Genomic DNA, 72089 nt, shown 5'->3' on the forward strand with positions numbered 1-72089 from the left:
GCCACAGTGGGCCGGAGAAGTACTATATGTACTATGGATATGTTAGAACGATGCCACATTGGGCCGGAGAAGTACTAAATGCACTATGGATATGATACAACGATGTCACAGTGGGCCGGAGTAGTACTATATGCACTATGGATATGTTACAACGATGCCACAGTGGGCCGGAGTAGTACTATATGCACTATGGATATGTTACAACGATGCCACATTGGGCCGGAGTAGTACTTTATGCACTATGGATATGTTACAACGATGCCACAGTGGACCGGAGTAGTACTATATGAACTATGGATATGTTAGAACGATGCCACAGTGGGCCGGAGTAGTACTATATGCACTATGGATATCATACAACGATGCCAGAGTGGGCCGGAGTAGTACTATATGCAATATGTATATGATATAACGATGCCACAGTGGGCCGGAGAAGTACTATATGTACTATGGAAATGATACTACGATGCCAAAATGGGCCGGAGAAGTTCTAAATGCACTATGGATATAATATAACGATGCCACGGTGGGCGGGAGAAGTACTATATGTACTATGGATATGATATAACGAAGCCACAGTGGGCCGGAGTAATACTATATGCAATATGGATATGATATAACAATGCCACGGTGGGCCGGAGTAGAACTATATGCAATATGGATAAGATATAACGATGCCACAGTGGGCCGGAGTAGTACTATATGCAATATGGATCAGATACAACGATGCCACAGTGAGAGGGAGTAGTACTATATGCACTATGGATATGTTATAACGATGTCACATTGGGCCGGAGAAGTACTAAATGCAGTATAGATATGATACAACGATGCCACAGTGGGCGGAGTAGTACTATATGAACTATGGATATGATACAACGATGCCACAGTGGGCCGGAGTAGTACTTAAGGCAGTATAGATATGATATAACGATGCCACAGTGAGAGGGAGTAGTACTAAATGCAATATGGATATGATACAACGATGACACAGTGGGCTGGAGTAGTACTATATGCAATATGGATATGATATAACGATGCCACAGTGGGCCGGAGTAGTACTATATGCAATATGGATATGATATAAGGATGTCACAGTAGGCCGGAGTAGTACTAAATGCAGTTCAGATATGATATAACGATGTCACAGTGGCTGGGAGAAGTACTAAATGCAGTAAAGATAGGATATAACGATGCCACAATGGGCTGGAGAAGTACTATATGTACTATGGATATAATATAACGATGCCATAGTGGGCGGGAGAAGTACTAAATGCACTATGGGTATGATATAACGATACCACAGTGGGCGGGAGAAGTACTATATGCACTATGGATATAATAGAACGATGCCACAGTGAGAGGGAGTAGTACTATATGCACTATGGATATAATATAACGATGCCACAGTGAGAGGGAGATGTACTAAATGCACTATGGATATAATATAACGATGCCACAGTTGGCGGGAGAAGTACTATATGTACTATGGATATAATATAACGATGCCACAGTGGGCGGGAGAAGTACTAAATGCACTATGGGTATGATATAACGATGCCACAGTGGGCGGGAGAAGTACTAAATGTACTATGGGTATAATATAACGATGCCACAGTGGGCGGGAGAAGTACTAAATGCACTATGGGTATAATATAACGATGCCACAGTGGGCGCGAGAAGTACTATATGTACTATGGATATAATATAATGATGCCACAGTTGGCGGGAGAAGGACTAAATGCACTATGGATGTAATATAACGATGCAACAGTGGGCGGGAGAAGTACTAAATGCACTATGGGTATGATATAACGATGCCACAGTGGGCGGGAGAAGTACTAAATGTACTATGGGTATGATATAACGATGCCACATTGGGCCGGAGAAGTACTAAATGCACTGTGGATATGATACAACGATGTCACAGTGGGCCGGAGAAGTACTATATGCACTATGGATATGTTAGAACGATGCCACAGTGGGCGGGAGTAATACTATATGCACTATGGATATGTTAGAACGATGCCACAGTGGGCGGAAGTAATACTATATGCACTATGGATATGATAGAACGATGCCACATTGGGCCGGAGAAGTACTAAATGCACTATGGGTATGAGATAACGATGCCACAGTGGGCGGGAGTAATACTATATGCACTATGGATATGTTAGAACGATGCCACATTGGGCCGGAGAAGTACTAAATCCACTATGGATATGATACAACGATGTCACAGTGGGCCGGAGAAGTACTATATGCACTATGGATATGATACAACGATGCCACAGTGGGCCGGAGTAGTACTATATGCACTATGGATATCTTACAACGATGCCACAGTGGGCCGGAGTAGTACTATATGCACTATGGATATGTTACAACGATGCCACATTGGGCCGGAGTAGTACTTTATGCACTATGGATATGTTACAACGATGCCACAGTGGACCGGAGTAGTACTATATGAACTATGGATATGTTAGAACGATGCCACAGTGGGCCGGAGCAGTACTATATGCACTATGGATATCATACAACGATGCCACAGTGGGCCGGAGTAGTACTATATGCAATATGTATATGATATAACGATGCCACAGTGGGCCGGAGCAGTACTATATGTACTATGGAAATGATACAACGATGCCAAAATGGGCCGGAGAAGTACTAAATGCACTATGGATATAAAATAACGATGCCACAGTGGGCGGGAGAAGTACTATATGTACTATGGATATGATATAACGATGCCACAGTGGGCCGGAGTAGTACTATATGCAATATGGATATGATATAACGATGCCACGATGGGCCGGAGTAGAACTATATGCAATATGGATATGATATAACGATGCCACAGTGGGCCGGAGTAGTACTATATGCAATATGGATCAGATACAACGATGCCACAGTGAGAGGGAGTAGTACTATATGCACTATGGATATGTTATAACGATGTCACATTGGGCCGGAGAAGTACTAAATGCAGTATAGATATGATACAACGATGCCACAGTGGGCGGAGTAGTACTATATGAACTATGGATATGATACAACGATGCCACAGTGGGCCGGAGTAGTACTTAAGGCAGTATAGATATGATATAACGATGCCACAGTGAGAGGGAGTAGTACTAAATGCAATATGGATATGATACAACGATGACACAGTGGGCCGGAGTAGTACTATATGCAATATGGATATGATACAACGATGCCACAGTGGGTCGGAGTAGTACTATATGCAATATGGATATGATATAAGGATGTCACAGTAGGCCGGAGTAGTACTAAATGCAGTTCAGATATGATATAACGATGTCACAGTGGCTGGGAGAAGTACTAAATGCAGTAAAGATAGGATATAACGATGCCACAATGGGCTGGAGAAGTACTATATGTACTATGGATATAATATAACGATGCCACAGTGGGCGGGAGAAGTACTAAATGCACTATGGGTATGATATAACGATACCACAGTGGGCGGGAGAAGTACTATATGTACTATGGATATAATAGAACGATGCCACAGTGAGAGGGAGCAGTACTATATGCACTATGGATATAATATAACGATGCCACAGTGAGAGGGAGATGTACTAAATGCACTATGGATATAATATAACGATGCCACAGTTGGCGGGAGAAGTACTATATGTACTATGGATATAATATAACGATGCCACAGTGGGCGGGAGAAGTACTAAATGCACTATGGGTATGATATAACGATGCCACAGTGGGCGGGAGAAGTACTAAATGTACTATGGGTATGATATAACGATGCCACAGTAGGCGGGAGAAGTACTAAATGCACTATGGGTATAATATAACGATGCCACAGTGGGCTCGAGAAGTACTATATGTACTATGGATATAATATAATGATGCCACAGTTGGCGGGAGAAGGACTAAATGCACTATGGATGTAATATAACGATGCAACAGTGGGCGGGAGAAGTACTAAATGCACTATGGGTATGATATAACGATGCCACAGTGGGCGGGAGAAGTACTAAATGCACTATGGGTATGATATAACGATGCCACAATGGGCGATATAACGATGCCACAGTGAGAGCGAGAAGTACTATATGTACTATGGATATAATATAACGATGCCACAATGAGAGGGAGTAGTACTATATGTACTATGGATATAATATAACGATGCCACAGTGAGAGGGAGTAGTACTAAATACACTATGGATATGATTCAACGACGCCACAGTGGGCCGGAGTAGTACTAAATGCACTATGGATATAATATAACGATGCCACAGTGAGAGGGAGTAGTACGAAATGCACTATGGATATAATATAACGATGCCACAGTGGGCGGGAGAAGTACTAAATGCACTACGGATATAATATAACGATGCCACAGTGGGCGGGAGAAGTACTAAATGCACTATGGATATAATATAACGATGCCACAGTGGGCGGGAGAAGTACTAAATGCACTATGGGTATGATATAACGATGCCACAGTGGGCGGGAGAAGTACTATATGTACTATGGATATAATATAACGATGCCACAGTGAGAGGGAGTAGTACTATATGCACTATGGATATAATATAACGATGCCACAATGGGCGGGAGAAGTACTAAATGCACTATGGATATAATATAACGATGCCACAATGGGCGGGAGAAGTACTAAATGCACTATGGATATAATATAACGATGCCACAGTGGGCGGGAGAAGTACTAAATGCACTATGGATATAATATAACGATGCCACAGTGGGCGGGAGAAGTACTAAATGCACTATGGGTATGATATAACGATGCCACAGTGGGCGGTAGAAGTACTATATGCACTATGGATATAATATAACGATGCCACAGTGAGAGGGAGTAGTACTAAATGCACTATGGATATAACATAACGATGCCACAGTGGGCGGGAGAAGTACTAAATGCACTATGGATATAATATAACGATGCCACAGTGGGCGGGAGAAGTACTATATGTACTATGGATATGATACAACGATGCCACAGTGGGCCGGAGTAGTACTATATGAATTATGGATATGATACAATGATGCCACAGTGGGCCGGAGTAGTACTTTATGCACTATGGATATGATACAACGATGCCACAGTGGGCCGGAGTAGTACTAAATGCACTATGGATATAATATAACGATGCCACAGTGAGAGGGAGTAGTACTATATGCACTATGGATATGTTATAACGATGTCACAGTGGGCCGGAGTAGTACTATATGCAATATGGATATGATACAACGATGCCACATTGGGCCGGAGTAGTACTAAATGCAGTATGGATATGATACAACGATGCCACAGTGGGCCGGAGTAGTACTATATGCAGTATAGATATGATACAATGATGCCACAGTGGGCCGGAGTAGTACTATATGAACTATGGATATGATACAACGATGCCACAGTGGGCCGGAGTAGTACTATATGCAATATGGATATGATACAACGATGCCACAGTGGGTAGGAGTAGTACTATATGCAATATGGATATGATATAACGACGCCACATTGGGCCGGAGTAGTACTATAAGCAATATGGATATGATATAAGGATGTCACAGTAGGTAGGAGTAGTACTAAATGCAGTATGGATATGATACAACGATGCCACATTGGGCCGGAGTAGTACTATATGTACTATGGATATGATATAACGATGTCACATTGGGCCGGAGTAGTACTAAATGCAGTATGGATATGATACAACGATGCCACAGTGGGCCGGAGTAGTACTATATGCAATATGGATATGATATAACGACGCCACAGTGGGCCGGAGTAGTACTAGTTGCAGAATGGATATGATATAACGATGCCACAGTAGGCCGGATTAGTACTATATGCACTGTGGATATTATGATATAACGATGCCACAGTGGGTGGGAGAAGTACTAAATGCAGTATGTATATAACATAACGATGCCACAGTGGCTTGGAGAAGTACTTAATGCAGTAGGGATATGATGTGACGATGCCACGGTGGGCGAGAGAAGTTTTAAGTGCAGCATGGGTAGGACAGATACAAACACCGACAGAAGAACGACTAAATGTCCTGAATTTATTCCTACTTATTCTATATAACATTACATGACATAAGTTTTATTAGCATTTATGTTGTTACAAAAATAACATACAATGAAATACAGTGAAATAATTCTGCTTATGTCGATTTTTTTGTCTTGATTTTTTCGCTATGCCGAGCCCCTATTTCAGTCCCTGTGGTCGAATTTCACACATTTACTTTGCTCTTTTTGTCGAACTGTAGATCGAGTTGTAGGTGCGAATAAAATCATGACGGTTTGCGGTATGTCGCTAGATTACCGTATCTATCAATGTTTTATAATAATTATACAGATCTTAAAAGATATATAAATATGTTTGTAAAATATAATAGAAAATGTATACAAATAGTATATACGAGTAAATACTATATTATAAAAGTGTGGAGCGAACTAAAAGGCATGCTTTCGATTGAACTATACTAGGCATGCATATCACACATAAACTCAATTAAACTAAAACTAAATGGCATCCATAAGCATATTAAAAAGATAAGAAAAATAAAATTGTTGTTTTACAAACATGAAATATAAAACATAAAAATAGAAACATGAAAAGGTACATTTTAAAACTAAACCACTCTAGGCATGCAGATAATACAGGAAAGACAGCTATACAAGCTATTGGCTCTACAAGCAATTGTAGAATAACAAACTAAGGAAACGGTGGAACAATGAATAAAGCTTGGACATACGCAAAGTGTTAAACAACAAAACAGTGGTTGAGACAGGCGCGCAGCTGCCTATACGCGAGTACGCGGCTGAATCCATATGATTCTGACAAAAACAGCCAATGTTGCAGTATGCGTACTTGATTACATGATCCTAAAACTGTCCATTTTTCAGTACTAAATAAAGCACCTGAGAACGCCCAGAATGCACCAGATTGCACCGTTGTTTTAAAAAATGCTCCCGGACCCACTAGCACAATTATGAATCCACATGAATAGGGGGTAAGCTACGCTCTGATAGAACATCTGCAACCACTCAGTAATGATCAGTCTTTAGAACTCTTTGAAGTCTGTGGTTGTACGTTATTCGTTTGGTAGACTATTCCATACCAGAACTGCTTCAAACCGAAAAATTGTCAAAGTACTTAGCCATGTTTCAACGATTTAAACTTGTTTGACAATTTAGATGTATTTGCATGAGAACATTCTTTTTAGCCTTGAACGATTGCACGTTTCAAAACAATAGTGATATAAAACTATTATTTTCTCATTATTTTCTATGTATCTGTAATCAAAGTATTTTCTGTGATGATAACATTACTATTCTCGTTGTCAGTCATCTTCCAACAGTTCGCATTGCTCCATCTCATTTTCGGCGAATGCACTCTCTATCGGCGTACACTGTACTCGCACATGCTGGTTTTTCCAAGAGACATTTTTACACGTGCCACGGGAAGTAATCACAGCTATAACTTCATCTATCGAACTCCCTTCTACCGGCCTTGTCTCAATTTTTATAGGTGTGCTTTCATCTTTCTTAATATGCTTTTTATTGAATTCGGCGAATATTGCGTTAAGGTTCATAATGTAGTACGTCTTCACGATTTTGTCATCTCGTTTTCGTCTTATAGAAACTGGTAGAGATGTCTTTGGCAATGAAAGGGTCGTAGTTACAGTGAAGTCAAGTATTGAGGGTTGTTCATAAACGAACAACGTTGCACGGGCGCGATTCCAGCGCGGGACCACAACGTTTGTATCGATATTCCAAGTGAGAGTCTCGGTAAACTCTTGGCCTTTGGTTTCAGTCACCGACAAGGACCCATTCACTCCACCCCCAAACTTAACAATACCCGCTAGATCCACTTCCAAATTAGTTTCAGCACCAATAGTGTAGTTCTCCTGCAGCTCAATCCTAGTAGTCGCAGTAGTCTCCCTTGATGTTGAAAACGTGTAGCTCTGTTTTGTGTTGGTTTTATTCTCGTACTCCGAATAATACAACTCCACGTTTCTCTGATTCACTTTTCCGGTCACCGGTCTCTCTTTACTCTCAGTCCTGTGTGAGAAATCGAGGTATCCCCAGCGTATGTCGAAGTAAAATTTAGGCTTTCTGTTGAAAATGCCCCTTATAAACCCCATATCGTCTTGAAAACAGTCCCATGCATATTTTTCAATAAGCTCCTGCAGGTTAATTTGGTATATCTTGTTCTCTGGCATCTTGATTCTGAAATAGATAAGCAATAAACATTGTAACAAAGGCAACAAAACCGGATATCAACGCCCATTCGTGTAATTCAGTTGATTAACGCACAAGTCCACGCACGCACGCACATGCCGACAATAGATGAGTTGCTAGACACGGCGTGTAAATGTACTTGTGTAGCTACACGTACATGTAAAAGCTGCATTTGCGTTTAAAGGTGGACTGCGAATTCACTTATAATTTGTTCTTGTGGGCACGATGATACTCGCATAGATCACTTTCTGTCACTTGCTATTGTTCATGTATTCCAAATTTTGTATAATGAGCTCATTTTAGTTCTTGCTTCCATAACGTGAATGTAGATTATTATTTTTATGCTTAATACACGTCCCAAAAGGTTTTATATAACGTGTTCGCTCAGGTTTATCTAAGCCCATATCTGCATGGCGCTGTGCACAATATGTATTCTAAACACAAAAGCATCCGTAAAAGTAGAGTTTTGCGATAAAACCGAGCTAATACCCGTATAAACATTGACTCAAATGATTTCCCATTACTAAACATATTGAAACATTCACACGGAAAGAAATAAACAGTGTTTGTAGTGTGTGCTTTACACTGTTTTTCACCATTTCAAACTCGGAATAAAAGTCATTTGTTGCCGTTATTTACAATTAAACTATAGTTTGTTCATATGCATTGAAAAAGAGACATACTGACCATAAATAATGAAACGATTATCGAGTACAATCGATAAATCGTGCCTAAAAATGTTTGTCGGCGACAATCGATAGTGGTTGTCCAAAATCGATTTTGCTTATATAACTTCCGGTAATTACGCATAATTTTATAATGATGTTGCTAACATGTACTTGGTGCGGTATGATTCATTTTGCAACTGATGTCCGATTATAATATATGCGTTTTGTTATAATGTTCTGTCGTCATTCCCATTCCAATTAAAAAATACTTTCATGCATAACCTGTTAACATTTGACACACAGATGCATTCATAAAAGTTCATTGATGGATTATTATGAAATGTTTGCTCTGGAACACGAGTGAATGATAAACAATGAAAATAACTATATTTCTCCATGAGCCGGAAATAGAAATGGCAGAGTCTACGTCATCAGCTGTCGAAATTGCGTGAGGGGCGTTCCAAGGGTAGCGGCGTAACAAACACTCTTTTTAAAAAGGGGTATTCAGAAAAAAAATACCCCAAAATTAGCATAAAAGAAACACTTTTTGTATCTCAGTGTAGGATCGAATGTTATTTTACTTTTGGCCATAGAAAACAACAACAATATTTTTATTCGTGGTTTCGCCACTCGTAAAAATATGCTTTTCTATGACACTCGTGAAATAAAATACGATCTTACACTAAAATCAACAAACATCCTATATATATTAGTTTCAAATATTGCATGAATGTTTCAGCTCATAACTTAACATAACGAATCAAAATTATAATTGTATATACTTGTACAAACATACACTTAACAATATAGTCCTCTATTTCATTGCACTGCTATATACTGTAATGTATGTTCCTTTCTCTAGGCACTCTAGGGGACTTAGTCATATAGTCAAATAATTTCAGTTGGCTGTCTAAATTAAGACATTTTAGGAAAAGTAACACAAAAGTTTCAACTACTTGTTTTTTTATCAAAATGTTATCAATTATATCTCTGTTTGGTCTGGGTCTTCAGTCAAACCTATATTAAGTGGCTACCTTTGGTAAAAGGCCAAAGCGGCTGGTTAATCCAGGTTGGGAATTTCCGCCACATAAACCTTTTAAAACAGGCGGCCCTTTAACCAAATTTGACTGTATCACCAAATACAAGAACTTTCGTCTTATCAACATTCATATTTAACTTCCTTTTATTACAATACAGTCAACAAAATCGTTCATTAAAGATACATTTTCATGTTCAGTTTTTGCAAATAGTACTGTACGATACGCATAAAGCGATTCTACTAATGTCAAGTATACATCAAGATTAGCATCAATAATATCAATATAAGAGAAAGTATTGCTTGATATGTAATATTCTATAGATTAATACGTGCAATTCGTACCTTAATACGTGCATTTAAGCTACGTGATATTTTCACATTATACATCCATAGACATACAAATGTAAATTAAGTTATCAATAATGTATAGAATTTATATGAAAAACATAATATTATATTATTAACTTTTAAACGATTGAGATAAATATTAAACAGGGAGATATAAAAATGTTAATAATATTAAATGTTATTTGCCGATAACTGTTTATTGAAATAATTCACAGTGAGTCATACAAAAAAAGCAAATATATCCTGATAACACTTTAATCTAGAACGCGATTCATACTTCCGGAGTCAGTCGTTTAATGATTGACGAAAATCGTCCATTACAAGAAAAAATAAACATGACCAATACAAGCACACGCTTATGGTTGGCAGATGGATATGAACAATAGTCAATACTATCTTATTTTATCCGATTCTTCAGATCTTTGTTAAAGTTAAAACTTTGTTAACCTCATCGTTGTTAACTTTTAAATTAACACTGCTCTCAACCTAATTTAACCTGGCCTCAATATCACGAAAATACTTCAAATGTAAATCTCAAACTCAGTCTCAACTCATTTTACCACATAACATCAAAATTTATTAAAAATTATATATGTTTTTTACAACTTTATAAGTGCATTCTATCGATGAATATGCTGATATAAGCCTTTGGTCGAATTCCAAGGTAAATATATTCTACAGCCCAAACTGTATTTGAGTACAATTCCGTTTTCTTAATAAAAAATCCTCAAGTATAATTTTGCTCTAGAATCAGTTTTCTTTGAACTATTGACAAAATCTTTTTATAAACACATTTTATGAGAAAATACGTTTTCAAAACAATTAAAAACATGCAAGATTTTGCATCATACTATACTTTCATTTGTTAAAATGAGTTAAGATTGAGATTGAGATTTGACTTAAGTATTTTTGTGATATTGGGGCCCGATTTTCAATACACGTTTCACGACGGTACGCTATGTGGATGATGCAGTTCACAGCATACCAAGTTTGAGGAACACAGATACAAGCATTATCCAGTTTTTGAACAAAGGCGGATTTTGATCTCATGATCACAACGACGTTGACCCTTGAACAAAAAAGACGTCAAAAAAGTGATGGTTATGTTTGAGGGACCTCTACCAAGTGCGAGGTCTCTTGGCCAATAACGACCTTGACATATATCTACTGACCTCAAAAGCTATAAGGTTCATCTGCTGATCATGACCAATCCTTCAATGTACCAAGTTTATGGTCCGTGAGACAAATGTTCTTTTGCAGCCAATGGTATAAACAATGGTAAATAATTACCTCGGTAAGTAAAACCACCGGTAAATTCTGTGGTAATATTACCAAGCCGGTAAATGCGTTTGTATAAAAGTAATTACCAAGGCGGTAAATCTGATATCAAATGTAAACCAATTTTCAACTGAAAGTTACGACGACCTTGACCTTTGAACCACTGGGCTCAAAATCAATAGAGTTCGTCTCGAAGTCATGATGAACCTACATATTACGTTTAATGTCCCTGGCCTAAACATTCTCATATATTGATCTGAAACCTATTTTCAGCTGAAGGTACTCTTAAGGTCACAATTACATTGAACTTCGATAAACTGACCCAAAAATCGTGGAAACGCGACGTCAGTTTGAAATAGGTTTCAGTATTGTACCATGGATGGTCACGTGATCAAAATGAACCAGCCTTCATTATAATTGTATACAAACAACTATAAAATATGTTTGATGAAATACAACCATTATAAACAAACATTTGTATTTTGATCGCATGGTACTCCATGGTACGACATTGAAACCTTTTCCAAACTGTCAACAACAAAATAACACAAAGCAATTGATACTTGCTCCTTATTTATATGAAAACTTGACACAAAAACGTAATATTTACGTATAATAAAATATGTTCTTTTCTGTTCTGTATACTATTATAGTTTGATAGATTTGTGATTCACAATTCCAGTTCATCCTAGATTGATTATAATATTTATTTAATATTTCACAGTATATTGTATAATGGTAATTGTAATATATTTAATATGTATATGAAAGACAAAAACTGTATAGTTTACGTGTAATAAATTCTGTTCTGTTCTGTTCTGTTCCGTATCAAAGCGTACGATTTGTGTATGGGCTTATTTTTAAATCTGTATGCATCACAAAGGCAGACATTTAACTTGGGAACAACTTTCGAATATACATGTGATCTTTTATTCCTTGTTGCATTCATATAGATACAATTACGTTGTTTACCTATCAAGCGATTGATTTTAAAGCCCTTTTGTTCATATTACAATAGTGAATTCAGATATTGTCCAAAGTGCACGTATAACAGTTTTAATGTTTGTTGATTTCTTTTTCCTACCTTCACTATTGAGATGTACTGAGAAACCATGATCTTCAAAATAATAGCGCAGTAACACTAACAAATAAGTGTCGTCACCAACAGAACAGTGTGTTTTGGCTTTGATTAGTTCACAATTATCAAAATCTGCATCCACTCCTATATGTTCCAGTTTCACTGCCAGCATGTTTCATTGTGTTGTTCGCAACACAATCTACTCACATTTCTGACCGATTAATTCCTGCATTAATTTCTGAACATGCTGGCCTGGACAAGATCCACTGTGCCCTCTGAGCTTGTCAAGCCACCAACTGTTTTAACACTGCATATCAACATCTATTCTATGATGACGTCCGTAGATAACCCAGCCCAGTTTCTGTCAGAATGTTGAACACCATATATGCCTTCCATGAAATTCTTGTAGACTTGAGGATATGTTGTTGATAAATCCCTATTCAGGTAAATGTAAGTAGATTTTGCATATGCATTGTGACCAGTCGCTGCAAAAAATGGGAGCATTTCTAATAAGGACTGTAAGTGAAGCAGTCAGTCATCAGTACGTTCGCCTTTCAAAACGTCTAGCAATTCCAGATAATACACCATAGCTTGACAGTTATTCTTTCTTTCATGTTTATATCCGCATTACATTTTCTGCATACACAGTCTCTAACAACTCCCGAGTCATTCATAACTTTTCCAATGGTACCAAGAAAACTCATCTGGATATGCAGTGCACTAAGACGACAAACAATCTGTGACATCGGACTGCTTTGAGGCTGTGGGGCTATTATCAATTGTGTTTTGTACCACAACGGCTGGTCAAATGTGATAATTGGATCAACATTGTAGGTCGTCGCCAAATCTTTGACAAAAAGACCGTGTGGAGTAAATACATGATTCATTACTCGTATCCATGTCTAGCATTGGCAAAAATATTGCCGTTGAAACTTAAGGGTGTGATCCAGCATGAACCATTTGCATCACTCAATTCCACTGTGGTGTCCTTGGTCAAAATAACCTAGACAATTTCCATAGCATGTCAATGTTGTAACTCCTCTTGTCATTGATTCTGGCAGCGGTGCAAATTGGTTGGTTTACTATGTATAGGGACCTTGAAAATCTTAACTTTCCCATATGCTGCTATGTCCGCTGATGTCACATCGGTTCTATGAACTCTCCTGCTCAGTTTCATCCCTGGTGTTATGGATATCATCATTTCCATACCATGGAAGGTATTCAGACCATACGTTTATTATAGTTCACATTGTCGGCCATGAATTGCAAACACATACTTTGTGTATGACAAGGTATTCTACAGGTTTGCGTTACAGTAGCACACTTTTCATACTTCTGTATTTTATGATACGATACATGAAATGATCAAAAGTTGTGCAATAGAATAAGATGAAGATTAATAATTGAAAAACCTGTAACACTTCCCCACCCACCCTGCTCAGTATGCGTTTGTATTAGCTAGTGTTCAATTTCAGTAAGTTCAGACCTGTTCTAAAAAAAATCAAAAATTACACATTTCGAATTCGTTGAGCATTTAAAAGGCTTTATTAGCCAATTTTGATATAAATAATTAAATAAAACGAAACAAAAAAATAATCATTTTGAGAAAAATAAAAAGAAATATGTATATATATTTTTTTAAATATTTTAATAAAAATAGAAACTATGCCATAACAAGACTTATTCCTATAAATTTAGATATAATAGTGACAATAAAAAAAATAAACATTCAAAGCCAGAAAATGCAATACCTTTAAGCAGTTATATGATAACTGGTATTTTTCAAAATTATGGCGGCCATCTTGGCGGCCATCTTGAATTGTAGAGTTTCCCAGCCGGGAACTTTTGGGAACTTTATGTTTATGGACACTACAGACATTGAACTTTTAGAAAACATAAGTTTCATTTCTGTATCAATTTTGTCCGGGTTCAGCCTGTTTTGAGGCTCAGTAGCCTTTACTAGTATATTTATGACTAATTGTGAAGCAAAGTGGCGACAAAAATGTTTGTTCCGGTTTTTCAAGTATATTTTCACTTTTATATTTTTCGCTTTCATTTATAAAGAGTTAATAATTGTATACGTATTTTCCATGAATTGACATTTAACTGAAAAATGATAACGACGCGGTATTTTACAACCATTTAGTCCGTTTTAAGGACATTACATTGGTGTTTACTTGGGAATAAAAGCAGAATGAACAAATACATGTACAAACCTTGAACTTATACACAATATAAAGATCCTTCTTTCCAACAACTATAAAATATACAATGCAATAATTGGTTATAGTATCGATGGTTATAAAGTGTTGCGCTATCGTTATGAAAGAAACATTTTATATTAACGCTTATATTAATTCTTTTTTACAATATGAAAAAGAAAAGAAATGTGTTTTTCAATAGAAAATCTTTATTTAAATTATTATTTTTTGTTCAGTTGTCGCCAAAAGCTTGACTAGATCATGACAGCGCACCTGATAACGCATTACAAATAAACGGCAAACTAGGTTTTTATCTCAAGTGACACTAGGGGACAGGATGCGTTAATTATGTCAAGGAAGCATCTTCGTCATGGTGGATAACCCACGTGACTTATTGGTCAAGGACACGGCAACATATTTAAATAATAGGTTTCGATTCAGGTAGGTTTTTAAAAGATACCTTTCTTAAAATTGGGAGAATTTATGTCAAATAAAGACCATGACCCCCAAAATATAAAGAGCACACATCTTAGAACTTTCTCTAAAGCCCCCCCCCCCCCCCTCGCCCCCCCCGCCCCCTCTGAACTTTTTCTGAAAATTATAATCTTGATGAACTGAATTCTCGGAGTTGAATATTTTGACAAAGTACACGGCTCCTGACAAATCTATTTCTAAAATTTAGTTAAGTCGTAAATAATTCATACGATAATCATATTTCAGATTTATATCATCGAAAACGTTTTCGTATAAATGCAAAACGGAATTTCAACAGATCATAACAGGATAATATTTCTTCGTTCACTTTGCTTCCCCACCTTTCCCGCATACGTGTGTGTTGATAATGCACCAGTCAATTGTAACCACGGACCCCCAGGTCAGGATGTTTACCGAGTATAGCCGGGGAAATGGGCCGTGTTTTTACCTTTCCGGTGACTCCGCATTGCCGGGTGAATGCGGTGGTTTTATCTTCGCATTAAATATAGCGGGGAATGAGCCATACTTTGAGTCCCTGGGGTGCGGGGGCATTTGGCGTGGATTTTACTTCCAGTTCGTTCCCGCAGTGCAGGGATTTTAACCGGGCTTGGCTGGACCGAAAGTCAAAGTCCCCGCTATTCCCTGGACCTGGGGGCCGTGGTTACAATCGACCTTATATACAAAATTATTACTGTTTAAACATGTAGTAAAAAACTTACGGCAGTAGCAGGTATCCCGAATTATGTAAAACACAATTAATTTTTATTGTTTTCGCTAATAGTTTTCGGGTAAAATTGGACACAATCTTTAGACATGGAGGATCGAAAACATTTGATGACATTATATAAACAACCCCACGCCCTGCTTCCGGTATGGCACGCGTGACGAGCAATGACAGTCGAGTGAATGTTTCGCGTATCTGAACCAGCATGTGAAAGTGGGCTCCGGGTTAGATATCCAATCGAAGCTTGGTTGTTATCTTTCAGCAGTTGGCGCCATTCCGATCCGTCTAAAAATAGAAGAAGGTGACACTGTATCCCTTTAAGTTAAAAAATACAAAGCGTGTAACATTATTTCTTGTATAGTCACGTACATGACCATGTTTTCTCCCACCTCAGATAAGTAGATCGAATAATTGAACCATGCTAGATATTCTTATCTTGCCCACGGGCGAAGTTAAAATGCCCGTATGGAACTCCTTTTAATGGTCACCACATTGTAATTACCTCCCTTGTTGAAGACTGTCGTTTGTAGCATCATGGAAACCTTGTCTTGTGGCAATATTTAGAACGCTATTTTATTATTTCTCGCTTCGAATGTCACCATAAAACAGTTTTCACGCACAATTCAAGAAATAATGCTTCACTCCCCTTAGGACTATTTAAAGACCGATTTGACTATTAATATAATCGGAATCACTGCGCGCATATCCATTACAACCACGAATTATCGCATATCCATACGCAGTTACTTTCACTAAGCACAAAAGAGTTCCAGCAAAAAACACATGTTTACTTTATTATTTTTAACTGAGGTGGGAGAAAAAGCATCTACCATAGCCACTCGTGTAAGATAGGTTCATCCCGACCCTCGCGCGCTGAGATATGCCATTTGTTGCAATTTTGGGGTAAAAACTAAACACTTCACAGACACTCAATATTTTCTTTGTTATAGTACAACCGACGTACATTTTAAAGCAATGAAATTGTTAATAGACAATCATAAAGTATTTGACAAATCACTAAGAATTTCACTTTTCGTGGTTGTTTAAAGGTCCGCCTACAATCGTAACAACTCGGCCATCTCCGGCAAGCTTCGATATAGCCATATCTGTTTGATACTAGCCGAGGAGTTTCGATTGGTCCGTCTACTGCCATTTATCCGATACACACTCCCTGCGTCAGCTTTTGCCCCATCAATGTATTAGCCAATGAGGTTGTATTTCAAGTTAGTCGCTGCTCTACGCTCACTCCATCCATATTTATTAATTAAAGTGTCACTCTTATTAAAAATCAATACATTCACATGTATAAAAAACATACATTTTGAGTGATAAACCCTCAACTACTTATAAATAACGAATTTAAGGAAAATATTATTTACTAATAACAATATTATAACCGTGTATCTAATAGCTGAAAACGCAATTTTTTTTTTAAATGATTGGTGAATGCTAAATGATTTACTGCGATCTACTATCGTCTCATAAGGTAGCAATACCGTGTTTTCTGCACATTTCTTTCAAATTAAACTCGGTATCCTTCATAAGCATCATTGTTTTCGACATTTGTTCATCCTTTTTGGTATATTAAAACAATTGTATTAAATTTGTTAAATCTTATTTGGGAGCAATAGTGCATCTTTAAGAATTTACTGCATGTCATCTATCTATTACATAGATACGACTGTATATCATAGAATCTCTTCAATATATAGATATATATGTCATATAGGACACGGTCAGTTCGTCAAATCATAGGATTAGACAAATATTGTTTGAACAAACTTAAATACCAAAACTAGTTGTCTAATCTTTACTTAACAGGACTAAACTATTTGTTTCCATAACGTCTGCTACCGAAATCTAATAGACACACAGACACGCCATCTCTTATTTGGAGTTACAAGCTTAAGGCACGGTTGAACCGGTTTAACACTACCTATAGAGCCTATAACTTCAAATGCCCTTCTCTGAAAGACGAGTCGTAGTACACAGTTATTTCATAGTTATGTGTGTAATAGTGAAAATTTTTGTCCCGAGGTGGAGGGGCATTTGAACTGTTGCCAAAGGCCGACATCTATACCCCTTAAAATTCTCTACCTGCAGTTGATGTCTGACCTACTTGTATAAGGTTAAAGAATACTTCTACCAACTGTTTAACAACCAATTTATGGTACAACACATATACCATGGGGTTAATTCTAGAATGTAGCTGACAAATTAAAATATTAACTTACTGGAGCCTTACAAGATACAAAGAGCAGCGGCTCAGCTTTCAAAAAAATGTTAAACCCATTTAAAACAGTTTACACTACGAAGCAGCATTAAGCATTTGTAATATACGCGCGATGTGACGTCAAAGGTTGGAATAGTCTTTGGAATCGTTTCAACCTGCTAAAGATCTGACAGAACGGACCTGTAATATGTATTTTGTTATTACTACCTGCCTTCAATACCTATTTCAACTTTAATTTATTGGTTGACCTTGACGTGATGGTTATGACCTTGACAATTGGCCATTGTGAACCAGGTCAAATCCTGATTTCAAAAAATACGTCATATAGCCTGGGGCGGGTATGATATACAGCAATATACAAATACACGGGTAGAAAGGGCTGAATACCGTAGGTATATTTGAGCGTACACTTTTTTATTTAATGTATATCTAAACATTTCAAATTAACCTTCATCTTAATTCTCTTGTTTCAAATAGTGTATGTATGTTATTGATAGTTTTAGCATTCGTTTTATTGTGTTTGTTTACTTGTTTTCATTATCTCACTTGACAAACGTTAACATAGTTAAATTAGGAGTATCATCTCATGGATTTGAAATAAAAGCAGGAAGATGGCATAGACATGAACAAATATCTTATCAAGATCCAGTGCCATAAACGCTAATTTCCCTACAGGAATTGTGGTTGAGATTGGGTGATGCATCGCTAGTTGTAACAATACAGTTGATGCGATGTAATTGGCGAAAGTTGCTATACTGTGCTTCAATTTTATAACATAACACATATACAGAGCTGTATGTTTGACACATATATGTAAAGACCGTTGCAAAATTGAAACATATATTTAATCTTAATATTTAGTCACACATATATTGCAATACATTAATGATACACTCGTACACGTTCACTTTAGGTTAACTAAGTTAGAAGCTCCATAAACATAGGTCTTGGTGTCTATTTCGCTAGTTCGCAGCTGGTTCTTCAGTCTGATGAACCTTTGCTCTAGCTCACGGTAGACCCTCTTCCTTACCCACTGCTATCCACCGCTGGCGTGCTGGAATAGCCTGACCTCATTAGAAGCCTGCTTATTCTGGACCATGTCAACCGCTGGTGTGCTGGAACGTCTAGGCCCCGTAAGCAGCCTGCTCATTATGGACCATGTCAACCACAGTATATATATTAGAGAGGCATTGTCGCTAAAAGTAGGAACAAACCTCTGTTTCAATACTGCACTGCATTGTCTCTGTTAAAAAAAAACATTTCGGCAATGCCTCTGTTGCATAGCTGCATTTTCTAAGTATTAAACGTGTCATATATATATTTGTTATCTCTATCGCACTGTGGGCCACTGTGTTAAAACTAGTAATATTGTACCATTCTGCTTTGCCTTTGAATTCAATGTCAACGCCTTCGTATTGCCAAAACCCGAAGTCTTTAACTACGATTCAAGCGGTTTTGTCAGACATTTTGAAAGTATGTAAGCCTTTACAAGACCAAAACTCTATTCTCAGAATGTCCGTTCGTCTACTTCGATCAATCTGAATAAGTGGCTGCTAGTCAGAATATAGAATTTGGCATTTAGACCAAAAAAAGAGTCTTATGTATCTCAGGCGTATTAAAACAAGAGGCCCACGAAGGCATATGCTCTACTTGCATGACATTTTTTGTCATTTCCAAGGAATGTAAGTGATTGATCTCTAAATATTTCATTGAGAAAAAAAATCATCCTAGTTAAGCTACAAAAAGGAGTTATAGTATTTTTTTGGAATGGTACTTGGATCTATTTGGACAGATAGCCTTTATCCATGGCGACCTTCCCATGCAGTTTGGAAATATTGATCGTTAAAGATTTTAAAAGCAAAATACATGTATGAATATAAGTATGTTTAAGTCACTTTCAGATGGAGTGGATGTCGATTTGTGACTGGTGTTCTTTTAAAAGAGATTGTTGGGCATTATTGAACAGGTACATGTATGTATGTGCGCACTTGACATAATGTTAGAGATATATTGCCAGGATTCAATGATTTAATATCAGGACACCAAGTTTGGTGATAAGTGGTTGAACGTAAAGCCATATTTAGATAGCGGATACTGTGAATTCAGTTTTGCCAATTCAAGGGTCATACCTCTGAAGTGACTGAAACGGACATGGCTGGTTATCGAACCTGACCACTCCTAAAGTAATTGATAACAGTACCGATTTTAGGTAATTTACATGTATATAATTAAAAGGCAACTACTCTTGAGTGACTATGTACCAAGATATGGCTGGTTAACGAACGTGTCCAAGGTATTATTCTTATACACATTCTGGTCAAACTTGGTCATGAATGGACATAACTTTTTAAAGTTATCAATACCAATTGTAGGCAATTTCAATAATTAAAGGGCAATAACTATAGCGACTATAACGATATGGCTGGTTATCAAACTTGTCCTAGATTAATGCCCATACACATTCTGACCAAATTTGGGGATGATTGGACAAAGGCTTCAAAAAAGTTATTCAAAAAGAAAAATAATTCTTAATATAAGACTGAGAGAAAAGAAATCAATTTAATACCCTGTATGTTTTAATGTACATGTGTATACATAGTAGACAGCAAAATACAATTTTTTTTTTAATTTAGATACTCAAATAACAAAATATGTATCTGCATTTATTTTTGCATTTAGACAGCCATATAAGAAAGAAATAATGTTGACTACTTCTAAAAAAGACAAACATACCATAAAATATGATTCTAAAAGACATCAACAGTAACATTCATACAAGGTTTTGTACAACGATCAACTTTTTATTAAAACAATACTACAGTAGTGTTATACTATATAGTAGTCTATGTCCTTAAAATAAAATCAGACATGACTTTTTGAGATCAGAAACAAAGTCTTTAAAAATGACAACAGCAATACAAGCCGTTAATGTTTTTTTGTTTTTTTTAAGCAGACTAATGGGCAATCTGAATCCCACATAACTTAAACAAGAGCTGTTGCAGGACAGCACGCTGGACTAAATGTCGCTTTGTTTTAGAAACGAATAAAATAATGATGTGCCTGTCGAAGGCAATAAAAAAAGTTAAATTCAAAAGTAAACAAGAAAACGCCGCAATGCGACACCAGGTTTTTAATGATTGACAGAAGAACTTCAGCCTTTGTTCTAAGATTCAGTTTCAATTGGGTTTTTTCCCTATTTTTAGTAACAGTGACCTTGACCATAGGGGCCCCAAACGCAATACCATGGAAGTCTTTTATAAACCTTTCTACATGTACATACCAAGTTTTGTCACAATATGTCAACTCCAACTTAAGTTATTCAGTCCAAACCATTTTTCTATTTTTAGCAACAGTGACCTTGACCATGACTCTCAGAGCCCAAAACACACTCCCATTGAAGGTCTCCAGAAGCTCTTCCGATATATAAGTTTGGTTGCAATATGTCAACCCTAACTAAAGTTATTCAGTACAAACCATTTTTCTATATATAGCAACAGTGATCTTGACCTTGACCTCAATCCTAGAGGCTCCAAACACTATCCCATGAAAGGTCTTCATAAACTCTCCCTAAATACCAAGTTTGGTCAGTATATGTCAACCCTAATTAAAATTATTTGATACCGATAGTTGAATTTGTCGTCGCTCTCCCGCCCACCCATCTGAACAATGACACACATCATTCTAATAACAAGGTTTCACTTTATGAAAAAAGGCAATCAAGGGCCATAATTTCATTAATTTGCAATTTTCGGGCTAATATGGCTGAATACCGTAGGTATATTTGAGCGTACACTTTTTTATTTAATGTATATCTAAACATTTCAAATTAACCTTCATCTTAATTCTCTTGTTTCAAATAGTGTATGTATGTTATTGATAGTTTTTACATTCGTTTTATTGTGTTTGTTTACTTGTTTTCATTATCTCACTTGACAAACGTTAACATAGTTAAATTAGGAGTATCATCTCATGGATTTGAAACAAAAGCAGGAAGATGGCATAGACATGAACAAATATCTTATCAAGATCCAGTGCCATAAACGCTGATTTCCCTACAGGAATTGTGGTTGAGATTGGGTGATGCATCGTTAGTTGTAACAATACAGTTGATGCGATGTAATTGGCGATAATTGCTATACTGTGCTTCAATTTTATAACATAACACATATACAGAGCTGTATGTTTGACACATATATGTAAAGACCGTTGCAAAATTGAAACATATATTTAATCTTAATATTTATTCACACATATATTACAATACATTAATGATACACTCGTACACATTCACTTTAGGTTAACTAAGTTAGTAGCAGCATAAACATAGGTCTTGGTGTCTATTTCGCTAGTTCGCAGCTGGTTCTTCAGTCTGATGAACCTTTGCCCTAGCTCACGGTAGACCCTCTTCCTTAGCCACTGCTATCCACCGCTGGCGTGCTGGAATAGCCTGACCTCATTAGAAGCCTGCTTATTCTGGACCATGTCAACCGCTGGTGTGCTGGAACGGCTTGGCCTCGTAAGCAGCCTGCTCATTATGGACCATGTCAACCACAGTGTATATATTAGAGAGGCATTGTCGCTAAAAGTAGGAACAAACCTATGTTTCAATACTGCACTGCATTGTCTCTGTTAAAAAAAAACATTTCGGCAATGCCTCTGTTGCATAGCTGCATTTTCTAAGTATTAAACGTGTCATATATATATTTGTTATCTCTATCGCACTGTGGGCCACTGTGTTAAAACTAGTAATATTGTACCATTCTGCTTTGGCTTTGAATTCAATGTCAACGCCTTCGTATTGCCAAAACCCGAAGTCTTTAACTACGATTCAAGCGGTTTTGTCAGACATTTTGAAAGTATGTAAGCCTTTACAAGACCAAAACTCTTTTCTCAGAATGTCCGTTCGTCTACTTCGATCAATCTGAATAAGTGGCTGCTAGTCAGAATATAGAATTTGGCATTTAGACCAAAAAAAAGAGTCTTATGTATCTCAGGCGTATTAAAACAAGAGGCCCACGAAGGCATATGCTCTACTTGCATGACATTTTTTGTCATTTCCAAATTGTCAATTAATCAACCCTCTTAAACAAAGGCAAGGGAGAAAAACAACTGCCAAAACCATATATGAGTACAGATTGTCTCTCTTAAACTTATTTGATAAAGGAAAGGGAGGGAAAACAAATCAAAACTGCACTCTCTGAAAACTGGTTGTCTCTCTTAGACTGTATTTTTGACCTTGCAACAAAAGCAATTTTAATCATTTCAAGGGTCATACTCCAGTCATTCATGGCGGATCTGGCTGGATTTAAAAACAACTGACCTCTCATGGATATCCAGCTACCGTATAATTTAAAGCACTGACAAACAATTGTTAACAGACGCACGGACGACGGACACCGCGCCATCGCATAAGTTATTCTGACATTTGGCCAGTAAAGCGAAAGGAATAGGGAGCGAGTACCTGATTATTCTTTATTCGATGAATTGCTTTAATATAAAATCTGAAGCCATTTTTGCACTTAAAATTAGGGGAAAAGAAATACATAAAGCTTCTGAAAAGTTTTTACACAATTCAAAAGGAATGTAAGTGATTGATCTCTAAATATTTAATTGAAATAAAAAAAATCATCCTAGTTAAGCTACAAAAAGGAATTATAGTATTTTTTGGAATGGTACTTGGATCTATTTGGACAGATAGCCTTTATCCATGGCGACCTTCCCATGCAGTTTGGAAATATTGACCGTTAAAGATTTTAAAAGCAAAATACATGTATGAATATAAGTATGTTTAAGTCACTTTCAGATGGAGTGGATGTCGATTTGTGACTGGTGTTCTTTTAAAAGAGATTGTTGGGCATTATTGAACATGTACATGTATGTATGTGCGCACTTGACATAATGTTAGAGATATATTGCCAGGATTCAATGATTTAATATCAGGACACCAAGTTTGGTGATAAGTGGTTGAACGTAAAGCCATATTTAGATAGCTGATACTGTGAATTCAGTTTTGCCAATTCAAGGGTCATACCTCTGAAGTGACTGAAACGGACATGGCTGGTTATCGAACCTGACCACTCCTAAAGTAATTGATAACAGTACCGATTTTAGGTAATTTACATGTGAGTGACTATGTACCAAGATATGGCTGGTTAATGAACGTGTCTTAGATTAATGCCCATACATATTCTGACCAAATTTGGGGATGATTGGACAAAGGCTTCAAAAAAGTTATTCAAAAAGAAAAATAATTCTTAATATAAGTCAAAGACTGAGAGAAAAGAAATCAATTTAATACCCTGTATGTTTTAATGTACATGTGTATACATAGTAGACAGCACAATACAATTTTTTTTAATTTAGATACTCAAATAACAAAATATGTATCTGCATTTATTTTTGCATTTAGACAGCCATATAAGAAAGTAATAATGTTGACTACTTCTAAAAAAGACAAACATACCATAAAATATGATTCTAAAAGACATCAACAGTAACATTCATACAAGGTTTTGTACAACTATCAACTTTTTATTAAAACAATACTACAGTAGTGTTATACTATATAGTAGTCTATGTCCTTAAAATAAAATCAAACATGACTTTTTGAGATCAGAAACAAAGTCTTTAAAAATGACAACAGCAATACAAGCAGGTAATGTTTTTTTTGTGTTTTTTTTTAAGCAGACTAATGGGCAATCTGAATCCCACAAAACAAGAGCTGTTGCAGGACAGCACGCTGGACTAAATGTCGCTTTGTTTTAGAAACGAATAAAATAATGATGTGCCTGTCGAAGGCAATAAAAAAAGTTAAATTCAAAAGTAAACAAGAAAACGCCGCAATGCGACACCAGGTTTTTAATGATTGACAGAAGAACTTCAGCCTTTGTTCTAAGATTCAGTTTCAACTGGGTTTTTTCCCTATTTTTAGTAACAGTGACCCTGACCATAGGGGCCCCAAACGCAATACCATGGAAGTCTTTTATAAACCTTTCTACATGTACATACCAAGTTTTGTCACAATATGTCAACTCCAACTTAAGTTATTCAGTACATACCATTTTTCTATTTTTAGCAACAGTGACCTTGACCATGACTCTCAGAGCCCAAAACACACTCCCATTGAAGGTCTCCAGAAGCTCTTCCGATATATAAGTTTGGTTGCAATATGTCAACCCTAACTAAAGTTATTCAGTACAAACCATTTTTCTATATATATCAACAGTGATCTTGACCTTGACTTTGATCCTAGAGGCTCCAAACACTATCCCATGAAAGGTCTTCATAAACTCTCCCTAAATACCAAGTTTGGTCAGTATATGTCAACCCTAATTAAATTTATTTGATACCGATAGTTGAATTTGTCGTCGCTCTCCCGCCCACCCATCTGAACAATGACACACATCATTCTAATAACAAGGTTTCACTTTGTGAAAAAAGGCAATCAAGGGCCATAATTTGCAATTTTCGGGCTAATATGGAGTTATAAAACCTCATTGTAATATGATCTTCAATAATTTTGTAAAGTATTAAGTCAATTAAATGAAGGGTATAGAAGTTAACAATAAAAGTACCAACTTGCCCTCAATCTTAAATATGACACAATGTGCCCTGAAACTTTAACCTTAGTTCCGAAGTCAATCAAGGGCCATAATTTGTATTAGGGATGTTACAGAGTTATGTTACCACATTGTGTGATGGTCCTGAATTGCTTTGGATGACCTTCAATATACCCCCAATATGACCCCCCCCCCCCCTCCCCCACATTTCATAGAATTTAATACTTAGATAATGATACAAATTTCTTTTCGTTAAATTAAAAAGCCTATAACAATTAAAATGTCCCCATAAAGATCACAATCATGTAAAACTGTTGACTGGTGATACTAAAACTAGACTTTTTGGTACTTTTATTAAGACATATATGACCAAAAAAAACAAAGGAATTTTGATATATTTTATCATAATTGTCATTTTAAAATGTTGTTATCAATTACTTAGGTTCTAATAGCAATTTATATATATTTATAAAGATTTTAGGTTATCCTTTTGTATACATATTCCTGTTAATGCTTCACTCTCACAGATTGACCATTTTGACAACTATTTTATTTTTTATCTTGGAATGAGCCCGTTCTTGCAAAAATGTCTAGACACCAGTGAAATAAGACTACTCAAAAAGACTAGATCATAGATTTTCATATTTCTGCTCGAAAATTGATGTTTTAAGGTTAAATGCGTTACTAAAGCTTTAATGAAAATGATTTTTTCGGCATTTTTTCCAACAATTGAGATGTATTCTATTGTGAGTTATCTTATATCACTCTATTGAAGGCATTGATGGCAAAATCAGCTGATTCTGAGACATATAAAATATAAGTCGAAACTATCAATCTGTGAGAGTGCAGCTTGAACATTTACAAGTTCTCTCAAAAAGATAATTACAACTGCATCCTTCCATCATACCTACAAGTAATTCTCAAATAGAAAATAAAATCAAGATATAAAACCGTAACAATATAAATGCAAAATAAAAGATTTAACAATTAAAAAAGTAGAACTTAACTTGTGTTCGACTTGATAATGTATTAAATGAAATGAAAATTAAAAATGTACAACCATACTTTAAAACTCAAATCTCAGCTACATTTCTAATATATCTACATGTAACTACTGAATAGCTTTCCACTATCATACATGAACACTTGATTTTTAACTTATAAATCGCCAGCGTTAAAGTCATTAAAATCAAATATTAAATCAACAATCACAACGCAAAGTAACAACTTTATAGTATTACACAGAACCGTGTAAAACTGCTACATGTAAGCACAATTTACAGGGAAACCATTATCTAAATAGCTTGGTTTTTGGGGCTTGAACACCATGCACTTTTATTTTATGATACTGAAGGCGGTACTCTTGATTAAAGTCTAGTCCACAAAATTCACACTTAAATTCGTTCACTCCACTGGATGGTGCTGCTGCGGTGTCACTCTGCAACGGAATGTTGATTTTTTCCCCATTTCCTGTGAGCGCTTGAAAGAGACTAAATTCCCCTTTACAATATTCTTCATGATTATTGAGATCTTGCAGGTTTGTGAACATTGTACCACAGTTTTTGCTACAGTATGCAGACACCAGCTCAATTGAAGTGTCGTCGTCCATTTCGATATCTGAATTATCAACTTCAGCAAAGTTATATCTGGGTTTCTTACCACGAGATGGCCGGGACTTGCTAGGGGTGTCCAAATTTTGGTCATACACTTGACTTGAATTACTTCCATCACTTAAGGCCCCTGGGACCCACTCATTGTCGGAATCAGACTGACTTTTGCCAGTCTTTTTGGCCATTTTATTTCCTGATGTATGGACATCGTCACTTGCCGATGCAAAGATTTTGTCACGAACCTGACGCTTCTTCCAATTCCATCGTGACTTAGTCTTCTTACTTCCCCTTGGAGGGAAAGGAGGACATTGCCGAGCCTTTTGCAAGAGCTCCATTGTCTGAGCTTCACTGAGCTTTGGCAAAGAGCCAGGTGACCCTGTGTTAAAAATTTCTTGGAATGATATGAATGGTAATCTATTAAGCAGCGAGTCCGTCTGTTCCCCAGTAGCCCCGCCAGATGGGGAACTAGATGTCTGCGGGACTTGCAGTTGGTTAAACAATGCTGGATATTTTGATTCCAGTTTCCCAAAATGTTTTTCAATACTGGATTCTCTGGATGTTGATGTTTGCTGCTCAAAACCACTTTGGTCCACAATTCTTTCACCACCATAATCATGATGGGTATCATCTACTTCTATTTTTACTACAGGTGTTGGTGAAAGGGATTTACTTCTTTGTGGCACTGCAGGAGTTTCCATTGGTACACTTGATGAGCGCTTCGGTCTCCCATTATTCATTTCTTGCTCCTTTAATGCCCCAACTCTAGGACTCACTAGCGATGTGTTAGTCATCATTGGGGAAGCATTTACCATCGGTGGGGTATTCAATAAACTCACTATGTTTGAATTTCTAGAAGCATGAACAGGGGAGCTTAAAGTACTAGAAAGTATCGGAGAGCTTATCTGGGTAGAACTTGGACTAGCCGACTCATTGAGACTCAACTTGTGGATGTTCACGGCAGAAGTTGACCTTCCTGACCGATTCAATGCTGCCTGGTATTTCGTTACATTATTTTTAACCATCTCTATCCACGTATTTTCATCAGTGGCTCTGTTATTTTTCTTTCTCCTTGTTCTCTTATATGGAACAACACCCGTATTACTTGTCACTTGGCCAGAGCTTGTGCTTTGTAGCCCAAATAGTGAAGCAAAGTAAGGATCCTTGATCGTCTGCTGTTCATTTTCAAATTTCGTCTTATCAGTTTCATCAATTTCATCGCCTGTGTCATTGTTGGAATGTGAATTGCCAAATTCATGTGTATCATCTTTTTCAACTTTGACCATTACCATAGGACTCTCTGAATGAAGCCTGTTTGACTCAGCAGCATTATTGTCCGTGATGTCTGACTTTTGATCTGCACTCTCACCTTCATTCCTTGTAACAATTTTATCGATCAATCTACTATTATATGAAGACACGCTGTCACCTGTTTGAACCTCATTCCGCGTCTTTTCCTCTGGTATATTTAAATGTGTAACAGACTCGGATGAATCTTGACCATGCTCAGACTTGTCATAATCTGGATCAACCGGTTCATCCTTAACCTTAACAAGTGGTGTGACAGGTGTAACATTGCCAGCAATGATTGTATCAGTTTCCTTTGATTCCTTGTCTACAACCTTTGTATCAGTATCAACAGTTTCATTTATAGCTGAATTGACAACTAGCATTGATTGGCTCGGTGCAGCATCTGGGTGAATAAAAGGATTAACACCAGGAGCTCTGACTCCATTTTCCTCATGACTCTCTGGCATACCAGATTCCTTACTTTGCTTAACTTTATCATCATTGAAAAATATTTCAATTTCGTTTCTTGTCTCATTTTCTTTAGGACTCTGCTTCATGGGTTGTTTTCTCTTTCTCTTGTTCTTTACTACAGTGTTGTCTTTATTGAACTGAAAAAGATTCTGGGTTGTTTGTCTTAGAAGTTCATCTAATGAACTTATATCATCTTGATAGTTGTCTGCATTATTCGGGACTTTCTCTGGTTCAGTTTTTCTTTCCAAATATTGGGCAACTATTTTTGATTTAACATTTTCTGCAGGTTTCTTCGGTTGCGCTGCCCCAGATACGGATGTTAGAGTTTTGTGTATCTTAACCACTTGCTGTTCTTTCGAATCGAGGACAGATATGCATATAATACCGTCAATTTCCAAGGAGTTGACAAAGTTATACTGAGACTGGCAAAGGGAGAGCACTTGATCATGGATGAGCTTGACAACATCATTCTGGAGTAGTGTCCCTTGGTTTGGTAGCAGCTTAGCCATCTGTAAACAAATCATATATGAATTATAAATCATACCCAGGACTACAACATTTATATATTTTTGATGTATTAACAACAACATCAACAACAATGACCTTAATTTGTGTAGAGCTCCAGATATGGGTGGATTCAAAGAGTAATTTTGCCCAGATCTTTTTTCCAAACATTATGTTTTGCCCTAAATGATGTTAAGAGAGCATTCACTCAAAAAACAGAGAAATATCTGATTAAAATATTTCAACGGCGAATAACCAAAGAAAGCTTTATAAAATACTTAAGCCATCACTAGGATAGGTGCTTAACCAGCTAATAAAAATAAGACTATACTCCCATGCAGTGACCTTTACTTGATTATGATAGTAGTGTAAGGGAAGTTAAGCAAGTTAAGCAAAAATAAGTTGTCTGTTAAGTTGAAAAACATCAGTCCTTAACAATTCAGCTTGGTTACAAACAAGCAATCTCATTTGCTGGAAGAAACTATAGGACCTTTAGCCTTCAATAAGTACCATGCACGGTACTTAATTGTTATGCACCATTCAATTAGTTCCATGCCCCCCAGGTCCTGGGTTATACCAGGAACAGCGGGAGAAATGGGCCTTGTTTAAAAATATATTCTAGGTGGCCCCGCAGTGCCGAATGAATGCTGTGACTTTGTGCCGGAGTATCTGTTCTTTTTATGGAATTTGTCCACGTTTAAGCCAAGCTTTTCGTGAAGTTAAATGAGATCTCCGAGATATTTAAAAACAATGGAAAGATAAAAGAAGTCAGTTTCAAATTACAGAATGTCCCCGGGGTGTGGGGCCATTTGGCTGGGATTTTACAAGTAGATTGTCCCAGCAGGGCCGGATTTAACCTGGGATTGGCAGGACTGAAAGTCAAAGTCCCTACTATTCTCAGGACCTGGGGGGCATGGTTACAATTGACTGGTGAATTAAGAATGTCAGTTATACTCGTAAAAGACATGGTGCATAAAAAATAAATATTTTTAATGGAAACGGCTATAATGACCCTATTTGGCTTATCTGATTTAAATAACTAACTAGTCGGTGATTATAATGCATGTTGCTGCTTGCTAAAAAAGTTGGTGGGTGCCAAGTAATTCGCTTGTTGATAATGAGGTCAACTTGCACAAAACCATGTAGCAATGCAGAGGAAAATGACCCAGCTTACCAAGTGGAGTATGAAGGCCAATGTATGTTTGCAAAATTTGAGATGATAAATATAGGTGTAAGGGAGAAAACTGCATAAAAAATTCAATTATTGTATATCTGAGTTCCCTCCCCTGTAGTAGGTTATACATGTATGTATTTTCTTGTTTTTATAATTGTTATGCAATCTTGTTTCAACAGTTTGACATTATTGTGCACTGTCAGTGTGTGAAGGTGTGAAAATATCCCTGCTGGAAGTGTTTTTTGTCCCATTAAAAAACATGTTTGTAATACTTGGCTGACAGTGTTGATATGTTGAGAAGAAAAAATTTATGTACATCAAACGGCTTTCGCTTTTACAATTTGTGATCATGACGAAATATTTGAGGGCTTTGAAGAGAGCAACAACGGGATTTTAAATGCCAGCATCCTATACACAGTATTATATGGTCAATAAGTATAAAGAATACATGTGATCACCAAAGCAGGGCAAATTTTGACCCCATTGACATAATTTTAAACAATCTTGGTGCAGGACCACTACATCAGGCTGCCAAAATTAATATCAAGGGTTTAGGCCTTGCCATTTCAGGGATGAAACTCTTTAAAGATTTTCATCTATATAAGTATACAGAGAACTTGTGACCCCTGGGGTGGGGCTACTTTTGACCCCAGGGACAAATGTTTGAAGTTTTAAAGTGCTGACACTGGACAACATCACAATTATAGCTCATCTTGAGCACTTCATGCTTAGCTGAGCTAAAAAGTATTGTTTTTTTTATAAAGTTTCATACCTTCAGGCTTCACTAGAAACATTAACAGCAGGAGGGTCTATCTGCTTGTAGAGTCTGTAAAATGAAGTAAATATTTAATACCTCTTTCAGAAACACAAATGAGTGAATTCAAGAGAATAAATAAAATCTGTTTGCATAGATGTAATGACATACTTTTTCTTCAATATAGTGGCCTTTAATTCGGCAGAAATATCATTTTCAACCACAAAAGTTTATCAGGGTTTAGAAACATGCCTCTGCCAATGAGAATGCCGAAATTTTTTACAATTTGTCATTTCAAAGAAAACTAACAACAAAAAATCCAATAAGCAGTATACATTCACCATATTTCCATTTTAAGTAATGAAATAACCACCTAATTTCTATTTATTCACTAACTGGTTTTATCAAGTGAGTTATTTATAAGCTAGTGCATGCGCACTGGCTCGTATATGGGCATTCCATAGGCATTTCACGATGAACACTTTGGTACGTCTGTTGACTCAAATTGTTCAGATGGCCAAAAATAAAGGCTAGCTATTACCATATAACTATTACTTATTGTTTATCATATTTTATCATTAATATTACATATCACTTGTTACAACAAGAGCTGTCGTAAGACAGCGCGCTCGACTACGCCGCTTTGACTTAGAATACAATAACGATGTAATAATACCAAGTTTGGTCTCTTTATGTCAAACCTAACTAAAATTATTTGATACATAAGGTGACTTTGATGCTGCCCTCCCACAAGCCCGCCCAAACAATGACGCAAGTCATTCAAATAACTTGATTTCCCATTATGAAAATGTGGTTAAGAATATACAAATATGCCTTTCAAAGGAAATTTAAAAAAAAAAAAATCAAGGGCCATAACTTGTATTTAGGCTTAAAATGGAGTTATGTTTCTTGTTGTAAGATGGTCGTAAATAATTTTTAATTTTATGAAGTGCATTTAATGAACGGTATAGAAGTTTTTTTATTAAAATCACAACTTGCCCTTAACTTTTACTTGCCTAAAACTTTAACCTAAGTCAATCAGGGGCCATAACTTGTATTAAGGATATGGAGTTATGTAACCTTATTGGGTGATGGTCCTGAACAATTGTGTGAAGTATTAAGTCAATTGAATGAAGGGTATAGAAGTTATAAAACAATATCCCAACCTGCCCTAAAACTTCAACCTAAGTTCCATAGTCAATCAGGGGCCATAATTTGTATAAAAGATAATATGGAGTTATCTAACCTCATTATGTGATGGCTCTGAACATCTGTGTGAAGTATTAAGTCAATTGAATGAATGGTATTGGAGTTTTAAGTGAAAATCCCAACTTGCCCTAAAACTTTAACCTGCCCTAAAACTTAACCTAAGTCAATCAGGGGACATAACTTGTATTTAGGATAATATGGAGTTATGTAACCTCATTGTGGGATGGTCCTGAACAACTGTGTGAAGTATTAAGTCAATTGAACAAAGGATATAGAAGTTATTAATAAATATTCCAACTTGCCCTAAAACTTTAACCCAAGTTCCATAGTCAATCAGGGGCCATAATATGTGTAAAGAATAATATGGAGTTATCTAACCTTATCATGTGATGGCCCTGAACAACTGTGTGAAGTATTAAGTCAATTGAATGTAGGGTATTTGACTTATAAGTGAAAATCCCAACTTGCCAGGTAAAACTTAAACCGGACGCCGATGCCGACGCTGGGGCAAGTAGTATAGCCCACCTGTTCTTCGAATAGTCGAGCTAAAAATGCTGAAACACTGGTGATTCCATGAATGTAAGAAATTAGACTAGATAATAATCACACTTTATGATATATATATCGTACATACCAACACCTATGCATTGGAATATCCCAACTTGCAACACTCACCATTTGAGATTATTGTACCCATAGGCTGCTAAAAACTCAAAGAGTCGCTGTCAATTCCTAAAAAAGAGAAGTTAACAACATTTTTTACATATCATTCATTTCATTACATGTTGGTTTCACCTGAATAGAAGTTCATGTATGAAATCAGAAATAAAGTACAATAACAACCCTTTTGGATACCTGATGTTTTGGTCTCATTTGAACTATTTGATGTGTACAGAGAGAGACTAATACTTATACTGGAATTAATATAAAACTATTCGTTTGCCCTTGATAGACAACTACGCCATTTCCCATGGTTGAATGTAGGAAAAAGTCTTATTGTGCTCAAAATGCCAGCTTGCAAAATCTGAAGTTCACTCGTAATATTTTATTCACCCCTTGGGTTTTTTTGAGGAAAAATGTAATATTTTTTATAAGCAAAAACAACAACAATATTTTCTGTGTCGTAACAATTGATCTAAAGCCATTAGATTCTTAAACATAGAAAACGTATTGAGGTAGTCTGATACGCAGTCTGCCCATAATAAGAAGACTTTCCCTTTGTTGTCGGTATAGAAGGTGTTTTAAGAGAATGAATTATAGTTTGTTTTTAATTTTGGGTTCTATGTCGGATTAGTTCGATCATCACCATCAGTCATCCTTGATTTTAAATATTGATGCATGAAAGGACATGTGATTTTTTGCTTGTCATGATGGTGGACTGTGCCTCAAAATTAATACGATTTTAGCTAAATACTTATGTCTCAAACCAGAACACGAGAAACCAGCCTACAATGTGCACTAAGAGTAACACACACGTGTATACTTCATCATTTGATGTCACATTGTGCGTTAACAAGAAAATTAAAGTAGGTATATCAAAAGTACAAACATACAGTACACTCAACGAGTAAGACCCCCTGTCTTGCTCACTCCGCGGGATAAAGTCAATGATCGTGGATTTCCTCTGAGGGTAAAACTGTTGCCCTCGCTAAAATCCCCCCGAGTTCCTTCGAGTGGCTGGCTTACCGCCAAGTTTTATATGAACGATAGCATTGGAAATCATCCCATTTTATGATCCTGCGGCAGAACTCCGTGTCTAATCAGATAAGCAAGAAATCATTCTTGTTTAGAAGGTATTTGTTTTTATGCTTATGCACATTGTTAATCGTAAAATATTCTTACCAACGTTTAATTTGTATTTGTGTCCGTAAGCGCCAATTGAATATTGTCTTGAATAATAAACATTGAACCATTAAAGTATTGCCACTAATTGTATTTTACACAATTCTGAACCATGACCTCTGACATCAAGCGCGTGATCAATACAATGTAGAATATACTATTTATTATTTGTGGTTAAAAGTAGCTATGATGTTTTAGGGAATTTTCAAGAGAAAACGAGGCAAGAAGGCCTTCAACCATGCGATGTGAACATTGAATGGGTTGTTTGACCTCCTGATATTCCGAAAATGTGTAACCTAGCCTTTCTTGGGTGAAATATGTTAACCAATGTATTCAGTCATTAGCAAAAACAGGTTTATAAGATGCATGTGCAACTAGTGAAATACGACTGCATTCTTCAGGTAAGCTAACTTCATGCGAAAGGGGCAGAGGAAAAAGATTTATAGCAATTAACTGGAGCAGTCATTGGTTGAAAATTTTAATAATAAATAACTTTAGCGTAGATTCTTATCAAGTGTCCGCAGAGTTTCGCGAAGTTAAACCCTCCAAGACCGCCACGTTCGTTATTCTTTGGTTGACTGATCACCCTCCGAGGGCTTTAAATTCAAACTACGAGGAACGCGGACAGACGATAAATTCATTGTGTTGGCCGTGATAGCGAAAATCCGGGGAGGGAAGCGAAACGTGGGTCTTACTCATTGAGTGTACTGTACATGTGATTTACACACGAAATTCTTGATCCTAAAAGCGGAACTTAAATTCCTGATCCTAAAAGCAGAACTTTAACCATTAAAAGCACCAAACATTGCTTATTTCCCTTTGTATTATAAAACATTTCGCTTGTCAAGGTAAACTGCATTGGAGTTCATGTGATTCTACACTGGTTAGCGGTTTATTCAATTTGGTTAAAATGGTTGTCCCTAAAATGGTGATTAATCGATGGTAGTAAAGGTACATATACACCCTTATAACAATTTGTATTCATAACCATAGGAAAAAATGATTGCTTTTATTTTGTAATTGGCACATTTAACCCTTTTCTGTAGTTCTTCTTCCGTTTTAACCTAACCAACCATACTTATTTTTTCATCTTAAATGGCATTTTAAATAATACAATTATGGTTATTTTAGTTTGGCTAAACTGACCTATGTCCTATACCAACCTCAGTAGGTCACTTTTAAAAGCATCATGAAGGACGACAGTTTTGACAAGAATCAATGACATCATCATAAGTTGCTGACGTTGATTTATTACAGGGGTTCTAAGCCAGTCAGTACATGTGCATACATGCCATACCCCACAATGGGGGAGAGGGGGTCCCTTGGAATATTAATCCCCAAGGCATCAGGCAGGTGAGTATCTGAATATCATCCAGAATTAAAATAAAATAAAAACATGTGTGCATCTGTTAAGGAAACATGTAGAATAGATTACTCGGTGCAATAATTTTTCTTACAGCATTATTCACATTTGAACTTAAATCAGTCAAAATGAAATTCTAGTTAAATTTAACTTTTACATTAATGCACCAGTCAACTTTAACCATGGCCCCTCGAGGTCCGGGGGTATGCCAGGGATGGCCGGGGAAATGGGCCTCGTTTTTACCTTCCAGGTGGCCCCACAGTGCCGGGTGAATGCGGCAGGGTTCGAATTTAGACTCGCATACTCGCAAATGCGAGCGGCATTTGCAAATTGCGAGTGACTTTTATTCAAGCTCGCAAAATTTTGCGAGTGGTTTTTTTCTAGACCACAAAATGTTAAAAGGAAAGTAGAATAAACATTAACTTTGCTACAAAGTCGAGTGTAAACAATCTATAAGTGGCATCACTACCAGTTAAGAGACAACAATATTGAGTCACGCTCTAGTAAGTTTTCAAAAATAGAACAAATACGGAAAAGGCCGAGTTTTATCTCGAATCTTTCCGGGGATGCTCCGAGGTGTGCATAATACAAAGTGAAAACAAATGAGTTGACATGACGTAATCACCAAGCTCAATCATTGGCTAAATTTAGCGCTTTCGCGAACGCTTGTAAAACCCCATCAACCTTTGAATATATCCGCTCAACTGTCAAAGTGAATAAACTTCCGATATATTTTATAGTCCAAAGCATCCATGCTACATTTACTGTTGCTTTTATTTATTCTAAATTTATACTGTTATTGTTTTTTATACTTACAAACTTAATCAGTTAATTAAATCTGTAGCGTTCTCGCCGAATGGGAATTACCCGATGGCGAGGGTAAATTCCCCCCCCTCAAAGTGAACAATGTCAAATTATTGGACAGCTTTGTTATCAAAAAGCGGCCAGCATCCGATGAGTCATCTGTACCCCCTCCCTCCCCACCCCCCCCCCACCCCCCAAAAAGAAAAGAATAAGCCAACTACAATTTATAGTGTCACTCAAGATGGATCCTTTTAATATTCATAATATGTCTTAGTTGTAAATATCTACTTTAATTAGATAATATTATAAGGGAATAAAGAAAATAATAAAATTGCAAGTTGATTTTTCATTTTGCGAGTTGCCTCAAAAAGCACTCGCAAAATTTTGCGAGTGCTCCTAAAAGTTAAATTCGAACCATGTGCGGTGTTTTTTTCTTCGCAAAAATATAGCGGGGAATGGGCTTAATCAAGGGTCCCTGGGTGCAGGGACATTTGACAGGGATTTTATTATCTGTTCATCCCCGCAGGGCGGAGAATTTACCCGGGGATGGCTGGACCGAAAGTCAAAGTCCCCGCTTTTCCCTGGACCTGGGGGGGCCGTGTTTTCAATTTACTGATGATTAATGGCAATCCATTTTATTCTCCCTAGTTGAGGAAAAAATCCCCTGGCCCTGGGAAACATTGCAGAAATATGGCATGTATGCATGTATATTCGTCCCAGATAAGATAATAATAAAAATGTGTACAATTTCATTATTCCATATACAAAACTGTCAATATTTGTTATTCACAGAATGGCTTAAACTATAATGAGTTATCATATCACAATGTTTACTCTTACCAAACATGTTAACCTACTTAGTTGCCATAAATAGAAGTCATGACTACAACTTGACCTTCACCTTTGTAATTTCAAACTACCTCAATATTTTCAACAAAATGTCAGACTGATAACGTTATACAGTGTAACTTACAGTTGAAAATGTTCCATATCACCCAGCAATACCAATAATTTTTTTTTTTTAGAAATCCAATGATAATAAATAAACATGGCCTACGTAAACTAGATTACTGTATCGATTCGTGTAAAGGTTAAGGTCGTGAAAAGTAGATCACGAACACTTCACAACATAATGAAAACAATGCAGTTGTGTAGACACATTACCAAGCGACAGGTCGTCTTTCTTCGATAAAGTAACTCAAAAACAAATGTTTCGTACTAACCGATCCGAGATATTTGGTCAAATGACAGCTAGAGAATGAAATTAAGTGTAGAAAACAATTTAAAATAGCGTGAACTCGCCGCCGCCTTCACCCGGAAGTATTCGATAGTTGCTAGACGATTTAATTCCTTCATAATATTCGCAAAATTTTACTTCTAGGTTACACAGCACTATACGGGAACTCGAACGTTTAGTACTATAGTAATTCATTCAGGGTTGTTTTCCATCATTTTCTTGAGTTAAAAGTGCGTTTGTCTTTTGTTTCATAGAATAAAGTAGCCCAATATAGCATAGATAATTACATCACAAAGAAAAATGCGAAAAAAACAGTTGCTGTATGGTAACGCTGACTATTCAGCCGAATTTCAAAACTTTGATTATATTGTGTATTTATAACAGTTTTCTGCCATTGATGTTGATATTATGATGAATAAGTAAGTAAATAAGTATAAGTAAGTTGCCACATGATAGTACAGTGACATGTGCATAACACAAAATGTTATTACCGAACAATTAACAGCGTGTTAATCTAACTTCTTTCACTTTAATGTGGATATTTTGTTGTTTATATACTCTGTGGACGCATACACATGTTAAATACAAAATTTAATGGCACAATGTATAATGAAACAAGTATAAATGTTATTCATATCGTGAACCTTTGAAAGCATAAGCTTTCTCAGCGTACTTAAGTGTACTTCGCTAACTGAAGTGTACTTCGCTAGCTGCCGTATTTTGTTATTCATCAGTTACGCTAATTATTCAAAGTCAATAAGATAAGTGAAATAATCTTCAGTAAGCACATGACCAAAGCAGACATTTCTTGTATTTGTATACAAAGAGCTTTTTAATACAGAATGGCACTCATTCTCAACTTCTAGGGCATCGGATAGTATACATAGTTTTGTAGCCACATATTGATACCGCACAGTTATTTTCTATTCTTAAAGGTAATATACATGTTCGTAACTGGGCAAGTATGGAACGTTCATTTTTGGTCGGGCCATATTTAAAATAGCTTCCGTATATAAAGCACCGCCTGTACACTGTATACGCTCATCATTTCGGGATAGATCTAACACATGTTGACCATCTGTTTATAAAATGGTTCCACACAAGTTGTTATACATGGTAGCGATCAATAGGTGATTTGTTATTGAAACCGTCTCTGTAGTTTAAACAAATGTGTGTCATGATCTCTGTCACCTCGCTTGACCAATTGCAGGCACACCAGTTATAGTCCATTTCAAACACCTGGGCGCACAGCACAGTCTGTTTCTTTTCATGATCACGAGCCTGTTCTAGAGGCATAGCATGTCGATCTATCGGCGGCAACGGTTTGGGATCCATCCGGTGTCGCCTGTGAGTGCGAAAACTGGAGCAAAAATATATACACCCAAGGGCAAATCTTATTACTTTGTTTTGGACATTGTCTGAGGGGCTATAAGTATCACTGACAGGTTTAGCACAAGAATTGTACCATTTCTCATATGGTTTGAAACCAAGATCTTTCAGGTTATGCACTTTGTTGATTACACTTCCTAGAGCTCTACCGACTTCTTTCGATAGGTATTCACACGTGAATATATACTCGCTTTTGTCCTGGAAAATAACTCCGGAGTATTTGTATGTGTCTACAAGCTCATGTTCACTTTGATGAGATTCGAAATGAGCATTGTTTTCGCTGTGTATGGCCCTTCCGAAAGTGCATGCATTTCGACTAAGTCGTATTAACAATATAAGGATGATCAATTCTATTATTCTCCAATAGCACTAAATGGATTTTTGAGCGATTGTAATAGTCACCACCGAAATCGTCGAATTCGAGGCTTTCTTTTAAAAGTCCTCGCTTCATCGCTCAAACACTCTGTGTTCGTCATTTATAACGGTACCGTCTGCTCGGTATACTCCTGTTAGATACGGCTGAGATCCTCGAATGGAACGGGCCCCAAGGGGTTTGAAGATACGGCTGAGATTCTGGAATGAAACGGGACCCAAGGGGTTTGAAGATACGGCTAAGATCTATGAATGAAACGGGCCCCAATGGGTTTGAAGGTACGATTGAGATCCTTCCATCAAACGGACGCCAAGAGTTTTGAAGGTACGACTGAGATCCTTCAATAAAACAGACGCCAAGAGTTCTGAAGGTACAACTGAGATCCTTTAATAAAACGGACGCCAAGAGTTTTGAAGGTACAATTGAGATCCTTCCATCAAACGGACGCCAAGAGTTTTAAAGGTACGACTGAGATCCTTCAATAAAACAGACGCCAAGAGTTCTGAAGGTACAACTGAGATCCTTTAATAAAACGGACGCCAAGAGTTTTAAAGGTACGACTGAGATCCTTCAATAAAACAGACGCCAAGAGTTCTGAAGGTACAACTGAGATCCTTTAATAAAACGGACGCCAAGAGTTTTGAAGGTACAACTGAGATCCTTTAATAAAACGGACGCCAAGAGTTTTGAAGGTACGACTGAGATCCTTCAATGAAACGGACGCCAAGAGTTTTGAAGGTACGGCTGAGATCCTTCAATGAAACGGACGCCAAGAGTTTTGAAGGTACGACTGAGATTCTTGAATGAAACGGGCCCCATGGGGATTGAAGGTACGGCTGAGATTCTTGAATGAAACGGGCCCCAAGGGGTTTGAAGGTACGATTGAGATCTTTCAATGAAACGGACCCCAAGAGTTTTGAAGGTACGACTGAGATTCTTGAATGAAACGGGCCCCAAGGGGTTTGAAGGTACGGCTGAGATTCTTGAATGAACGGGCCCCAAGGGGTTTGAAGGTACGACTGAGCATCCTTCAATGAAACGGGCCCCAAGAGTTATGAAGATACGGCTGAGATTCTTGAATAAAACGGGCCTCAAGAGTTTTGAAGGTACGGCTGAGATTCTTGAATGAAACGGGCTCCAAGAGTTTTGAAGGTACGACTGAGATTCTTGAATGAAACGGGCTCCAAGGGGTTTGAAGGTACGACTGAGATTCTTGAATGAAACGGGCCCCAAGGGGTTTGAAGGTACGACTGAGATTCTTGAATGAAACGGGTCCCAAGAGGTTTGAAGGTACGACTGAGATTCTTGAATGAAACGGGCCCCAATGGGTTTGAAGGTACGACTGAGATTCTTGAATGAAACGGGTCCCAATGGGTTTGAAGGTACGACTGAGATTCTTGAATGAAACGGGGCCCAAGGGGTTTGAAGGTACGACTGAGATTCTTCAATGAAACGGTCCCCAAGGGGTTTGAGGGTACGACTGAGATTCTTGAATGAAACGGGTCCCAAGGGGTTTGAAGGTACGACTGAGATTCTTGAATGAAACGGGCCCCAAGAGTTTTGAATGTACGGCTTAGATTCTTGAATGAAACGGGCTCCAAAAGTTTTGAATGTACGGCTTAAATTCTTGAATGAAACGGGCCCCAAGGGGTTCGAAGGTACGACTGACATACTTGAATGAAACGGGCTCCAAGAGTTTTAAAGGTACAGCTGAGATTCTGGCATGAAACGGGCCCCAAGAGTTTTGGAGGTACGGTTGAGATTCTTGAATGAAACGGGCCCCAAGGGATTTGAAGGTACGACTGAGATTCTTGAATGAAACGGGCTCCAAGAGTTTTGAAGGTACGACTGAGATTCTTGAATGAAACGGGCTCCAAGAGTTTTGAAGGTACGACTGAGATCCTTCAATAAAACGAACGCCAAGAGTTCTGAAGGTACGACTGAGATTCTTGAACGAAACGGGCTCCAAGGGGTTTGAAGGTACGACTGAGATCCTTCAATGAAACGGACGCTAAGAGTTTTGAAAGTACGACTGAGATTCTTGAATGAAACGGGCCCCAAGGGGTTTAAATATACGGCTGCGATCCATATATGAAACAGGCCCCAAGAGGTTTGAAGGTACGACTGAGATCCTTCAATGAAACGGACCCCAAGAGTTTTGAAGGTACGGCTGAGATTCTGGAATGAAACGGGCTCCATAAGTTTTGAAGGTACGGCTGAGATTCTTGAATGAAACGGGCCCCAAGAGGTTTGAAGGTACGACTGAGATCTTTCAATGAAACGGACGCCAAGAGTTATGAAGATACGGCTGAGATTCTGGAATGAAACAGGCCCCAAGGGGTTTAAATAAACGAATGAGATTCATATATGAAACGGGCCCCAAGAGGTTTGAAGGTACGACTGAGATCCTGCAATGAAACGGACCCCAAGAGTTTTGAAGGTACGACTGAGATTCTTGAATGAAACGGGCTCCAAGAGTTTTGAAGGTACGGCTGAGATTCTTGAATGAACTGAGCCCCAAGAGTTTTGAAGGTACGACTGAGATTCGTGAATGAAACGGGCCCCATGAGTTTTGAAGGTACGACTGAGATTCTTGAATGAAACGGGCCCCATGAGTTTTGAAGGTACGACTGAGATTCTTGAATGAAACGGGCTCCATGAGTTTGAAGGTACGGCTGAGATTCTTGAATGAAACGGGCTCCAAGAGTTTTGAAGGTACGACTGAGATTCTTGAATGAAACGGGCCCCAATAGTTTGAAGGTACGACTGAGATTCTTGAATGAAACGGGCTCCATGAGTTTGAAGGTACGGCTGAGATTCTTGAATGAAACGGGCTCCAAGAGTTTTGAAGGTACGACTGAGATTCTTGAATGAAACGGGCCCCAAGAGTTTTGAAGGTACGACTGAGATTCTTGAATGATACGGACCCCAAGAGTTTTGAAGGTACGACTGAGATTCTTGAATGAAACGGGCTCCATGAGTTTGAAGGTACGGCTGAGATTCTTGAATGAAACGGGCTCCATGAGTTTTGATGGTACGACTGAGATTCTTGAATGAAACGGGCTCCATGAGTTTGAAGGTACGGCTGAGATTCTTGAATGAAACGGACGCCAAGAGTTTTGAAGGTACGACTGAGATTCTTGAATGAAACGGGCTCCAAGAGTTTTGATGGTACGGCTGAGATTCTTGAATGAAACGGACACCAAGAGTTTTGAAGGTACGGCTGAGATTTTGGAATGAAACGGGCTCCATGAGTTTGAAGGTACGGCTGAGATTCTTGAATGAAACGGACGCCAAGAGGTTTGAAGGTACGACCGAGATCCTTCAATGAAACGGACCCCAAGAGTTTTGAAGGTACGACTGAGATTCTTGAATGAAACGGGCTCCATGAGTTTGAAGGTACGGCTGAGATTCTTGAATAAAACGGACGCCAAGAGTTTTGAAGGTACGACTGAGATTCTTGAATGAAACGGTCGCCAAGAGTTTTGAAGGTACGACTGAGATTCTTGAATGAAACGGTCACCAAGAGTTTTGAAGGTACGACTGAGATTCTTGAATAAAACGGGCCCCAAGAGTTTTGAAGGTACGACTGAGATTCTTGAATGAAACGGGCTCCATGAGTTTGAAGGTACGGCTGAGATTCTTGAATGAAACGGTCGCCAAGAGTTTTGAAGGTACGACTGAGATTCTTGAATGAAACGGGCTCCATGAGTTTTGAAGGTACGACTGAGATTCTTGAATGATACGGACCCCAAGAGTTTTGAAGGTACGGCTGAGATTCTTGAATGAAACGGGCTCCATGAGTTTTGAAGGTACGACTGAGATTCTTGAATGAAACGGGCTCCATGAGTTTTGAAGGTACGGCTGAGATTCTTGAATGAAACGGGCTCCATGAGTTTGAAGGTACGACTGAGATTCTTGAATGAAACGGTCGCCAAGAGTTTTGAAGGTACGGCTGAGATTCTGGAATGAAAAGGTCGCCAAGAGTTTTGAAGGTACGACTGAGATTCTTGAATGAAACGGTCGCCAAGAGTTTTGAAGGTACGGCTGAGATTCTTGAATAAAACGGGCCCCAAGAGTTTTGAAGGTACGACTGAGATTCTTGAATGAAACGGGCTCCATGAGTTTGAAGGTACGGCTGAGATTCTTGAATGAAACGGTCGCCAAGAGTTTTGAAGGTACGGCTGAGATTCTGGAATGAAACGGACACCAAGAGTTTTGAAGGTACGGCTGAGATTCTTGAATGAAACGGGCTCCATGAGTTTTGAAGGTACGACTGAGATTCTTCAATGAAACGGACCCCAAGAGTTTTGAAGGTACGACTGAGATCCTTCAATGAAACGGGCTCCATGAGTTTTGAAGGTACGGCTGAGATTCTTGAATGAAACGGGCTCCAAGAGTTTTGAAGATACGGCTGAGATTCTTGAATGAAACGGGCCCCAAGAGGTTTGAAGGTACGACTGAGATCCTTCAATGAAACGGACCCCAATAGTTTTGAAGGTACGGCTGAGATTCTGGAATGAAACGGGCTCCATAAGTTTTGAAGGTACGGCTGAGATTCTTGAATGAAACGGGCTCCAAGAGTTTTGAAGGTACGACTGAGATCTTTCAATGAAACGGACGCCAAGAGTTATGAAGATACGGCTGAGATTCTGGAATGAAACAGGCCCCAAGGGGTTTAAATATACGACTGAGATTCATATATGAAACGGGCCCCAAGAGGTTTGAAGGTACGACTGAGATCCTTCAATGAAACGGACCCCAAGAGTTTTGAAGGTACGACTGAGATTCTTGAATGAAACGGGCTCCAAGAGTTTTGAAGGTACGACTGAGATTCTTGAATGATACGGACCCCAAGAGTTTTGAAGGTACGGCTGAGATTCTTGAATGAAACGGGCTCCAAGAGGTTTGAAGGTACGACTGAGATCCTTCAATGAAACGGACCCCAAGAGTTTTGAAGGTACGACTGAGATTCTTGAATGAAACGGGCTCCAAGAGTTTTGAAGGTACGACTGAGATTCTTGAATGAAACGGGCTCCAAGAGTTTTGAAGGTACGGCTGAGATTCTTGAATGAAACGAGCCCCAAGAGTTTTGATGGTACGACTGAGATTCTTGAATGAAACGGACGCCAAGAGTTTTGAAGGTACGGCTGAGATTCTTGAATGAAACGGGCTCCATGAGTTTGAAGGTACGACTGAGATTCTTGAATGAAACGGGCCCCATGAGTTTTGAAGGTACGACTGAGATTCTTGAATGAAACGGGCTCCATGAGTTTGAAGGTTCGACTGAGATTCTTGAATGAAACGGGCCCCAAGAGTTTTGAAGGTACGACTGAGATTCTTGAATGAAACGGGCCCCAAGAGTTTTGAAAGTACGACTGAGATTCTTGAATGAAACGGGCCCCAAGAGTTTTGAAGGTACGACTGAGATTCTTGAATGATACGGACCCCAAGAGTTTTGAAGGTACGACTGAGATTCTTGAATGACACGGGCCCCAAGAGTTTTGAAGGTACGGCTGAGATTCTTGAATGAAACGGGCTCCATGAGTTTGAAGGTACGGCTGAGATTCTTGAATGAAACGGACGCCAAGAGGTTTGAAGGTACGACCGAGATCCTTCAATGAAACGGACCCCAAGAGTTTTGAAGGTACGACTGAGATTCTTGAATGAAACGGGCCCCAAGAGTTTTGAAAGTACGACTGAGATTCTTGAATGAAACGGGCCCCAAGAGTTTTGAAGGTACGACTGAGATTCTTGAATGATACGGACCCCAAGAGTTTTGAAGGTACGACTGAGATTCTTGAATGACACGGGCCCCAAGAGTTTTGAAGGTACGGCTGAGATTCTTGAATGAAACGGGCTCCATGAGTTTGAAGGTACGGCTGAGATTCTTGAATGAAACGGACGCCAAGAGGTTTGAAGGTACGACCGAGATCCTTCAATGAAACGGACCCCAAGAGTTTTGATGGTACGATTGAGATTCTTGAATGAAACGGGCTCCATGAGTTTGAAGGTACGGCTGAGATTCTTGAATGAAACGGACGCCAAGAGTTTTGAAGGTACGGCTGAGATTCTTGAATGAAACGGTCGCCAAGAGTTTTGAAGGTACGACTGAGATTCTTGAATGAAACGGTCGCCAAGAGTTTTGAAGGTACGACTGAGATTCTTGAATGAAACGGGCTCCATGAGTTTGAAGGTACGGCTGAGATTCTTGAATGAAACGGGCTCCATGAGTTTGAAGGTACGGCTGAGATTCTTGAATGAAACGGGCCCCAAGAGTTTTGAAGGTACGGCTGAGATTCTTGAATGAAACGGGCTCCATGAGTTTGAAGGTACGGCTGAGATTCTTGAATGAAACGGGCTCCATGAGTTTGAAGGTACGGCTGAGATTCTTGAATGAAACGGTCGCCAAGAGTTTTGAAGGTACGGCTGAGATTCTTGAATGAAACGGGCTCCATGACTTTGAAGGTACGGCTGAGATTCTTGAATGAAACGGGCTCCATGAGTTTGAAGGTACGGCTGAGATTCTTGAATGAAACGGGCTCCATGAGTTTGAAGGTACGGCTGAGATTCTTGAATGAAACGGGCTCCAAGAGTTTTGAAGGTACGGCTGAGATTCTTGAATGAAACGGGCTCCATGAGTTTTGAAGGTACGGCTGAGATTCTTGAATGAAACGGACCCCAAGAGTTTTGAAGGTACGGCTGAGATTCTTGAATGAAACGGGCTCCATGAGTTTGAAGGTACGGCTGAGATTCTTGAATGAAACGGTCGCCAAGAGTTTTGAAGGTACGGCTGAGATTCTTGAATGAAACAGGCTCCATGAGTTTGAAGGTACGGCTGAGATTCTTGAATGAAACGGACCCCAAGAGTTTTGAAGGTACGGCTGAGATTCTTGAATGAAACGGGCTCCATGAGTTTGAAGGTACGGCTGAGATTCTTGAATGAAACGGTCGCCAAGAGTCTTGAAGGTACGGCTGAGATTCTTGAATGAAACGGGCTCCATGAGTTTGAAGGTACGACTGAGATTCTTGAATGAAACGGGCTCCATGAGTTTTGAAGGTACGGCTGAGATTCTTGAATGAAACGGACCCCAAGAGTTTTGATGGTACGATTGAGATTCTTGAATGAAACGGGCTCCATGAGTTTGAAGGTACGGCTGAGATTCTTGAATGAAACGGACGCCAAGAGTTTTGAAGGTACGGCTGAGATTCTTGAATGAAACGGTCGCCAAGAGTTTTGAAGGTACGACTGAGATTCTTGAATGAAACGGTCGCCAAGAGTTTTGAAGGTACGACTGAGATTCTTGAATGAAACGGGCTCCATGAGTTTGAAGGTACGGCTGAGATTCTTGAATGAAACGGGCTCCATGAGTTTGAAGGTACGGCTGAGATTCTTGAATGAAACGGTCGCCAAGAGTTTTGAAGGTACGGCTGAGATTCTTGAATGAAACGGGCTCCATGAGTTTGAAGGTACGACTGAGATTCTTGAATGAAACGGTCGCCAAGAGTTTTGAAGGTACGGCTGAGATTCTTGAATGAAACGGGCTCCATGAGTTTTGAAGGTACGGCTGAGATTCTTGAATGAAACGGGCCCCATGAGTTTTGAAGGTACGGCTGAGATTCTTGAATGAAACGGGCTCCATGAGTTTGAAGGTACGACTGAGATTCTTGAATGAAACGGGCTCCATGAGTTTTGAAGGTACGGCTGAGATTCTTGAATGAAACGGACCCCAAGAGTTTTGATGGTACGATTGAGATTCTTGAATGAAACGGGCTCCATGAGTTTGAAGGTACGGCTGAGATTCTTGAATGAAACGGACGCCAAGAGTTTTGAAGGTACGGCTGAGATTCTTGAATGAAACGGTCGCCAAGAGTTTTGAAGGTACGACTGAGATTCTTGAATGAAACGGGCTCCATGAGTTTGAAGGTACGGCTGAGATTCTTGAATGAAACGGACGCCAAGAGTTTTGAAGGTACGACTGAGATTCTTGAATGAAACGGTCGCCAAGAGTTTTGATGGTACGATTGAGATTCTTGAATGAAACGGGCTCCATGAGTTTGAAGGTACGGCTGAGATTCTTGAATGAAACGGACGCCAAGAGTTTTGATGGTACGATTGAGATTCTTGAATGAAACGGGCTCCATGAGTTTGAAGGTACGGCTGAGATTCTTGAATGAAACGGACGCCAAGAGTTTTGAAGGTACGGCTGAGATTCTTGAATGAAACGGGCTCCAAGAGTTTTGAAGGTACGACTGAGATTCTTGAATGAAACGGGCCCCAAGAGTTTTGAAGGTACGACTGAGATTCTTGAATGAAACGGGCTCCATGAGTTTGAAGGTACGGCTGAGATTCTTGAATGAAACGGGCCCCAAGAGTTTTGAAGGTACGACTGAGATTCTTGAATGAAACGGGCCCCAAGAGTTTTGAAGGTACGACTGAGATTCTTGAATGAAACGGGCCCCAAGAGTTTTGAAGGTACGGCTGAGATTCTTGAATGAAACGGGCTCCATGAGTTTGAAGGTACGGCTGAGATTCTGGAATGAAACGGACGCCAAGAGTTTTGAAGGTACGGCTGAGATTCTTGAATGAAACGGTCGCCAAGAGTTTTGAAGGTACGACTGAGATTCTTGAATGAAACGGTCGCCAAGAGTTTTGAAGGTACGACTGAGATTCTTGAATAAAACGGGCCCCAAGAGTTTTGAAGGTACGACTGAGATTCTTGAATAAAACGGGCCCCAAGAGTTTTGAAGGTACGACTGAGATTCTTGAATGAAACGGGCTCCATGAGTTTTGAAGGTACGACTGAGATTCTTGAATGAAACGGTCGCCAAGAGTTTTGAAGGTACGACTGAGATTCTTGAATAAAACGGGCCCCAAGAGTTTTGAAGGTACGACTGAGATTCTTGAATGAAACGGGCTCCATGAGTTTTGAAGGTACGGCTGAGATTCTTGAATGAAACGGGCCCCAAGAGTTTTGAAGGTACGACTGAGATCCTTCAATGAAACGGACCCCAAGAGTTTTGAAGGTACGACTGAGATTCTTGAATGAAACGGTCGCCAAGAGTTTTGAAGGTACGGCTGAGATTCTGGAATGAAACGGACACCAAGAGTTTTGAAGGTACGGCTGAGATTCTTGAATGAAACGGGCTCCATGAGTTTGAAGGTGCGGCTGAGATTCTTGAATAAAACGGGCCCCAAGAGTTTTGAAGGTACGACTGAGATTCTTGAATGAAACGGGCTCCAAGAGTTTTGAAGGTACGACTGAGATCCTTCAATGAAACGGACCCCAAGAGTTTTGAAGGTACGACTGAGATCCTTCGATGAAACGGGCTCCATGAGTTTTGAAGGTATGGCTGAGATTCTTGAATGAAACGGGCCCCAAGAGTTTTGAAGATACGGCTGAGATTCTTGAATGAAACGGGCCCCAAGAGTTTTGAAGGTACTGCTGAGATTCTTGAATGAAACGGGCCCCAAGAGTTTTGAAGGTACGGTTGAGATTCTTGAATGAAACGGGCCCCAAGGGATCGGAAGGTACGACTGAGATCCTTCAATGAAACGGACGCCAAGAGTTGTGAAGAATCGACTGAGATTCTTAAATGAATTGGACAACTAGAGTTTTGATTGTACGACTTAAATCCTTTCATGAAACGGACCCCAAAACGCGATATCCCGATATAACAATGGTGAAAACGCGACTAATGCATATTGCATTATTATCATCGTGCTTTCGTAATATCGCGTTTTCGTTATTGCAGTTTCGTGATTTCGTGTTTTTATCATCGTACTATCGCGTATTGCACTTTAAATCAACACATTCACAAGTGTTGGCTTAACGGCATTCCGCAGGCTCCAGTTTTTTGTTATCTTAGCCTTAACACTACTAATGATTTGTCACACTTTATTTCGTCATACATAGAAAGTGAATTTTTCAAAAACATTATTATAGTATTCAAAAACATGAACGAGTTCTTTTAAAGAAACTGTCCGGAGTTTCCTGCTTTCATGGTAAGTGGTCTGGAATTCCTTCCCTTTGTAGTGTTTGTAGTATCAGTGCCGTCAGACGGGAACAGACCGCATTTTTTTGTAAAAACCCAGGCGGGTATTTGCAAAACAACTTATGTCATTTCTTAACTGAAGTCAATTTCTAATCCTTTTTATAGTCAAAATATAAGAAATGTATAAGCTTTTTTTAAATACAAGTATAAGTATGTGTATTAAAATAATATGCTTAAGTATAAGTATTTTAGATTAAAAAAATATTATCAGTAAAATACAGGTATCCTGCATTGCCAACCTGTCACATTGCATGCATTTTTGGCCAAATTACGAACAAATGTACGATTTGCTGTTTTTAGGATTAAAGTGTATTATTTTCAAGTGATTTAAGCCTTTAGCACCTTTTTTGTGTCGAAGAAAGAGAATTCCATACATACAATCTTATGTTATTCATTGTTTATCACCTGTTATTAACGAAACAATTGCGCTTTTATAAATCGGTGTTAAATTACGCATTGTTATAGGATATTTGGTTGTATCGTCTTAAAATTTCAAAGTGCATTTTGCCCAGATAATATGACATTAAATAATGTTTGGGTCAATGTGGTTTAAAATGAAAGTTTTGCATTGCACTTTTAATCAGATTAATATAACAAAACAAGTTTTCTTATATAAAGTATTATGTATATATCAACAGTACTCCCTAAACCTCCATTGGTTAAAGGCACCAACCAATGATCTTGTGCTGACCTGCATTTTAATTAAAAAGTGTTTAACCTGGTCAAGAAATTACCGGCCGCGTTTTTATCGTATCGTAGTAATGACGAGGCACTAACATAAACATCGTATGGGATATTATTATTACTCTTTAAAAAATCAGAGATTTCGTTGATTAAGAATGAAATCTGAAAGTGGAAATAATGAAGGGCACAAAGCGATTTTGAAACTTCACAGGGGTGTGTCGAATACGAGTCGTTCGAGCCCTACCGGAAATAGAGTTCGAGTCCCACACGCGCATAGGGACACATGTCGACACCGAACGAAACCGGAAGCTAGTACATCAACGCCTGCCGTAGGTCCTAGCGTGATGCCTGCTCTTCTCCGAAGATGCAGCAGTAAATCTTTGGTTGATAAATGCAAACGGACGTCGAACGCTAGCGAACTGGACAGTCTGGAAAGTGAGGCATTCGACGACGGCCGCTCACGGCGTAAAGGCGCCGGCTACAAGCGGGACAGCCAATTTTCGCTTTTGTCCGACGCCGACGACGGGAACAAAGATATGGGACTTTCGGAGAAGGATTTGCAGAGAGGTTAGGATTTGAATATTAATTGGTTTATACTTCAAATTGAAGTAATTTTTTCAAGTGACACTCTTATTCAAAATCATGTATAACAAAAATCTATTTTGACTGATAGACCTTTGACTACTTACTAAATAATGCATTTATTGAAAATATTAATTACTGATAACAAGATTGTAACAGTGTATTTAATGGAAGAAAGCGCAAAAATATTAAATAATTGGTGAATGCTTAAAGATTTACTCTTGTCTTCTATAGTCCATAAGGTAGCAATACCGTGTTTTCTGCTCATTTCTTTCAAATTAAACTCGGTATCCTTCATAAAAACCATTGTTTTCGACATTTGTTCATCCTATTTGGAGCATTAAAACAAAAATATCAATTGTGGTAAATCTTATTTGGGAGTAAAAGTGCATCTTTAAAATGATTGTCATCGTTAGTTTTAAAGCTGCTCTCTCACAGATATACCGTTTTTGCATTTTTTTTTATTTTTTGTCTTGGAAGGAGCAAATTTTTGCACACATCTGCAAACAAATGATAAAAGATTGCTGACAAAAGATCAGATCGCAGATTTTCATATTTCTTTTCGAAAATTAATGTTTTATGGTTTAAACCGTTACTAACGGTTAAAGAAAAATGCATAAAACATAAATTTTTGAACTTGAAGATAAACATTTGCGATCTGATTTTTTTGTCAGCAATCTTATATCTCTGGTTTCCATGCATTTTCTAATAAATTGACTCTTTCCAAAACAAAAAAAATAAAAAAAGTTGTCAAAAGGTTTAATCTGTGAGAGTGCAGCCTTAAAATAGGTACAGATTTTATATGAAATGTATTAAAATGTATTGTTTCCCTCCGCATATATAAAGAGCTGATTATACTTTATAGTATATAGAAAACCATTTTTCTTTTTTAAAATATAGCAGATAATTTATCGTAACCTAAACGATTCGTCATTAAAAAGATGTCCTGTCTTAATATATAATTATCACGTATATCAAGAGCTGAAAATAGTATCATAAGTATCAGTATTATATACAACATACATTAAATAATTCAAGTAAGCGAGTTTCGTATAACAAAAACTAAACAGAGAAAACGGGAAAGTAGACAACTTAAGATTTGAATGTTACAAGTTACAACCAAATAAAAATTGTATAATACGTGATATTACTAATAAGAAAATAACTTAGGAAACGAAATCGAAAAACCTAGACTTTATTGGATGGGCAATTTTCAAAATATATGAAATAAGTTTGGGTCGACTAGTAAAACATCTTGTATGTATATATAGCTGAAAATTCGATTTTAATAAACAACTAGTACTATTTATGTATTGGGACCGAAGTTGCTATTCATAACGTATGCCTACGAATTTATTCAAAAATAAACAACAACAAAACAAACGTCAATATTATGTCGACTAGTTCTCTTTATAACAGGATACAGTCGAACCTCGTCGGTTCGAACTTACAGGGTCCGGCGAAAATACATCGAGCCTCGAAAAATTCGGGCTAAGAGGGAATGCTTACATTTAGAATAAATCAATCGTTCCTTTACATCCAGTTCGATCAAACGAGGAATTCGATCCAGGCGAATTCGAGCCAACGGGGTTCGACTTCATGTTGACATAAATTGTGTCGACAAATAATGCTACTCAATTATCTAGACTTCACAATAAGCCCCTAAAACATGTTCAACTAGTTTTGTCGATAAAACAATACGTTGACATATCAATTAAATAAGTGATCAAGGCGACACTATTTTGGCAACATGCTCGTCAAGTCGACATAAAACATGTCGACAAGACTGCATGCTTATATCATCAGTCTTAGTGCTTGCGATATACGCTTCCATATACATGGTATTCTAAAAATTCATGGAAGAAATATTTTTAATAGAAAACGCCTAGATTTGTTATAATATTGCTTTTCAAAATCGTTTTTAAAGCTGCACTCTCACAGATTGACCGATTTGACATTTTTTTTTTCAATTTTGTATCAGAATCAGCTGATTTAAACATCAATGCTTTCAATTCAGTGATATAAGATATTACACAATAGAACAGATATCAATTATTAAAAACAAACACGCCGAAATTTTCATTTTTCTGAAAGCGTTAGTAACGCTTTCAGCCAAAATCATCACGTTCGAGGGTAAATGTTAAAAACTGCGATATGATCTTTTATCAGCAGTCTTATATTACCGGTTTTCAGACATTGCCGCAACATTTAGCTCATTCGAAGAAAAAAATCTCAATATGTGAGGATGCAGCATATAGAAGGGTTTGATTTTTCAAATGACTGTATTTCTTTTGATTAACCTTTGTCAACATTTTATCATAACTTTACCAACATTCTTTATCATACAAATTATATCGTCAAAGGACACCTCTTATAAAGTTAAAGTTTCAATCTCGAATGTCATTTATGGCCGGAGGTGAATAAATATATAAGATCTTCCCTGGGGTTGTAAAAATAATACTTCAATTAGTTTTTGACCCGAACAAAGTATTTCAGAACAAACCGAGTTCTGATTCTATTTTAATTGTGTTTACATAAATAAATCAAATTGTTTTCGTATTTCTGGTGTGAAATGAAAATATTTAGATATAGAATTTCGCAAGTCACTCTCAAAGCGGTTGGTAATTCCAAAATGATACCGTCTTACATGTTTGTTATGTGACAATGTAAATCTTCAGTACTTTGCAAATTGAATCTATTACTGTTTCGATATCTCTTAAACATGTTAAAGATGATGTCTGGAATCTGACTTAGATAATAATTATTATTCATGTAAATAATTGATAACATTCATATCTTATACCCGACATAATAATGTTTTTAAAAGAACAAAATATTTGACAAAAACACGCTCCAAAACAGGGAAATTGTTTTGCTTTCTTGAATAAATGTCCTTTTAGTTGGCCAGAATTGTTTTATATCAAATGCTACTTCGCTTTTTGTAAAGCAAATAAGCTATTTAGAAGTAACTACAGCTACTTTGCGAGTAATTTGTATATCTCCTATGGAAGCGAATATTATATACACTGATGCTGTGATCATGTAGTATTGTATGGACCGTATTTCGTATGTACTAATACTGTGATGTTGTAGTCTTGTATGGAAACGTATATCGTATATACTGCTACTGTGATTATGCTGATTACGCGTATGCCATATGTACTTATACTTTCATAATGTCGTCTCGTATGGAAGCTTATAACGTACACACTGATACTTTGATCATATATTTTTTATGGAAGCGTACATCGTATTTACTGATATTTTTATTATGTAGTCTCTATGGAAGCGTATATCGTATTTACTGATATTTTTATCATGTAGTCTCTATGGAATCGTATACCGTATACTAAAACTGTGGTCATGTAGTCTTGTGTGGAATCGTTTAATGTATATTCTGATACTGTGAACATATAGGTCTATGGAAGCGTATATAGTATTTACTGGTACTGTGATCTTGTATAATGTATGGAAGCGTATATCGTGGTCTTGTCGACTTGGTTTATGTCGACTTAACGAGTAAGTATGCGGGGAGTATAAACAAATTAAAGCTTCATTGCATTTAAAATATTGAAATCCAGCCACATGGTTACATAGGTCACTCAAAATTGATGTCAAAACCTTTAAATAATATTAATTACTTATAACAAAATTGTAACCGTGTATTTAATAGCAGAAAGTACAAAATATTAAATGATTGGTGAATGCTAAAATATTTACTGTGGTCTACTACAGTTTCATAAGGTAGAAATACCGTGTTTTATGCTCATTTCTTTCAAATTAAACTAGGTTTCCTTTATAAGAACCATTGTTTTCGACATGTACTCATCCTTTTTGGAATGGTAAACCAATATTATTAATTGTGGTAAATCTTATCTGGGAGTAAGAGTGCATCTTTAATGAATATCATTGAATAAGTTTCATTCGATTCATGTAGTAGAACACATAATATATGTATTTGTATATAAACATATGGTAAGGCAACATAATTAAACTCATTACAGGACGTTCTAACTTCTACTTTGCCACCAGACAATCCGGCATAAAAAATAAGGTGCAGAGAATTTGAAATCCTGAATTTCCAAAATATTTTCATTTAAACACAAATATCATGAGTTCTGTTGAACAAACAATATTAAAACTACCATAAATAAAAGCCACTGTTTGCATTTCAATTACTGATGGTCAAATGAAGGTTTTACGGGTCACACAGGCGTAATTAATATCATATCGGGGCAAAAACAAGAACAAGATATATTTATGTAACTTTTGCAGTATTATCTTGTATTCACTTTTGTCCATTCTCTTGTCAGGCATTTGTGACAGCAGCTATTAAAAGTGGAATTAACTAGTTTGTAAATAAAAACTTATATCTGAAACAAAGGATATCGTTATATGTATTATAGCAATGTTGATGCTGTGATTGACCATGTAGTCTTGCATGGAAATGCATGTCGTATATACCGTTATGGAAATTATGTAGGCTATATGGAATCGCATATCGTACATACTTATGCTGTGATCATGAAGTCTTGTATGGAAGCGCATGTTGTATGAACTGATATTGTGATAATACAGTCTTTTATGGAAGCCGTTATTATGTGTTTTGATAATGATGTGACAAATAAAATCATACTCAATAAAGTTTTTTGTAAATACAGTGACTTATAAAAATAAAATTGAAGTACTTGAACTGGAAACATGATAAAATGGGACCATTTGAAAGTAGACTGGAATTTAGGAAGGCTACAACACAAACTTGCAGGTAAGTGTAACGCATGCCATATCATATCTGATAAAACTACACTCATATAGAAAAAATCTAAAATCCTCAGCAGCCAGTTGTATGGCACTGTTTCTGTTTTGGGTTGCTCAAAATTATATATACAACTAGTTTTCTTTTTATGATTTGCAAATTTCACTAAGTAACTCGCAACACGATTCATATCTAGTTTACCAGTTATTATGTAACTTACTTAGTGGAATTTCTCAAACCATATCTAGATGATGTGTTTTTGCCTGAATCTGGAATGCATTTATTTAAGGAATGAATTGCGGGAGGACTCCACACACTTTGACCAGCCCAATTGCGTTCATACCTCGATAATGGCATCAACCCCGCGATTCATTCCTTATATTTACACCAAAAGTTCATTATTTCATTCAAGAATTGTTAAAAAAATACTTCATTCCATTTTAGAAAACCTTTTAGTAATCCTTTCTTACCCATTCTGTATTTAGAACGATGCGACTGTAACCGGAAACATTTTTTCCCAAATGGCGTCACAATAACGCGGGAAAAGTTCAACCACTTGAAATCACAATTAAACGTAAAATTGAAACGCTTTTGGCAACAATACGTTTAAATTATATATATTAACACTTTCTAAAATGTTGATTTATATCTTACGGGACCTGCTGACACAATACGAATAATTTACAAGATCAATAGTTTTCATGTATATTGTTATGCGATGAATTGCGATCCGAACATATCCGAAGATGCTGCGTTCATCGATTGATAAACGCAATTGCCGAAAGGCAGTTCATTTAAGCCTTAAGGCATATAAGTTGAGGTGTAAATATAAGTAACTGATAACACGAACCGCATTTAGTTAACCAGTTATTATGTTACTTACTAAGTGGAATTCGCAAACCATATCTAAATAACCTGTTAGTGCCTTAATCTAGAATGCATTAAATGGTAACACGAATATACGAATTATATAGTTAACCAAGTATTTTGCTACTTATTAAGTGGACCTCGTAAACCATAACTAGTTAACCTGTTAATGTTGTACAACAGGAAAACGTAACAGGTGGTAGTTCTGGGTACTTTCAAGCCTGTTTTGGCTTAAAATAGTTATCTTATCAACAAATTTCCGCGAATATTAACTAGATAGTTAGATAAATATAGCAAAACATAAAGTGATTAACAAAAAGAATTAAGGAACCGTATCTAAATATCTAAATGGTGCAGTTGTTAGTATTTTTTTATCAAATGGATGTTCATTGTTTGCTTCGCTTGTATCTTCAGATGAGAAGAAAAAAGCCAGTGTAACTCTACCCCAGGAAGAAGTACGCCGATCCTACCGCAAAATGTGCAATATAGAGGGCGTTTCACCGTGCGGCCGTTTCGCACGTCAAATTGACGATACCGTTGCTGACGTCTCCCACAGCATGCTTGGCCCACGGGACGTCAAATGCATCTGCGTGGCCTTATCAGTACGTTTGAATATCAGGGGTTTTATAACCGATTTAAAGGGACCGAATAATGACCCTCATTTCAAATTAATCAAGTTATCACTAAAACACTCCTAGTTGTTCTTTCGAAAAAAAATAACGAACAGAAAATCATAACGTAAAGAGTTACAGTGTGTGTTTACCACGTGATAAATTGCGTCATAAATGCCACATCGGAAGGCAATATTTTGATTCGAATGTAGACTTTAAACATTGATTACCTCACTTTTTCTTCACCATTTAAATGAAACTTACGGAACCCCGCCTTCGGTCCTTTACCAGAGTTTGATTGAGAGTTTAGTTTCTTACAACACTTCGATAAACCTTTCTCAATACGGCCGTCTGACGGAGCACTATCAAAACATTATTTTGGAATAAGGTTTGTCGAAAGTCTTGATGAAACTATTCACCTTATCAAACTCCGGTAATAAAACGAATGCGGGGCTTCTTTGGCGGCATAAACTGCCCTTTTGTTTCAATTAAAATGGTGTAGTAAAAGAAAAGTAATCTTTGTTTTTAGTCTTCATTTGAAGCAAAATGGTGCCTTCCGACGTAGCATATATGACGTAATTTTTCACGTGGTATACACACACTGAGGTATCTCGAATCAAAAAGCTACACATCGAATACCTTGTATAATTGAATAACTTTAAAGAACACTACTCACAGACGGACTTATTTACTTAAAGTCCCTTTGTCGTTTAACTAATTTACTTATGAAGTAAACTTTGTTTACGTTAATTCAACAGAATAATTTATCGCTTGTTTTTGCAGACAAATGTGACGATAAAGGACCTTGACCTTTCCGGAAACGACCTTAGCGGAAAGGGGGCGCTGTACCTCTCCGAGGCACTCAGGGAAAACACATCCATTGACGAAGTGGTAAGATGTTTTATTATCATGCATATACGTGACACGGCTTGTTCGTTCATGAACAATTTCATGCACTAGGCCTCCATGGTTCGAAATAGTTGCCGTTTCCATGACACGGCGTCTGCCTTTTTATGCTATTAGGTCTTGGCAATGAACTCCTCGGCCATTTTTATCGAAAACAACCTCGGATGTATATGGACGGTTTACATACTCAAAAAGCGGTACGTTTAAGTCCGCTGCAGGTAGATCGCGTAGTAATTTTATTTTGCAGTTAAACTCTATGACTTAACTCTTGGGAATCTTAATTATGTTTGCAATAATACACTTCACTGGCAATCAATTTAAACTTAGATCAATAAATACCACTCTAAAACACTATATTTAATCAATGATATAATTCAAAATGATGTACCGGCAAACATCCGAGGTTGTTTTCGATAAAAATGGCCGAAGAGCTCCGAATGTGACAGAGTCATTGGTTACTGCCCATTGAAAATCTATATGATTTTTTTTTTATTTTGATAAGTAGTCGAAATTTTGATAATTTTCTGGTGAAGATTTCTTCTAACAATTTCTCAAGCATATCATTCTAGAAAAAGTGTTCTAACACAATGATATAAGATTTTAAAGGTGATACTAATACTATATTTTCGAATTGAAGAGTTTCTGAATTTCAGATTGTTAAGTAGTTCTTTTTATTTGACCTCCGGGGGGCATAATAAGCGAATGGAGTGTCTTTGCAGCGAATAGTCTATGAAGCTAGGACAAGGTTTGACCTTGATATTGGCTTTCTCTACTTACAGACTCTGGAAGAGTGTAACATCGACCATCCCGGTCTACAGGCGCTGTGCGGGGTTCTGCTGGACATGAAACCGCTCAAATCCATAGATCTCTCAAGTAAGTTATAATATTATGAAAACTTAAAATTTTACAGTAATGTTGTCAATATTTTTTTTATTCGTTGATTTTTTTTAATGAAAAGAAAACATAAAGTAAACAATATTTTTATTTGTTCTAGTAATAATATCAAACTGTGATGAACGACTCATAGCTACGTATATTGAATACATCTGCACATACTTATACTGTTTTATAAGTTTATCATATAATTGATAAATATAAATTATTAAAACACATTCTTTTATATATTTTTTTCTTCAGAAAATAAATTTGGAACTCGTCAGGCTGATCTCATTGCCGAAGTTATCAAGGTAAATTTCTTGTTCATTAAATCAAGTAAAGAAATATGTATAAGCGCTGTCGATAAAGGTCTTGCATTTAAACATTTAATGTTTTCTCAGGAAAAACACTTTCTATTCAAAGCAATCCCCACTTAAACAACAGTCACAAGCCTAATTTTCCTCCAGGGAAGCATTGGCGCTGGAAGCATCTAAATCATAATTTTCATTTTCGTTTTTTTGCACAACGCATGCATCCTCAAAATCATAATCAGTTAAAAGACTCTTACGAGAATTTCTCTTCTCGTTTTTTTTTGTATAAAATGTGGTCATTTTCGTTTTTTTATTGTTTAGTTCATAACATAGGATACATGTGCATTCGGGGATTCTGCATTGTCAACATGTCTTTCACCATAAAAAGTCTGAATAAAACTTACATACTTTCGGTTTAAAGCTGCGATGAGACTTACAGATTGAACGTTTTGACATCTTTTTATTTTTTTGTCTTGGACGAGCCATTTTTTGGCGAAAATGCATGGAACCAGTAACATCAGACATCTGACAAAAATTAGACCGCAGATTTTTATAATGAAGTTCATGAATTGATGTTTTATGCATTTTTCTTAAATCGTTAGTACCGGTTTAAGCCATAAAACACACTGTGTGGGAATGGACACCGGATGTAGCTAAACAAATGATCAATCCCCGCCCTGCGGGGACGAACCACTGCTAAAATCCCCGCCAAATGCCCCCGCACCCAAGTGACCCTAGGTAAGGCCCATTCCCCGCTATATTTGGTGCGAAGACAAAACCACCGCATTTACCCGACACTGCGGGGCCACCTGAAAGGTAAAAACACGGCCCATTTCCACGGCTATCCCCGGTATACACCCGGACCTGGCGGTCCGTGGTTACAATGATTGGTACATTAGAACAGAATGATGGTCTCTGTTCGTTCATTTCAGTGAGAAAGAATGTATTGTGACAAACCCTGATATTTACGCAGCTTGCATATATACGTTCATTTAGGAGAGCATGGATCAAACTCATTGTTAACTAAAGTTTGCTCAATAATTTCTTATCAAATTATACTCTCACTTTTTGCAGATTATTTGAAAGTTCGAAATAGACATATACATGTATATTGTATATTAACAGTGTTACTATCAAATTTTGTCCCATTTTTATATGTTATCACCAGGACACAAATTTCTCAACCTTGAAACTATCCCCAGTACATAATACGGCTATCCCCAGTACAGTACTGTGAACATTTCTAAGGGCATATCTTTAACCGTTTAAAAGTTACATTGCCATATCTCATAATAAAAATAGTTAAGCTTATGCTAGTGAAATCCTTCGATTCAGATTTTTTATTTATTCGATATATTTCCTAAAAATAACAATACTTGTCGAAATTCTGTAAGTTTTGAGGTGATCAGCTCAGATTTGAAGAAACATGTCTGCTAAATCGTAAGCACTTTACAGTATACCATAGGCCAAATTTAGCATTCAGGTATTAATTCAAACACTTGCTTATATGCCGTATTTGTGGATACGGTAGATATGCGTTTACACAGCAAGATCTTACCTCTGGTTAAGAAAAACAGCTGCATAATTGTCTGTTTACTTATCACTTTTTGAGCTATATCCGCTGTCCGTTCCCACACAGTGAAACAATAATTTTCGAACGGAAATATGAAAATCTGCGATCTGATCTTTTGTCAGCAATCTTTTATCGTTGGTTTGCAGATATTTACGCAAACCATTGCTCTTTTCAAGACAAAAAATAAATAAAAAAAGTTGTAAACACGGTATATCTGTGAGAGTGCAGCTTTAAGACTAATACACTACACTTTGTCCTGTCAATACAGAAAAACGACTACATAGAGAACTTGGTGCTGTCGGGGAATGAGATTGACAACGTCGGTGGGACATCCATAGGAAAAGCTCTCGGTGAGTAATTCTGCAACACCTCAACCAAACAAATCACTTTTTAAACAACTACTTTATCGGTTACAATACACTTATATTATGTGGCAAACAGGCAATATTCACTACCCAAAATGAAACGAGACTTCCTATTGACAACTACGAGGATATTTAGATCAACGAAAACAAAAAAAAACAGCACCAACGACCACCACATACAGCAGCTACAACAACATCAGCAACAAAAACAATCCAAATCACAACCATCATCAGCAAAAAAGCATATGCTTACTTAGTAAAGCTATGTCCATGAAGAAGAAAACACACCGTGCTTATTTTGTATCATTAAATTAGCCTTTTATCTCGCAATTACTGATGTAGTCCGTTTTTCTTTTAGTTCAACACCTATATCGGAATAAAGGTTACTAGGCCCACGACGTAGGCCTAGACATGGCCGAATCAAACTCCAAACCTCTTAAATGAGGGTCGGAGTTGCATGAAACCCTTTTTACTCAACCATTAAAGCTTTGTCCTACTCAATCATTTTGTTTCTTGCATGTTACGTTAGGTAGTAACGTGGGACTTCGCAGGCTGGACCTGAGTTGGAACCACATCCGCTTGGAGGCGGCGTCCGTTATTTGCTCTGCACTGAAGGTACGTGACATTAAGGTGACATTAAGGTGGAGGCGGTCGAGTGGTAAGGGTATTTGACTCTGGTTTAGAAGTTAAGCGGTCTGGAGCCGTATTCATGATGCTTCTTAGTGAAAAAAATACAAGTTAGTGCAATTCTTCGAATTTCTAACAATGAATGTTTTATGAACTATCAATTTTTCATAAAATGAACTCCCGCCTTTATCATTTTTAACTTGTAAACATATTGGCAAATATCTTTAAATTTTAACTTAGAAAAATATATTTTACCTTGAGTGATTTTTTTTTCACACTAAGATGCATTATGAATACAACCCCTGATTTCCGGACAAAGCTTTGTCGAGAGCAACAGTAAAACTCTTCTTGGGTGAATGTGGTCAAGTGGTCAAGATATCCTGCTCTCACCTTAGCGGTTGCTGGCTCGAAATACACTATATAGTTATTAATAAGTTGTTTACATATTGGCCAAGCTATGTTTCTGAGGTTTGCAGTATTGGCCTGAGCCCAAAGTGAAAACATGGAAGTCTGTCGTGGTGTTATTAAATAGTATACAATATATTTTGAATGAAACTTAAACAGGTGTGACTTATCGTTTTAAAGCAAGCTTAAACCAAACGATCAATACACAAAATACTATCTAATCATTCCAGCTGAACTCGACACTTGAGGAACTCGACTTGTCATGGAACGGACTCTCCGAGGACGGGTGCCGCGCCCTGGGTCGTGCCCTACCCCATAACCATACTCTTCAGCGTCTAGACCTCTCCAGTAACAGAATAAGCCCATTCGCACTCAACGCACTCGTTCCTGGACTGCTGAAGAACGACACACTAAAAGAGCTAAGAGTAAGTTACTTGTAAAGCTCGTATGTGTATGTTGTCGTATCCTGGATGTATATATGTGGTAAGATTAATAGATATAGATGTTTGCCACTTGCGCGTGCTTTTGTTTCTATATTTATTACTTTTCACAATACTTCTGCGTAAAAAAATGTATTTTGCCTTGTCGCGACGCAATGCCACACCACAAATGTAGTTATATGTTAACAATTGAAAAAGAGTTTTTAACAGAAGAAAACATTATTTACAATAAACCACTTAAATAAGGCCTGTAATTAATTTTGTTTTTTTTGTTACCCAACCCTAACTTCGTATAAGGCGCCGACCCTACCGCCTTTTTCAAGTCAGTCAACATATAAGATGAGTAAAAAGATACTTTTTTCAGATATTTTAAGTGCGTGTTTTAATATGAAGTTATGTAGTTCTGTAATAAAGTCAAATGAAAGAAAAGTCGACCTACCTGTTTTTGGACAAAATGAAACCTTTACCACACACTTTGTCCTTGTCTTACTTAAGATAAATTTGAGCAATGTATGATGCAACGAATTATTTGTACTTTTTTTATAGTATTCGACACATTACATTGTATTGTAATTTTCAATGTCATCGATTATATTTCAGATGTGTATGAACCCACTGACGACAGTAGGGGCAATAGCGATGTTACAGTGTTTTGAAAAGGCTAAAGACACACAGATGAAAGAGTTGTACTTGATGGTATGTCATTCTTATAATGGTATTATTTATGGAACACTTTTTATGAATTTAATCGGATTGTGCCCGCGTTTTATTGACGTAGCGTGGATACGTCAAGTCAGTTTAGAATAAGTTTCAGTGCTGTACCATGTACGGTCACTTGATCAAAATGTACCGTCCAAAATTATTATTAAATTATTATTGTAAAATTAAAATAAAACTAACGTCGTGGAAATTATTGCTCTAACACCTAATAGCATACAAATTATAGTTGTTAATTTCAAACAAGACAATAACGATAGGCATAACATGACAAATTCAAGCACAATAAGATATGTTGTTTTTTATGCTATATGAAACACTCAGACAGAATATATTAACCATGGTACAGATGATACATATAGGGTGGTATTCAATATTCAACTTTAGTATATCTTATCGTCATACATCATGGACCTCAATCACACCATTGCTTAGTTATTAATAACAAGTAATCCGATTAGCTACATCGCTCTAAGACCCCATTAAGATCAATATTGAATACCAGCCCTGGTCTCCGACTGCAGACCCAGAATACCCGATTTCCCTGTTATTCCGCAGCCGTTACGTTTGATCTTCGATAAAATTACGCGTTAATACATTTACCATTTTTAAATGATTTTCAAGGATATCCCTGTAAATCACGAATTCCTCGATGCTTTGGAAAACCTCAAGAAAGTGCGGCCCATGAAAGTCCACCATCGTGAACCCAACAGGAAGAAAATCACTCAAATCGTTAAGGATCGTACCCTTAAGGACTATGACCCCGCCATGATCCTGTTTGAGTATATGAAGCAAGAAAACATGAGACTGATTGACCTCTTCCGGACGTTTGATACCGACTCCAGTCAGACAGTGACGAAGGATGAGCTCCGGGAGGGATTTGTTGTAAGTACAAAATATCTTCTGTTAATCTTTGCGTTAATAAGGGGCGAAACACTTTGACTTGCATCCCCCCCGAACCGAAATGGTGCATTTTTGGTGTATTATATCACTTTTCTTCTCCTGTATTAAAATTAAAAGCTAGTGAGTGCTAGTTTAAACATTTTTTTTACAACGAGTGTGACAATTATTTATCAGTATAGTTGTCACGATTTTACGCCAGAGTGTGGTCTTGTGTTGTTGGGGAACCGGAGTACTCGGAAGAAACCCACGTGTCCGGCTTGTTGACAACCAACCAAAATCACATGCGCCCAGGCCAGGAATCACTTAACATGTGTCTGGGTAGCCTGTGCGCTACCCGTACACACTTTTGCCTGCCACTATTTAATTTTTCAACAAATATTCCTAATAATGAATAACGCCTTCAACAATACTGTCCCAACATTAGTAAAAACAAATCCAGCAGTCATAGTAGCACAATAAATAAACACAATTTGGTATGTCAAACTCCCCACGAACAGCTTTAATACGGCCTGACATACTCCTTGATAGTCTGTTGCATGCCCCTGGTAGTACGATTTCCACACATGCCTTCAAAAATGTCAGACGTTATAGTTGCACAGTATCGCTGTCACAAAACTTGTCAAAAGTCCGTTTTTTCGCAGCATAAGGATGTACAGAAGGTCTCCAAGTGTAAGGATGTTGATTGGTCAGCCGTCAATATGGCTCCACATAATGAACAATCCATGAATCCAGTTTATAGCATTTGTCTAACAAGAACACGTTTGTTCGCAAAACAACAGTTTTTTTAGGAATGAAATATATTAAATTTGTCTTGAGAAAACATGTCTAACTACTGCATAAACGAAACCGTATCCCTCCTAAGGGCATTCTGCAGTGCAAAAGCGGGTGGGGAAAATTAAATGTTTCAAAAGTTCCTGTTTTATTTAGTTTTGAGTAACAATTTTTTCAGGAGTAAACCATACAACATTTGCAGAATGTTCTGGGGATTATAAGGAGATTTTAACTTATTTGGAAATCATATTTTATTGGATTTTGGATAAAAAAGCATTTGCATTTTTAGAAAAACTCTGAAGACAATATAAATATGTTTAATATGTGTCAAAATGCCACAAACTTCGCAGTCACCAATGTATTATAGTAACTAAGAGATATCTTGCCAAATTAGGAAATATTTAATAAAAATATAATGCAAAAATGCTGATATCTTTCTTAAAATAATTGCAACCGCCACAGAGCCATAAACTATGATTGAAACGGTAGTGTTGACTAGTTTCACATTAAAGATATTCATTTTGTTTTAAGACATTTCCGAACAAAATACAAATGATTTTTTATTTAAATTTCTCTTTTGTAAACTTCTCAACTCCTAATTCCATCCATAGATGTTGCAACGTTTGTATGTGTCATGCTTGCTATATATCGAACTTAAATGAAAAAAAAGAATGAATGTCCTAAACATTTGATGTTTTAGTACTTCAATCGACTTTTTGCACTGTGGAAGGCCCTAAATGTAATTGAAAAACGCAAGAAAGACTCATAACAAATTACCAAAAAAGTATGTTTACTGTTAAAATGCTTTTGCCCAACGATATTTGGAGGGCATTGGAATGTAGAAGTGGTTTCAACAAAGAACAAAATACCCGATTGACAATCACAGCAGCTTTACGGTCGAATTAAAGTATATGTTTTATACATTTGAGCTACTATAAATTGATGATTTGAATTGTAGTTCGGCCCTTGCAAGCATGTCAAGGGACAGCATTTCACACTCGCAAGGATATGAAACATACCATCTGATTTCATCATTTGTTGTAATAATGGTAAGGATTCAAATGCTTCAACATTTAACACCATTCTATGGTTCTTACAGTCTACTGCCTTCTGGTTTCAGACTATCAACATGCCGTTGTCTGACGAAGCTCTCGAGTCGCTGTTTGAACGTATGGACCTTGACGGCAGTAACACCATCGAATATGAGTAAGTATGGGGTGAGAGGGGGGGGGGGGGGGCGTGTTGTAGGTATCCGTTGTACAATTATTTCCTTTTTTATGCTTGGGTGACAGCATAAAATAATATTAAATTCTTGGTAGAAAATATGTCATTTCACGCCTGACCTCAGTTGAAAAAATACAATCTCCTATATCTATATCTATAATTGCTTTTCGGTCTTTCATTATATATACAGTCGAACCCTATTAGCTCGAACTCACAGGGACTTACTTAAGCATTAAGAAGTCGGTCCTTCAACCCTTAGGCTGCTGATGGCGATTTTAAAGGCTTTGTAAACAGCTTGGAACCAGACCAGACGCCGAGTAACTCGGCGCCTGGTCAGGTTCCAAGCTGTTTGCCACTCAGTCAATATATGCCCAAAGTTTTAAGTAAATTGAAAGAAATTTAGAATAAACCAGACGACATTTTTGAGCAGACGACAATTTACCCAGCATGCAAAGGGTTAAATCTTGTAAGAGCCATCGAGGTTACATTGCCATGCGAGTTCGAGACAACGGGTTAGACTGTAATAATAAATCACCTTTACATGGTACCAGAATTAGTTTGTGCGAGGAATGGGAGAGAGGTAGCTAATCAGAGGTTTGAAAGAAGATGATTTTGCCGCAGTGAAATGTGGAGTGATGTTTGCTATGAGTGTTAGCCATTGTTGGTGTATAGAGCAGCAGATAATGTTATCGAACACTGATTTGAACACTTAGTTAAGTTCAATGTCAAAGTTATTTTATATTTTCGTAGCAAAATTTAACTTACAATTTAAGACACTACTTCTCATTACTGCAACAAATTCAGATTTTTGCTTACTCTTTAGTATTTGACTGTACATTATTTCATCTTGTCCATATATTCTTCTTCTTTGTACCTTCTAACTCGGTTAAACCCACAATGTCGACACACTTATCGTGTCTTATTACCCAAATGTGTACATATTTACGCACAGCTTTTTGGTGATACCTTTGTAATACATGTTTACACTGGAGTATATGTTCTGTTCTTCTGTATTCATTTTACTGACTGTTATCAAAAATGCCATACGTATTCTTACATCAATTGTCATGCACATGGTCTAAGTAGTCTATTTAGTAATCTGCTAATGTTTATAATTCTATAAATCATTTTTTAACGTTTAGCAACGAAAATCGGTCGATGAGATTTATACATTTTTATGTAGCACTATTAAAATCATCTCAACACAACTGTATCGTTGCCATGTAAACAATCTCTAAAGATATTAATATCAAATATTAACCTCCTCATGCCATTATCAAATCTCAATGAGTCTTATTATTTTGAGTGGTATTCATTATTGGTCTTAATTGGATCTTAGCACGATGTAGCTAATCGGATCGCTTGCTATAAATAACGGACCTATTTATAAAATGAAAGAAGTCAATGATGTATGGCCTTAAGATTGACTTAAGCTGCATATTGAATACCACCTCCCCCATATATCTGCTTTACCCAACCTTTTTACTAACATAGTGAGGTGAAAGTCGGCTACCGGTCTACCATGGGGAAAATGCGTTGTAGCAGCCGAAGTCAAGCCCAGACGAGGACGGAGGAAGACAAGACATTCTTTTTAAAGCAACTGAAAAAGCTAGTCCACAAAGCACTTGGAGATAAAAGAAAGTTGTTCGAGGTCAACGCCAAGAGAAGATCGTCGGACGTGAAGACCACTTTCACCGACGTCTTCAAAAATATTTTCTGATTATTGACCATGTGATTATATCGCTATTTTGACTTTACTTACCTGTATGTATGTATGTATGGGTCTTAGTTTATCTTCTTTCTGTATTTTTCTTCAGCATTTATTCAATTTCGTTTTCTTTTTGTTTTCCTCTTTCGGAGTCTCTAACAGTTTAAACTATTCTTATATAGGATACTATTTGTTTCAATGTATAATCGTAATATATTCCCGATTGAGCACCAAAAGCTGTATGTCAGAAGTGCTATACAGTCCAAACTCGTTATGTCGACCTGTCAGGACCTAGGGAAAAAGTCGAGATAACGAACATTCGACATATCCGAAATACAAAAAGTATCACCAATCCAAACACGTGTGAGTTTGATACATGTCCGACATCCGACTTATATTGAACGGTGTTTTTACGGTCGTGGAAACAGCAAACGTATTATTTAAAAATAAAGTGATACAAAAATTAATTATTTGTGCCAAATATATTTTAATTACGTTAATGGATTACACAAATCAAATATTAAACCACAATAACATACACTTGTATATTGTAAGAAAACGGTAAAGCACATATAGTATGCCCGTTTGTGTTCCACATGCAGTTTAGAGAAGTTACTTCGTCACGTAACTTTCAATGTTGTGGACATATCGAGTTTGCACTGTATCAATTTTGGTGCTCACGAGGCGAAAGATATCTCGATCTGACACTGAAACATACTATTTTTATATTCATTATATGCCTAAAAATATATAAAATGACAGTTCATTGAAAAAAAATCAGAAATAATAAACATGATTGTAAGGTCATTTTTTATATGACGTCCATGAAAAATTGTTCTAGCCATTTGTGCGCTGACGTTTGATTTGGAATGAAGTGCATGCTGAAAATAATAATTTTATTTCACCATTAATTCTCTATCAACCACCCGGAAGCATATAATAAAGCATCTTCTGGCCTTTTTGTATTAAGTGAAAATAACTACCTCTGATGATCGTTTATACATATACATACATGTATATTGATCACAGTAGCTGTCCACAGTTAGTGGTACGAACTTATGAAAGTAATCAGTTTTTTACACTAAGAACACCTTTGAGGAAATATGTTGAAGTTCAAATTTGATTTATTTTAACGATGAGTCACTCGTGTTATCACTATGTTGCGTGTTGTCTTGTGGTGGAAATCAGACAACCCGCAGGTTACCCGCTTGATCGGCTTGGCGATGACCCAGCAAACTCACATGTGCCAAGGTCGGGAACCGAACCCGGGTCGTCCTCGTGCAAATTGGGTGTTTTAAACACTGAGCTAGCAGGACAACCCAATACTATTGATGTTTTGCCTATGACCAGAACTCAATGGAGTTCATGTTGATATTGTCAAATAGAATATTGATTGAAAATTGCATGTTCCATTTTTAACGTCTTCATTTCGATCTCCGTAAACCATGGTTTACATTTCAGTGAGTACAAAGTGAGTTATCGAAAGACAATCCATAGAATGATAGAGCTAAAACGATCCAAAAGCGAACTTCAAAGCAACTCCGTATTTAAATTAACCAATCTTGTGACGAAGGCGCTTAAAGAGCGTCGCGAGGAAAAACTTTTGGAGCTGCGCGGAAAAAGGCGGCAGCGGCAGATCAGCATCATAGCGGTATTTGAGAAGACTCTCGCGGCTGAAGATCTTAAGAAAAAGATCTTAGAGAGATTAGAAGAAGAAAAATGAACCATGACTTTAATTCAACAATTAAATATACATGTAGTGTATAATATAAACAGTAAACCACCTCCTTGCTGTGTTTGGGAGTACCTCCAAGACGGTAGACATCGGAATGAAATGATAGGGAAAGTCAATGTGACCACCTGAACTATGATTTAGTACAACAAGTCAATATAGTGTATGGATATAGAATAGAAATAATTATTACATTGCAATAAATCTATACCAGCAAAACACTACTGTGTTTAAATGACTCCGCGGCGAAAGACAGCCGCGGCCAACTGAATCAAATCGGACGGTTTTGCTTTTGGTTTGGTCAAAGTTATCCAAAACGTTTATTTATTGGTCAATATGTATCCAAAATAACTACTTACCAATCAAATTGTTTTAATGAGCCAACTATCCGAAAAATATCATGCGGACAACTTTTGAAAGCTGTACACAAACGGCTGTAGGAATAAGAGCGAACAAGAGTGAATGTGAAAGAGTGCAGCTAAACTATGACTTAAGTACAACAATTAGATATAGTAGATCGACATCGAAAGGCTATACAAACTTGCATCTATGTTGTAATATAACTTCACCGACATTTTACTGTAGTGTGTGATATGAACTTTAAAGATACATATAAGCATACAAGTTGCATACGAACACGAATAAATTGACTGTATATAGAGTGACAATGTTCATACGTATACATTTCATTGTATTGAAAAAATGTGGTAGCATAAACTCCACGGAGATAGCTAATTGGAACTATATTCTGTGGAATGTGATTAGCTGACCAGTCTTTGACTGTGATGTAACCCATTTTAGGTCTAGAAATGTATATATAGTGCGTGTTTATTTTAATTTATTTATGTTTTTATTTTTGGGAGGGTAGTGGCGGAAATATATACGGATATATATATATACTTAGGGCATTAAGGTGACCGTATATTTTTTACGGCATTAAGGAGACAATTTGTATATTTTTTGTTTTATACTTTATTTTGCTTTTTTGTTGATAATTTAGTATTGAAATGATCATTTATTATGAGTACAAAATTTAGGCTTCTTAAATTAATTAACAAAAAATATACGTAATTTGCGGTCTCCTTAATAATTTGTAAGTATGTTGCAGGTTTTAAGGGGACACGTATATATGTAGAAGGGTTTATGGAGACCAGTGTGTATATAATATTATTTTTGAGGCATTAAGGGGACCATCCATATTTTATGGCATTAGGGGGACAAATTATATATATTTAACTTTTGACAGTATAGGTTCCCGTGACCTTAAGAGACAACTTGGTAATAGTATTTTTTATAATTGTGTATAATAAATCCACAAACAATGACCAGTCGAAACGGGAGGACTGCAAATTTCATAGGATATTCATCGGAAATCTTTTACAGACCATCTCATTCATTAAATGCAAGTCAGATTCAGTCACTTGGTCTCTGTACCGTTTGATAAACAAAATATATAATGACCAGGGGCGGATCCAGGAATTCTCGTTAGAAGGGGGCGTTACTTAGGGGCGTTTGCAGGAGGATTGAGGGTTACTCAATCAAGTAATTTTTAACAATTTGTAGTCGGAAATGATGCATTATGTGTATATTTTATTATTTTCTTCTCATATATTGACACAAAAAGTAAACTTGGACGATTTTAGAGGGAGCGCACGCCAACTGCACCCCTTCTCAATCCGCTAGTGAATGGTAACTTAATATTTGATATATTATGGTTAAATAGAACTTTCAGTTGAATTATATAGAAACTGTAAATGCTAAATACAAGTTCTGTGCTTGTAAAAACAATAAAAGTTTCGTCTGCACACGAATGTGTCTGTTAACGCTTGAACAGTTATATAGCTCATGATTAAAGAACATTGTTCATTGGGTTCATTGTGACCCATGGAAGTTTTTTTTTATTAAATTCCAACTTCCCCTTAAATTTTACTTGCCTAAAAGTTTAACCTAAGTCAATCAGGGGCCATAACTTGTATTAAGGATATGGAGTTATGTAACCTCATTGGCTTATGGTCCTGAACAATTGTGTGAAGTATTAAGTCAATTTAATGAAGGGTATAGAACGCCTTAACCAATAGGCTA

General features: G+C 37.3%; 3 protein-coding genes across 3 annotated transcripts; 1 reads left to right on the forward strand and 2 right to left on the reverse strand.

Annotated features, from left to right (window-relative positions):
- Positions 1 to 6302: 6302 nt before the first annotated feature.
- On the reverse strand, positions 6303 to 15039 carry LOC128229121 (uncharacterized). Its single transcript, XM_052940809.1, has 2 exons — positions 14902 to 15039; positions 6303 to 8262 (listed from the first exon to the last, which is right to left on the reverse strand). Exon 2 carries the CDS (start codon positions 8253 to 8255, stop codon positions 7374 to 7376), a length of 882 nt encoding a protein of 293 aa, XP_052796769.1. The 5' UTR covers positions 8256 to 8262; positions 14902 to 15039; the 3' UTR covers positions 6303 to 7373.
- A 9581-nt stretch (positions 15040 to 24620) lies between these two features.
- LOC128228655 (uncharacterized) lies at positions 24621 to 38228 on the reverse strand. Its single transcript, XM_052940087.1, has 4 exons — positions 38118 to 38228; positions 33561 to 33617; positions 31695 to 31748; positions 24621 to 29753 (listed from the first exon to the last, which is right to left on the reverse strand). Exon 4 carries the CDS (start codon positions 29751 to 29753, stop codon positions 27168 to 27170), a length of 2586 nt encoding a protein of 861 aa, XP_052796047.1. The 5' UTR covers positions 31695 to 31748; positions 33561 to 33617; positions 38118 to 38228; the 3' UTR covers positions 24621 to 27167.
- Positions 38229 to 50977: 12749 nt separating this feature from the next.
- On the forward strand, positions 50978 to 69998 carry LOC128225792 (leucine-rich repeat-containing protein 74B-like). Its single transcript, XM_052935690.1, has 13 exons — positions 50978 to 51200; positions 57253 to 57440; positions 58233 to 58340; positions 59135 to 59228; positions 59493 to 59542; positions 61384 to 61465; positions 62010 to 62095; positions 62743 to 62937; positions 63553 to 63648; positions 64294 to 64554; positions 66464 to 66549; positions 68062 to 68245; positions 69849 to 69998. Exons 1-13 carry the CDS (start codon positions 50978 to 50980, stop codon positions 69996 to 69998), a joined length of 1803 nt encoding a protein of 600 aa, XP_052791650.1.
- Positions 69999 to 72089: the final 2091 nt, after the last annotated feature.

The sequence above is a fragment of the Mya arenaria genome, chromosome 3 (genome assembly GCF_026914265.1).
Source record: "Mya arenaria isolate MELC-2E11 chromosome 3, ASM2691426v1".
In the NCBI taxonomy this organism is placed as follows: Eukaryota; Metazoa; Mollusca; class Bivalvia; order Myida; family Myidae; genus Mya; species Mya arenaria.

Excerpts from the sequence above, each read along its gene's own strand:
- LOC128229121 (XM_052940809.1), bottom strand. The coding sequence starts at position 8,255 with ATGCCAGAGAACAAGATATACCAAATTAACCTGCAGGAGCTTATTGAA.
- LOC128228655 (XM_052940087.1), bottom strand. The coding sequence starts at position 29,753 with ATGGCTAAGCTGCTACCAAACCAAGGGACACTACTCCAGAATGATGTT.
- LOC128225792 (XM_052935690.1), top strand. The coding sequence starts at position 50,978 with ATGCCTGCTCTTCTCCGAAGATGCAGCAGTAAATCTTTGGTTGATAAA. Across the intron at positions 62,938-63,552 it reads ACACACTAAAAGAGCTAAGA|ATGTGTATGAACCCACTGAC; the intron begins GTAAGTTACTTG and ends ATTATATTTCAG. Across the intron at positions 68,246-69,848 it reads CCAAGAGAAGATCGTCGGAC|GCGCTTAAAGAGCGTCGCGA; the intron begins GTGAAGACCACT and ends CTTGTGACGAAG.